The sequence below is a fragment of the Patella vulgata genome, chromosome 1 (genome assembly GCF_932274485.2).
Source record: "Patella vulgata chromosome 1, xgPatVulg1.2, whole genome shotgun sequence".
NCBI lineage: Eukaryota > Metazoa > Mollusca > Gastropoda > Patellidae > Patella > Patella vulgata.
In genome coordinates this window covers 83741966-83804415 of record NC_065879.2, presented here as the reverse complement: position 1 = coordinate 83804415, position 62450 = coordinate 83741966, and the positions used below count along the sequence as shown (strand labels likewise).

Sequence of the window (62450 nt, the reverse complement as noted above, 5' to 3'; positions counted from 1 at the left end):
ACTTATATAATATATTCTATCTCATGCCAGTGTACATTACTTGTATAATATATTCTATCTCATGCCTGTACTGTACTTATATAATATATTTTATCTGAAACCAGTACAGTACTTATATTCTATCTCATGCCAGTGTACATTACTTATATCTCATGCCAGTACAGTACTTATATATTATATCTCATGCTAGTACAGTACTTATATATTTTATCTCATACCAGTATAGTACTAATATATTTTATCTCATGCCAGTACAGTACTTATATATTTTATCTCATACCAGTATAGTACTTGTATTATATCTCATGCCAGTACAGTACTTATATTCTATCTCATACCAGTGTACAATACTTATATATTCTATCTCATGCCAGTACAGTACTTATATTCTATCTCATGCAAGTACAGTACTTATATTTATATAAGTAATTACATTACAGTCCAGTAGAGTATATTTATATAAGTAATTACATTACAGTCCAGTTACAGTACTTATATTGTACCAGTATTTAAGATATTTATAAACTAAAACATGATATTATTGTATGTTCTGGTTTATTATGTAATGATTGTGTTCTGTACCGTAATAAATAGACACACAACTACGCTAATAAAGTTTTATTTTATTATTACCCCGTGGGGTTTACAGCGTTCTCTTATTGTGGACAGTTCACTTGTGATTGCAACTTCCTGAAACAGACTTGCTGGAATTCACAGGGTTGTTCTAGCACATACATACGTAATATTCACCGGTTGTTAAAAATGAAGTGCGGCAGAAAGTTGATAAATATATTCCAGATTTAAACATGTTATCTAAATTATCAATTAGACATTAATTAACTTATCCAGACCATAATAAACTCTCGATGTCAAGGCTAGCCTTCGATGTTGGCTGGATTAGTAGATTCCTTTATGCCACTAACGGCCATTGATAATTAAATAAAAAAAAGTGGATAATCGAGACTATGCTGTTTATATTAAGGATTTTAGTAATGATGACCGAGACTGCAAAAATTTCACCCGCTTCTTTCTCGGCTCATAGTGGATCAATTTGACTGAAATTTTCAGCAAATTACCTTTACACTATCTAGTTTTTAACTATTATAGCGAGAACTGCCATCTCTTTATCTTACCTCCCATATCTCCCATAATGTATCTTTAACTTTAACAAAAATTTGTTGGCCTAAAACATTCGCAGGGTCATGCTGGTTCATTTGATACCTCATGTGTGGGTGTAGAGCACGGAGACAAAGAGTTATTTGCCTGGGGCCCATATTCGATTGCTTAAAACATTCACAGGGTTATTCTGGTTAATTTGATACCACATGTGGGAGTGGATCGCAGCTACAAAGTGTGATGGGCAAACATATACATCTTTCGGGAGTATTTTGCCTGTGTTTCTGTCTACATTCCCTTTAAATCCAATTGCCAAGGGATCTTTTACATGAACGCCAATATATACATGGGGGGGGGGGGGCCTTGTTTATCATTCCATGTCAGCCTCACACAATGGTGCTACCATGTTTGATTTATATAGCGCTTCATTTGATTTATAAGCGCATTCACAACAAAACAGTTCAAAACCATTTATGAGATATTTTTTTTTTTAAGTTATTAGTCTTAAAACTCTGGATGGAAAAAAAGTGCCATCAAAGAGTTTTAGGAAGATCATTTGCACATTTTATCTGTTCTGAGAGAAAGCAGAACGTTCCTGATGGTCACGAAGGTTTTTCTCGGCCAATGTCGGGATTCAAATCCAGACCCCCATGATGTGTATCACGGCAGTGTTATGGAAGTTGTTGTTCAGTAACATAGCCTTGATATTCAGTCACATATAGCATTGATATGTTTTGTCATGTCTATAGAAGAAATAAAACGAGAAAAAATTCACTTAAAAAAAGTTAAAAGAAATCGATGATGATGAATAATTTATTTAATATGTTTCTATATCCTGGTCTCATGTAATTTTATAATATCATACATTTCATTTCTTTATTAATATTATTTATAGATTGTTATTTACAACTTGTAGTACATATACAATGTATAAACATAACATATATATTACTCTGGTAAAACTTAATTAAAATAATCTTTTTGAGAGGCATTTAGAAACTGGACAGAGCAATAAACTATAACACATACTTATGATAAAACAGCTACTTATTTATTTAGACGACGTTATCAAGTTAAATAGAGAGAGAGAGAGAGAAATGGGGTTTAACGTCCACTCGACACAACTAGGTCATTTCGGGACTAACATATGGTTTAATTTTATTTCAATAATTCGCTTGCGCGTAGAGGTCTTTAGCAGTGGGAGGAAACCGGAGCGCCCGGAGGAAACCCACGAGGTTGAGAAGGCGCCCCTATCTCCATGCCACATACGCTCACACCAGGGCTCGAAACCACAGCCGCAAGCCAGAGGTGACCGGCCAGCCAGAGGTCGAAGCGCGGCACTCTAGACCACTAGGCCATCCCAACCCCCCTCAAGTTAAATAAATCAGAGCAGTTTCCCCATAAGTGTGTGTTCTCGTTTATTAATTAAAATACTTCATCTATTGGCATTCTTTTAAACCTGACATTCACAATAAACTATGATAAAACAGCTACTTAATTATTTGGACGACGTTATCAAGTTAAATAAATCAGAGCAGTTTCCCCATAAGTGTGTGTTCTCGTTTATTAATTAAAATACTTCATCTATTGGCATTCTTTTAAACCTGACATTCACAATAAACTATGATAAAACAGCTACTTAATTATTTGGACGACGTTATCAAGTTAAATAAATCAGAGCAGTTTCCCCATAAGCATGTGTTCTTGTTTATGAATTAAAATACTTCATCTATTGGCATTCTTTTAAACCTGACATTCACAATAAACTATGATAAAAACAGCTACTTATTTATTTGGGCGGTGTTATCCAACTAAATAAATCAGTAGCTGTTTTTTCCGTAAGTGTGACCACATGATCATTAGTGCGCTCTCAATGTGCACAAGGATGAAGTGCTTTATATATTTGTTAATAGTTTACTAATAAAAATACTTCATCTATTAGCATTCTCTTAAACCTGGTATTCACAATAAACTATGACATACACTTTTGATCATTAGTGCGCTCTTAATGTGCACAAGGATGAAGTGCTTCATATGTGTAATAGTTTATAAATTAAAATACTTCATCTATTAGCATTCTCTTAAACCTGATAAACACAATCTGAATTAAAAATAAGTTTGAATTATGAATTATATAGTAACTGGATAGAGCAATAAAATATGACACACACTTATGATAAAAGAGAGAGAGAAATGGGGTTTAATGTCCACTTGACACAAACTAGGTCATTTCGGGACTAACACATGGTTCAATTTTATTTCAATAATTCGCTTGCACGTAGGCGCCTATAGCAGTGGGAGGAAACCGGAGGACCTGTAGAAAACCTACGAGGTTAGACAGGTGAACATATGATAAAACTGCTACTTATGTGCACAAGGATGAAGCACTCCATCCATAGGGTTTATTAATTAGCATTCTTTTATACCTGATATTCTCAACCTGAATTGATAAGTTTGATATGAATTATTTTTAATTTAAAAATTTTGCCATTATACAGTAGATTCATGATCTCAATTAATTATAGGCTTGATACACATTGATATGAACATAGCAATCATTTACATCCAAATAATTTACCCAAAATACAGTCAACACCAATCAAAATTCAGAAATAGTTTATTCTTAATAAAAATAAAGTGATGCCAGAGTGGTTGGACGTTAAATATTTATATATGTACTTTTCATTCGAAGCCAGCTATATCAGAGCCCAATATTCCTGCCCTTCCCCCTTTTTGATCAATGCTAAGGTTTAATTTCTGCTCATTAAGTTCCATATCCATGACATACTCTGGCAATTTTACAAAAGTTTCTTGGGAAGTCCTCGCTCCACCCCTCACTTCCTGAAAAATCGTGACAGCCCACCATGAACGCATGAATCAACCCCATTAAAATTCAGAAAAAGTTACTAGTTTTAAAAAAGATGTACATTACATAATGCTGATATCACAGTAATCGTGGGTTTAATTAATATGATTTATATACAATAAATAATAGCAACAAAACAATTTACACACATCTACGAGCTTTCAACAAATCGTCGGAATTCTTCCAAGCCAATATGACCTTCCACATTATTGGTACATTCAGACACCAGCTGAAACAATGAAAAAAATTAATAATAAACTGTGACAGGGGTTGAGACAGGTGTTTGATAGCTGATTAGTCTTATCATTGCCCTTTAGAACATAAGGCCTTTCATTAAGTCTAAAGTTTGTTACAAAATGAAATGAAATGGGGTTTAAAGTTCTACTGTTCTGTTCCGAACTTGGCTTATGAAAACAGTGTGCTATGAGGGAAATTTTGCCTGGATTGCGGCACTACGGCCTACTCTTATATCGAATTCCAACTGCCAAGGGATCTTTTACATGCATTCCTTGGTTTTTCATACCATCCGAATGACTAGACAACTGTCCTTGTCAGGCCGTCAGTCCTGCACCATGGTCTAAAAACTTGACTGAGAAGTATTAGTCTAGTTGAACAGACCTGACTTTTAATCCGTATTCTATCTCAAACCTATGCTAGACTAGCCACTCATTTACAACTGGCTCATCTTGCTCTTTTCCTGGGAAACACTAATTATCATCGATGTTACCCTTGTTGGAAGCCGACGTCAAGCCCCAAAAAACAAACGATCACAAAAATTGATTGCAACTTCGAATGATTAAATTATTGTCTGGATGAAAACTATAAATACTTACAGAAATGATGACGTCATCATCAGTAGGTAGTTGCAGACGACGACATAACTCTCGCATATTATTGGCATCAATATAACCTGTTCTATCGGTATCGTATCGTAAAAACATCTCATCAATCCGTGTTTTGTCTGTTATGGCGATCTTCTTTAACTGAGCTCTTACTTGTCTTACTAAATTCTCTAAATCACCAGGTCTGTCAAAATAAAATACAAAACAATGAAATGAAATGGGGTTTAACGTCCTACCGTTCTGCTCCGAATGAAGATGGACATATGTCATACAGTGTGCTATGAGACAAATTTTGCCCATAGGGTCTACAGCTTACTCTTATATCGAATTCCAACTGCCAAGGGATCATTTACATGCAATGTGTACACGGAACCTTGGTTTTTCATCCCATCTGAATGACTAAACAACTGTCCATGTCAGACCCCCAAGAATCTGTTCGGCATCTGAGGGATTATGAAGTCCTTACATTTTACAGAAAATTGAATCTCTAAAGGGAACATCATTCAAAAAAGGGTTCACTTTGCAACATTCGTCATCCTCTGAAAGTGTTGGGTAAATTTTCAAACTGTTTGAATCCAAACCAAGAGAATATCTATATTTTCTTTCTTAATTAAATGTTAAATAATCAATTTGAATACATTTTAGTGTCGTTTATTCTGTGGGAAAGTAGATACTATCTGTTTTGTAATTATAAAGAGAGAGAAATGGGGTTTAATGTCCACTTGACATAAACTAGATCATTTCGGGACTAATGCATGGTTCAATTTTATTTCAATAATTCAGCAGTGGGAGGAAACAGGAGGACCCGTAAAAAAACCCATGAGGTTGGACATGCGACCCTACTCCTGGTCACGTACAACATGGGATTCAAAACCACGCCAGTTGACTCAATGACAGACCTTATTATGCAGGGCACATGTGCTAACCATTCGGCCATCCAACCCCTCTTGTAATTATACACAAAACATTAATTCATAAGACTCACTTGGTTAATCATTTATCATAGCCCTGGAGAAATAAAATTTAAACATCATTTTCTCAAATTAATTTTAAAAGGCAAGACTACTTACGATCTTTTCACTGTTAATGGACCGCCTTTTGTTGATGTTTTATCAACCGTGATCATGGTTTCACCTAACTTCTGCCTTAATGATTCAATTGTCTGTTCTGGGAACTGTTCTTTATGTTCTTCCATGTATTTAAGAACGTACTGATCAGCAGATGTGATAATGAAGCGATGTTTGAAAACCTCAACAACAGCACCAATATAGAAATCCTGGGGTCCGTAAAAGGACGGTTTATCTGGTTGAGAGCCCGGTTTAGCCACTCGTGTACGTTCAAGGAATTTTCCTCCGATTATTCCTGAGTTTCTGACTGGTGGTTCATATATGGTCATCATGTCGTCTGCTAATCTGTAGGCCAAGATGAACCTTCGACCTCTATCTTCTGGTTTCATAGAATCCTGGAAAAAACATTTGTTTTTGAAATTAAGTAAAATTTGTTTTGGATATTTAGCAAAAATTTATTCTTGATATTTAGTAAAATTTGTTTTGGTTATCATGCTAAAATTTGAGATTTTGAGTAGAAGTTTTGTTTTGTATTTTCAGGAAAATTTGTTTTGGATTTTTAGTAGTTTTTCTTTTAGATTTTTAGTAAAAATTTCGTTTGGATTTTTAGTAAAATTTCTTTTGGATTTTTAGTAAAATTTCGTTTGGATTTTTAGTAAAATTTCTTTTGGATTTTTAGTAAAATTTCTTATGATTTTTAGTAAAAATTTGTTTAATAATTATTTTCTATTTAATTGTTATTTCACATCTTTAAATAATCTTTCCAGCTTCAAAATTGTAAAGGAATAACTCACCATAGCTGCTTCAAATCTAAGAACTTTATGATCGTTTTCCAGCATTTTGATAAAGTCTTTTTTAGGTGGCTGAGGAACCAGAGATAAGCAGGACTGTAGAGAATCTTCCATGGAACCGAAATTATTATAAGGTGGAATTTCCTGGGAAAAAAAAAGAAATAGAATCATTATATCCAGGTTTCATTTGACCAATGTATTTAGACTTTTAAAACAGTGGAATTTTCTTTAAAAAGGTTAACAAAACCAGGTAGGCTACACACAGATTTCACAGGTAAAAACAAAAAATTAGAAAATCTGCAATAAATAATTTTTTTGATAAAAATTATTCAATATTGATTTTATTTAAAATGACATGAATGAATTTTACCAGTCCATGCCTGACTGCTAAATTATCTGCCCCTCAACGTCCATACCCAAAAATATATTAAGATGGATTTTAAAAAGTCTGTACATGCGGCCTTATTTTTTTCATGTATGCTTATTATATTGTTCTAAGAACGATTGGCAGCGCCATAGACTTTTTTTTAAAGAGTAGGTCTACTGCCCCTATACAACAATACACAAGCTGTGAGTTCACAAAGCATTCTCAGGCTTAAGTTAAGAATTTACTCAATATTGTTCACCTTACTTTAATCAAATATAGCCCTTTATAAAACTTTTGTTGTTTAAATGTATCAAATTCATCTACAAGAAACTATATGTTTCTGGATCAAAAATATTTCTCATAAACAGTGATTGAAATTTGAGTACATTCTGATCTAAAGTCTGAAAATGCTTTGCGAACTTGGGCCTAGGTCACAATTCTATGAAATAAATTACTGATTATTACTGAGCAACATTTCAACTAGGCTTCTGTAGTTTTTATCAAGCAGTGGTGAAATCTAAAACACGATGGGAAAATATAGATTTCATCATTGCTTGATAATGACTAGAGAAGCCTAGACGTAACATTGCTCAGTAATAAGCAATAATTGTATTACATAGATTAGAATTGTGTATTCCAGTTCAATTACTAAATGCCATTGAAATGAAATGGAGTTAACGTCCTACCGTTCTGCTCCGAATTGGGCTAATGAAGACGGGCATACCCCAGTGTGCCATACAGTGTGCATCACTGACAAGGGGGAATCACGCCGGAAAATCTGGATGAACTTTCTCGGACAATGCAGGGATCAAACACCCGACCTCCAGGCTAGCGAGCCAGCGTCTAACCCACTTGGCCACAGTGACCCCCAAATGCCATTGAAACAATTTCCTTGAAACAACAAGAGGATGGTTACAAAGCCAATTAAAAAATACTTACCATTTTGGGCAATTCCTTTGCCATACCCTCGACGTCCACAGCAGGGAAATCTGTTATACCGAAATTATGATAATAAAATGACTTGGTGAAGTTATCGCAATCATACACCAAAAATCTTCGACCGTAAATGATGACAGTTTTACCAATCATAAAATCTCGTGGTGTGAAATATTCCTTGATCTCGTGGTCGGTGACTTCCATGGTGATGAGTGGAAAGCTTGGTTTGATATCGGAACGGTTTTTAGGTACCTTGTGTCTACCAATCAAAACAGGGAACGGATCCCGACCATCGTTTGGTTTGTGAACCTCACGGATTTCTAGAGTGTCATCTACTAAATAATACTGAAAAACACGATGAAAAAACAGATTGTAGATTGAATATATGTTTGTTTTTTTAAAATGACACAAAGGCCCAATTTATTTTAATAGAAATATAAAAATGCACAAAATTTGCTGTTTTGGGAGTCTGCTTCTTTTTTTCTTAAAACTAGTATCATGATCTATACAATCTGATTAAAATACAGATCTATATTTCGTTTCGTTTTTTATACTTTCGATGGCCTACACTACATGAAGATCTGACAAGTTATAGCGATAGGTCATGTCAGGGGTTAAAAGACCGACTTATGACCCTATGATGTCAGACATTTGATTAACCAATCAGCATTGATGTTACTAGTGGATTACCCACAGTTCCGTGCAAAACACGGCTAAAGCTTGCCGTAGAATACCGTTTCATTGGCTTATCCCTGACACTATTCAGAACACGAGTTAAATAACAACTCTTCCAGATCCAAGTGTAGTAGAGACAAGTAAAACGAAATTTTGTACTATAAGAAAAACGAAACGAAATAGGATATGTGTTTTAACCAGATCGATGGTCTATACCATCATCAAAGTTAAATATCTCAGACTATCTAAAGGTACTTTGAAATTTAAACTAATGCATAGTTGTGGTTTGATTTATTGACCCATGTATCTCATACAGAATAGCAGGACGTAAAACCCCCATTTTATTCAGCAGGAGCCGTTAACAAATGAAATGAAAAATGGGGTTTAGCGTCCTACTGTTCTGCTCCTACTGGGCTAATGAAGATGGGCATACACCATACAGTATGCTAGGAGCAGAAATTTGCCCGGACAGCGGCACTATGCCCTACTCTTATATTGAATTCCAGCTGCCAAGGGATCTTTTACGTGCACGCCAATGTATACATGGATCCTCGGTTTGACTAGACAGCTGTCCTTGTCAGGCCCTCTGTTCTGCACCACTGACAAGGGGAAACCACGCCCCGGAAAATCCTGATGAACTTTCTCGGTCAATGCAGGGATTGAGCATGCGTCCCCCAGGCTAGCTAGCCAGTGTCTTACCCACTTAGCCGCTTAACCAATAGCAACAAATATAGATAAATACTTACATGTAAAATAAACGGTCTCAGTTCACCAAACATACTATCCTGGTCGTCCCATAAACAAAACAATCTCAATACTTTACGATCTAACTCGAGGAATTGTCGAGTCTTGTCGAAGGAAGATGGTGTGCTGAATGTTTTTAATGCTGAGGCATTTTTTCGCTGTACGATGTAAGGATCGGTTGGAACAGATTCCAAGGGGTTGACAATTATACCTTCACTCTCCAAGAAATTCTACAATAAACAGAAAAATATGTTTAAACCCTTAACCTGTCATTGTCGACTATAATCTACACAACGTTATACAGCTAAGTGGTCACGGTCGACCACAGTAAGAACATTTTTTATAAGCCGCATTTGAGTATTTAGTTTTGTATTTAATTGATATGGCCACACATGCGTGTCAGACAGGAACTTAGTGCATTAAGAAAAACATGTCTTTGTTCAACATTTTTGGACAAAAAACGTAATTTAACGATGTCAGGAAGGTTAAAGACTCTCAAAGTGGTTGAAATGCTTATGAATGATTCCGACTCGGATTATATCGATGACACCGATTCTGAAGACGATATTTCTGATGAAAATGATTCAGAATGATTTGCAAATTATAGATCAACTTATCCCCTTCAATTTTTTTTATTGGTGTCAAGAGTCTATCACTTATAATTATCCAGCAATAGTCTTTTGAAATAGGCATACAAAATATTTCACTTTAATCTTTATTTAGCCTGACCACTTGACATCAAAATGACGTCAACCGGTTAAGCGTTAATTTAGAAATGAAATAGGGTTTAATGTCCTGCTCCGACTGGGATAATGAAGACAGGCATACGCCACACAGTGTTCTATGAGGAAAATTTTGGCCGGGCAGTGACACTATGGCCTACTCTTATATCGAATTCCAACTGCTAAGTTTGAAAAAAAAAATTAATATAAGGAAGGGGCAGTAACTCTGCAAAAAATCAATAGGATTTCTCAGTATAGATATCAGTACTAATCTGTGTGAACTTGCAAAACAATACAATCCCAGCAAGTTTGAAAAAAAAATCCAATAAACTCTTACAGGGGCAGTAACTCTGCTAAAAATCAATAGGATTTATCAGTATTGATGTTTGTACTAACCTGTGTGAACTGATCACAGCTAACAATTTTGAATATTTTCCCGTAGAATGTGAGGTTCATACCGATATTGATGTCTCTCCAATGATATGTACCACCCTCATCGTCTTTAGGCAGCTTCTGACGTTTGATTAGTTTGCCTGAAAATGAAATAAGTTATGATGACTGCAGGGTACTTGAATAATTTCATTATGATATGTTTGGAGAGAGAGAGAGAGGGGGGTGTTAATATGGACTCCACACAAACCAGGTCATTTCGGGTCTACCATATGGTTCAATTTTATTTCAATAATTCGCTTGCGCGTAGGGGTCTTTAGCAGTGAGAGGAAACCGGAGGACCCAGAGAAAACCCAAGAGGTTGGACAAACAATCATTCTACTCCTTGTCATGTACAACCGAGGAATCGAAACCACATCAGTTAACTAAATGACAGACCTTATGATATAGTGTGCACGTGCTAACCATTTGGCATCCAACCCCCCTTATAAGCTTGCAAAACACTGTAAATTTCTAGGTAAAACTTTTCAACTCCTTTTATTTTTTATGTAAATAATATTGTATTTTATTGTTGGAGATATTATATTCTCACAAAAATATTTATAGGGTAGTTATTTCCAATAAAAGCTTGGCAAATTTGGTATAAATGAAAAGTATAGACGCCCAATTTTACTAGAAAATTACCGGATTCCCTGAAAAACACCCATGAGCCAAGCACTGGGCAAAAATGTCAGGGTATCACAAACTGGCAACCTGACTGTTGTCTGCCATCTTGACTTAGGAGTGGTTGATATTTTTTGAGCAAATGGTTAGGTGGTTTTGGGAATATTGAGGGGTTTAAATGTACAACAGACTCTATGCAATTAAATGGCGGAAAAAGGAGTTGACAGAAGATAGTCCAAGAATTTACATCATTTTCAATATGTATGGCAAATGGACAGTAACGACAAATACATTCTGAAAATGGGCCCTCCCTCAATCAAGTTACATGACTTCTAACAATAAGAGTTTTTACATCTTGGGGTATTTCCTCGCAAATACAATGTTTTGAGAAGGATTTGAAGCAAATTTTTGATAGATCAATTAGTTTGAATATGATATTAGTCCAAATATATCATCAAATCACCAAGTTTTTACGTGGGAAGGTATCTTTAAGATTTTGATTTAGATTTCTACCTTGTGGCATTCCACTGTTCTCAACATGAGGTTCGAAGACAGCTATAGTATCATCTTCTAGATAATAATATAATTCAACAGGACGTACACGGTACGTTTCATCCGGTGATTCTATGATGGTCTGAGTAAAATAACCATTAAACCTTAAAACCTGAAAAAAAATTACACAAATAAATAATAACGCTTGATCGTCCTCTTGTAAATCCACTTGAATTTAAGCTTGGGGATTATCTACCATTTTCATCTTATTTTCTTAAAATTAGATTATGTAAGATTTAGATAAAGAGCTGGCCATTCTTGCTATAATAGTTCAAAAATAAATAATGCAAAATGAATATATATTGAAAATTTCACTCAAATTACTTTATCACTGTTTGTAGTTTTGACAAGATGTGTGCATAGATTGATTATTCTCGTAACCATGACCTCGAGGGCCTTGCTTTTCATTTTTTAAATTAAATCATTAAATGTTGGAACCATTCTAATCTACTTAAAATCAGATCAATCTGATGGCATCGGGAGTTGATCTTGTTTTGTTAATAAATGTCTAATAAATTATATAACATTTAAGACCTAAAGAAAGATCTGCAATAGGCAAATTTAGCTCTTACATAATTCCTGTTTAATCAAATGCTTTAAAAGCAATCAATTCTAGTACACTTTGCAATAGACAATAAAATAGCATACATAAAATGTATGTGGATACATAATTTGAAAGAAATTTTACAATGTTCTACAGGAACTAAATATAATTACAATTCTTAGGTGTAAGAGCCATGATTTAAAGTAAAAATCGTGATTTGAAGTAAAAATCGTGATTTGAAATAAAATCGTGATTTGAAATAAAATCATGATTTAAAGTAAAAATCGTGATTTGAAGAAAAAAATCATGATTTAAAGTAAAAATATTGATTTGAAGTAAAAATTGCGATGTGAAGTCTAAAATTACAAACAATACTGCATTTTATAATGTGATGGAGACTGTTTTTGTAGCAGTAGTTTAAGTTTAGTTACCTTTTTGTCTAACTTTACATGAGATGGTATAAAATCAGTAGGCGGTGCTTGTTTTGCTTGTCCGTATGTTAAAGTTGGATGAAAGTTGGCAAGTTCGTCTAATTCGGCTTCATTTAGCTGATTTCTGGTAATAGGTACACCTCCGATACCAACTTCAGGTCTTAATGGTAGGGCATAGCCATTACTATATTTCAAAGATTGACTTCTATGATATCTCATATTCTGTAAAAACAAGACAATTGAATATATTAGAGAGAGAGAAATGAGTTTTAACGTTCACTCAACACAAACTAGGTCATTTCGATTGTGCATAGGGGTCTTTAGCAGTGGGAGGAAACTGGAGGACCCGGAGAAAACCTACGAGGTTGGACAGACATCCCTACTCCTTGTCACGTACAACCGGGGAATCGAAACCATGCCATCTGAATCAATGACAGACCTGATACAGAGCGCATGTGCTAACCATTTGGCCATCCAAACCTCCTTGAATATATTAGTATTCTGAACAAGTTCATGTTGATACTGAACCAGCATTCAAATGTGAATACATAGAAGACTACTGACTGGTGAGGTGACACTTTCTAGTTATGTATATTTATCCACATGATATGCTCAAATACAGTCACATCATTTTATTTTCAGCAGATGTTTACAGACTGTAGAAAGTTTTACACGTCAAAATAATCCTCATAATCCACTTAATCAACTAAACTTATAAAATACCGGATGCTAAACCCCATGTTATTTCAGAATTAACATTGGTACATATTCATTTCAGTAATTGGCTTAAGAAATGAAATGGGGTTTAACGTCCTACTGTTCTGCTCCATCTTGGCTAATGAACATCATGGGCATATGCCATACAGTGTGCTATGCAGGAAATTTTTCCCGAACACTGGTGCTAAGCCCTACATATCGAATTCCAAATGCGTGCACGGGACCTTAATTGTTTTTCATCCCATCCAAATGACTAGACAGCTGTACTTGTCAGACCTTTCATCCTGCACCACTGACAAGTGGAAACCATGTCAGAAAATCCTGATGAACTTTCTCTGCCAACACCGGTAGCGAGCCCGCGACCTCCAGGCTAGCGAGCAAGCATCTTATTCACTTAGCCACTGTGACTTGGGAGAAGGGTTCTTCAACTTGGAGTAAACCCCCTGACTATGACTGAGGTTGGAGTTGATTAACAATCTTTAATAGAAGGCTTGATCTAGCTTTAACTTTACTAAGATTTTAGAGATGAACTAAACTATTGCAAAACTCACAGTCATTGCTTCGGGAACTTATTTTAGGTTTGTTTAAAATGAATAGAGAAATAAAGATATTGTCAACAAAGGGGCTAGTGCCTAGTTCATTGGTCAAAATATCAAAACATGAAAATATTTTCTAGCCATCCACAGTCACATGAGTAGGCTACTACTGTGCAAGGCTGATTTATTTCTTCACCCCTGTCCAGTCCTGTTGCCATTTAATTTAAATCTAGACGAGTTGGCACTAAGCCCTATTGACATTGTAATGAATCTACATATATTTGTTTAGATTTTTAATCATTATCATTATATTATATTATATCAATATGGGACCCAACATTTTGAAGAAAAGAGGCCATTTGTTTCTGTCCCATCCCATGGTACTCATGTGGCTACTAAATTAGTAAAATAGGCCAAATATACTCCGAGTGTCCAGTCTGACTCTGTGGTGAGTAAATAAAATAAGAAATTTTTAGACCACATATTAATACTTACCGTCGGATCTTTGAAGCTGTTTCCTGGTAAAAAAGGTAGACCTTCCATTTTGTGTGTATGAAGTACAAACGATAAAACTGAAACTAAATCATTCACCAAAATTCAGGACAGATGATGTGTTTATGCTGCAAAATGTATCGTTGTTAGCATACGTTGCTATGGAAGCTTAATCTACACTGAAGTCTCGCGCGAGCGCAATGATACCATTATAATTTTCCGGAAATAGAGAGTTCACATTTTGGAAAATGGCGGCGGAAAAATAATTATTTTTAGAAGTTGAAGTGATGACTTGCACCTGTTGAATTCTCGACCTTTCTGAAGAAAACCTAGAAATTATTGAATGTTCTAACACAACTAGATATGTAACAAAACCATGACAGAGGTAAAATAGATAGTTGTGGGGGGTTGAAAAGAATCTATCGAAAAGTAAACAACACCACAACACGGACAAATTAATTTTATTTTTAATCACAGTCAGTGACTGACATTTAACTTTTTAAGACTTGCCTACCTCAACAGCCAACACCCAAACTGTTTCCCAGTTTATTGTTGAACCATTCAACAGCTTGTATACTCCTGTACACGGTTTATCACCAGGTCTGGACATAAGGCACCTGTCACAGACTTTAATATGTAACAGGCATTGCCTGAGTAGAGCGAAGCCGAAGCTGATTATTGTCAAATATAAAACCTTCATAATTAATTTTCTCAAGTGATACAAAAAATGTTAAATAATTTAGTTTTTCCAAATTGATTTTCATTTAGATCTAAATTGTATACATTAATTTTGTTTTTTAAAAAAGAACAAAAAAGTGTGAGAATTATTTTCATTGACGTCAAAAATATGTGACGTCATTGATTAGACGCGTCATAGAAATAGTTCTATGAGGCGCATAATCTCGCTTGGGCGAGATTTGGTAAGTTGACATGCTCATTACCTGTTTTGCCCAGTGTATCCGGTTCCGATCTGAATTTTTTTTTAATCAACAGTCTGTGGGTGACAATTTCAGTTACGCTCCTGTGTTACCGGAAAAGAGCTTTGCTCAAGCACCGCGCTTCGCGCGATGCTGTAGAGCTTCGCTCTATATAAAGTACAAATTATCACACAGGACATTCCTGTAGTAGCCTAAGTAGGGAGGGGGGGGGATGTTGACATGCGCATTACCTGTTTTGCCCAGTGTATCCGGTTCCAGTCTGAATTTTTTTTTAATCAACAGTCTGTGGGTGACAATTTCAGTTACGCTCCTGTGTTACCGGAAAAGAGCTTTGCTCAAGCACCGCGCTTTGCGCGATGCTGTAGAGCTTCGCTCTATATAAAGTACAAATTATCACACAGGACATTCCTGTAGTAGCCTAAGTAGGGAGGGGGGGGGGGATGGCTGAATGGTTAGCGCGTGCACGTTGTATCATAAGGTGTGTCGTTGAGTCAACTGACATGGTTTTGATTCCCTGGTTGTATGTGATAAGGAGTAGGGTCACCTGTCTAACCTTGTGAGTTTTCTCTGGCCGAGTCGGGGTCCTCCAGTTTCCTCCCACTACTAAAGACCCCTACGAGCAAGTGATTTATTGAAATAAAATTGAACCATATGTTAGTTCATAAATGACCTAGTTTGTTTCGAGCGGATGTTAAACCCGATTTTATTCTTTCTGTAGTAGCGTGGATTCAGAATGTAAACACAACGGAAATGTTACTAAACTAAGGAACTTTTCAATGATGAGTGGTAATGTGACAGCTAATGAAAACATATCAAAAAGTGATCAGCTGCCGTAATTTGCACAGCATTCACCATTTCGGCTCAAAATAATCAATTACACACCAGTGTGGTTTGTCTTTCATTGTGGTTTGCGATGCACACACACTGGCTGCTGTAAATCTTCTGTTATTCTTCTTAACATCAATTTTTTTATCAATAAGCTCACTGACCTGGCAAAATTACCCCCTCCCCTCACATTGCACAAGGGGGGTTGGACGGCCGATTGGTTAGCGAGCGCCCAATGCATGATAAGGTCTGTCATTGAGTCAACTGGCATGGTTTTGACTCCCCAGTTGTAGGTGATAAGGAGTAGGGTTGCCTGTCCAACTTTGTGGGTTTTCTCCGGGTCCTCCGGTTTCCTCCCATTGGGTTTGTGTATCGAGTTGACGTTACAAATTTTTCATTGAATTTATTTTTAGGTGAAGACAGGTATTTTATCAGTTCAAAGTATATCTGGTAAACAGAAATCTCGACCAATCAGATTACAGCTTTCATCTGATCATCTAACATTACAGCAAGAGGAATGGGTGACTGCTGCACTACAAGAAGAGGATGAAGCTTTTCTTAACATGGTAAACATAAATACACAATTCAAATCAGGTTTGGGGGTTTGGGTGGCCAATCAGATGGTTTAAATTGTGTGCTTTAGATTATAAGGTCTGTCATCGACTCAAGTGGCGTGGTTTCGATTCCCCGCTTGTACGTAACAAGGTGTAGGGTTGCCTGTCCCACCAGCTGGGTTTTAATGAAATAAAATTGAACCATATGCTAGTCCCGAAATGACATAGTTTGTGTTGAGTGAATGTTAAACCTCATCTCTCTGTCTCTCTCTCTCTTAAGGCCAAGGGGGTCACTGAAATAGTAAGTCTGGCAAAAGAAAGGAAATTATTTCAGCCATCTGGAATATTCAGTAATTACATGTACCAGACACTAAAGTGTTAAACATAATCCAATCTGATTAAACTACAGATCGTCTTTTATACTTTCGATGGCCACCACTACATGAAGATCTGACTGGTTGTAGTGGAAGGTTACGTCGGGGATCATATGAGCGGCTTTTATCCCTATGACAAAAGACATTTGATTAACCAATCAGTGTTGATGTTTCTAATGAGAATCCCACAGTTCCGTGCACTGCCTACCAAGAACTCGCCGTAACAGACAGTTTCATTGGTTAATCCCTTACATCATTCAGAACATGTCAATGATAACAACTCTTCCGGATCCTAGTGTAGTAAAGACAAGTAAAACAAAATTTTGAACTATAAAAACTGAAACGAAATAGGATCTGTGTTTTAATCAGATAGGAAAAAATGTGTGTTGCGAAAACTTACATTGTAGCCATTGTAGCTCCTTGAAAATAAATACTCTTTTTCTCTTTCTCTCATATTATATGTCACAAATTCAAACAGTGTGTATTGTATATCAATAAGTTAGTATTTCCTTAATTGACAATAATAATATATCACAGTCACATCAAGGGGAGGTTAAACTCTCTCTCTCTCTCTCTCTCTCTCTCCTATTTGGAATAATAAAAATAGTGTGTAATGTATATGAATAAGTTAGGATATTCTCAGTTTATATTAACTGACAATTAGGATATATTTATTACAGGTACGAGATGTGACTATACATCGTATAGATGGAGCAGGACTTGGTTTATGTGTTAAAGGTGGATCAGAACATCATCTACCTGTTTTAATATCTCGTATTATAAAAGGACAGGCAGCTGATTTGACGGGTAAATTAGTTGTAGGAGACTCTATCTTGAAAGTAAGTTTATTGTTTCGTTTATCCGTTATTGAAGTCTGGCGCAAACTTTTTATAAAAATGCATTTTACACTTTCTATATACACAAGCAATTAAAGAAACATTATGGAAGATTAGATAAAGAGCTGGCATTTCTCACTATAATAGTTAAAAACTAGATAATGAAAAAGGAATTTGCTGAAAATTTCAGTCAAATTGATCCACTCTGAACCAAGAATTTAGTGATTGAATGTTGGGCCTATCCTCGATCATCATTACTAAAGTCGGTAGGATAAAAAACATAGTCTCAATTATCCATTTATTGATATAACCATGAATGAGCGTAGATTAGCAGATTGGATCCTATTCCAGTAAATATCGCAGGCTAGCGATGACATCGAGAGTTCATTATGGTTTGGATACGTTAATTAATGTCTAATTAATAATTTAGATAACATTTCAGGCCTAAAGAAAGACCGGCAATTGGCAGATTTACCTCTTGCATAATGTATGTTTAAATATGTTTATTACAGGTAAATGATGTTGATGTTGAGACAACTACACATGATAATGTTGTTCAGATGTTAAAAGATGCAGGGGAGACAATTAAACTAACTGTTAAACATTTTAAACCAGCCTCACATTTTCTTAACAAAGGTAACTTTACACTACAACTTGGGTATCATTTAGTTGTGTTGTATTTAATATTAAGTTTCAAACCATTGTTGGAAAACTGTTCAAATCTGTTGAGAATCATAGAAAACCATTTAGTTTCTACTGTTGTGTAGTTTAAAGGGTCTGTTTAGACAAAACAGATTAGTGAAATGAAGAAGCCTATTGAATGTAAGCAATTTCCGTCAATTACTTCTAGAGTTATGGCCCTTGTTTTTACTTTGTTGAACCTTGTGAACATTCGAACGACAAAAGTTATCATCCGATCTGTATGGAATTTATATGCATTATTTGAATTAGTGAAATGAAAAAGCCTGTCAAATTTCATCAATTTCTGTAGATTACTTCCAGTGTTATGGCCCTTATTTTAGTTTTTAGAGCCTTGTGAACCCTCAAACGCCGAAAATTATAATGTCATCTGTATGAAATTGTCTATTAAATGCCCCTAATTACCTACAAAAGAATAAATATGTGACAACCCTTGTCGACCGCTCGGACGATTTAGCTGCTGTGGGCGTATGTTTTGTTGCCTGGCAACCTATCTTACTTGTCTTTACTACACTAGGATCTGGAAAAGTTGTTATATAAGCCGCATTCTGGGTAATGTGAGGGATTAGCCAATGAAGCAGTCTGTTACGGCGAGTTCTTGGCATACTGAGCACAGAACTGTGGGTAAACCACTAGAAACGTCAATGCTGGTTGATTAATCAGTGTCTTGACATCATAGGGTCTAAAGCCGCTCGTATGACCTCTGACGTGACCTCCCATTACAACCGGTCATATCTTTATGTAGTGTTAGACATCGAAAGTATAAAAAAACAAAACGAAATATAGATTGCTAAATCCCCCAAAGGATATTCAGTAGCTTTAAATAGATATAAGCCTATTTCATGGTTAATGTGAAAAATACAAACTAATGTTTAATTGATAGATCTTGATGTGTTAATTTTATTTAGCTTTGTGTGTTAAAATTTGTATTATTTCATACAATTTGCAAGGTTTAAAATATTATGGTATTTATTAAAAGAATAACCTTTTTTGTTTGTTTTTACAGGGAATAATTTAAGAAAAGACTCAACCGAAGAGGTATTTACATATTTAGTCAGTGTTCAGAAATAAACTGAAATACATACCAAATTTACTATTTGCTAAAAATTTGAACTTGCACTTTGCAGTCATTTTAATTCGACCTATACGCTCGTATCATACAACATTTAAGCTAGGTTTTAGCTTTAGTCATGAAATGAAATGAAATGTGGTTTAACGTCCTATTGTTTTGCTCCAATTGAGCTAATGAAGACGGGCATACGCCATACAGTGGTGCTACTGTTCAGCTCCGAATGGGCTAATGAAGACGGTCATATGCCAGCCATACAGAGTGCTATGAGGGAAATCTTGCCTGGACCTACTCTTATATTGAATTCCAACTGTCAAAGGATCTTTTACATGCATGCCAATGTGTATATGGCACATCAGTTTTTTGTACCATCCGAACGACTAGACAGCTGTCGATGTCAGGGCTTTAATTACAGGGCATAATGATTTGTTTAACACTATATTATCTCATGTTTAACAGTGAATTATTTAATATGTTATGTTTTTTTTTTTTAGGAGAGACAGTTGCGTATACCCGGTTTACCTAGAATAGAGAAAACTTGGACTGATGTTGTCTGTGTACCATTATTATATGGTCGAGTTTCAAGATATTTTCCTGGTACAGATAAATTAAGGTAGGGCTATTCACTCTTAAAATACATCAAATAACTGTGAGGAACCATGGTGGCTCGATGAGTAAGGTACTAGCTCACTAATCGGCATACTCCCCGCAGTGTTTCGTTTGATTAGAACTAATTCCACTAACCACTGCTTTAATGGAAGCAAATTTCTGTTCCAAAGCAGACTATTCAATAGTCCGTTTAACAACCAATAGATAACTGCGTAACAATTTGATTACGCTTTAAACAATGCTCCAAATTGGACCAAATATGTTTACATAACGTTACGTCACGACTCACGATTTTGTTTTGCTAAATTAACCAGTGCATAACAGAATATTGCAGAAACAGTAATTGCGTGACAAACGAGGCTATCAACATGGATACAATATAAACAATACTGTATGTATTTTCACCGTTTTTAGTACCTTAAATCACTGTTCAAAGTTTTAGAGAAGACCCCTGATTAAACTAAGGGCTGCCATGTTGCTGTACTTGGGATAGATTTGATTGAATGGGAAGAATAGACACACTCCCTTAAAAGCTCAAGTATCAGAAGCTAATCCAGCAATGGGCGGAGAGGGATATCTCGGGCCATTGCTTCAGGAATATGACTAATCGGGAGATCCAGGGTTAAGTCATGGTGTTTGTAGAAAAAGTTCCATGAGATGCAATCTGACTAAAATTCAAATCTATGTTTCGTTTTGTTTTTTATACTTTCGATGGCCTACACTACATGAAGATCTGACCGGTTGTAGTGGAAGGTTGCATCAGAGGTCATACGAACGACTTTTGACCCTATGATGTCAGACATTTGATTTACCAATCAGCGTTGATGTTTCTAGTGAGAATCCCACAGTTCCGTGCACCGCCCGCCAAGAACTCGCCATAACAGACCGTTTCATTGGCCAATGCATACGCCATACAGTGTGCTATGAGGGAAATTTTCCACGGGCAGTGGCACTGTGACCTAGTCTTATATCAAATTCCAACTGCCAAGGGATCTTATATGTGCAAGCCAATGTATACACAGGACCTCGGTTTTTCGTCCCATTCGAACGATTAGACACCAGAAAATCATAATGAACTTTCTCGGCCAATGCAGGGATCGAACACGTGACCTCGAGACTAGCAAGGCAGCGTCTTATCCACTTAACCACCATGACAGTTGGAAATGCTGCTGTTTGGACAAAATTTCCCTCATAGAAAACTGTATGCCATATGCCCCTCTTCATCAGCCGAATTCGTGCAGAAATAATAGGACATTTTCAACATCAGTTATATCATTGTACTGTGTCCAACCTCATGGGTTTTCTCCGGGTCCTCCCACTGTTAAAGACCCCTACGCGCAAGCGAATTATTGAAATAAAAATTGAATCATGCGTTAGTCCTGAAATGACCTTCTTTGTGTCAAGTGAACAAACCCCATTTCTCTCTCTCTCTCTCTCTCTCTCTCTCTCTCTCTCTCTCATTGTACCTTGTTGTATAATAATGATAATAATCAATTTGTATAGTGCTCAGTGCTCCAGGGCGCCCTTTAGAGTCAAAATATATATAATATGAAACATTTATTCTAAAACATTAAAATGTCAACATGTTCATAGTTTAAAAAGTTCAGTTTTAAGATTCTTTTCTTTGCCTCAGGGGAGCAAGATATTTTATTCATAGAATATGAGAAATGTTAGCGTTATCCCAATTATTTAATTTTTAAGAGTTTTTAAACAGTTTAATTGTTTATTATAATTTAAAATTTTATAGTATGTAAATTGAATGACAGGTACACTGTAATCTTGTGTATTTAGCACTAATTTCTGTCACTTTCGTTTAATTTCAAATCTTTGTTTAAAAATTCGTAAAAATCAATTAAAATCACACAAAATTATCTAATTTGTACTTGTGTCCACTTTAAAATAAAGCTGACTGATTAATTTTGATAATGACTGTCCGATTTTCAAGTATTTAATTTCCACACCAATGTTCAAAAATTAATCATTACACATCAATAATCAATTGAGATACGTTTATTTTTTAACAGTGATTGAGAAATGAAATGCTTTTATATTGAACACTTATTATATTATCAAAATTGAATGGTCAGCTTTGAGCTTGACACAAGTACAAATTAGATGATTTTTGGTGATTTTAAACGGTTTTTATAAGCCCACATTCATTTTTGGTGATTTAAAGCGATTACTTAATGAGTTACTTAATCAGATTTTAGTGTATTATAAATGTTTCATTACTGACAATAGAAAAAATATGTGACAACTCTAGTTGACTGCCAGGACGATTTAGCTGCTGTGGGCATGTTTCGTTGCCTGGCAACCTACATATATCTTTAAAAGGTCCATACTGTATCTTATCTCTGGGATAGTGTATCATTGCAGCCCTACCCAAGTGAATTACTGAAATAAAATTGAACTATATGTTATTGTTAGTCACGATATGACCTAGTTTGTGTAGAGTGGTTGTTAAAACCCCACCTCTGATATTGAGCATAATACACCTGTATTCACCAGTCAATGAACAATGTATAATAGCCTCCAGCTGATGAATTACAACCCATCAATCATTGAGGTGTAACCAGTTTTTATACCAAATTTAGATCGAATGACAAAAAATCAGGCCGAAATAAAGTATATATAAGCAAGTTTCAACTACTTTTTGTATTAAAGGTCAAATGAAATGGGGGTTTAACGTCCTACTGTTCTGCTCTGAACTGGGCTAACGAGGACAGGCATAATGCCATACACAGGGCTGGGGCCATTACATTGCCAATGTAATTAATTACATTACCATTACTTTTTAAATGTAATCATTACAATTACTTTCTCATTTTTAGCTATGTAATTAATTACCATTACCCATTACATTGAAAGTAATTAATTACCATTACCAATTACTTTATGACTATTAAATAAAAAAAACATTTTTCATAGTAATTAAAAAGACAACCTTATTTTTCTGCCATGAAGTACCTACAAAATCAAACTCAAAATAATCCTTGATATTTGTTTATGAATTATTATTTCTAGCAACTATAACATCAAGGCAAATTTTGTAGTGACAGGCAGTGGTGACAAAAACTGACATGTTCACTGTATGACTTGAAAAATGAATCAAAACTATAGTTTTAAATTAACTGTATTTTCTTTTAAGTAATTTTTAAAAAATTTAATCAGTCCAAATAGTTTTTCTATAATATATTGTATAATAACTGGTAAATTATTCAGCATGACTCTAAAACAAAATATATTAGTTTTAAAAAAACATAAAATGATGAGATACTTGAAGGTCATTGTTTGGTTTGTCACTTGTTACCTTGAGATTAAGATTAAAGTGCAGTAAGACTATTTATTGTCTTTTAATCTAACTGACTGATTGATTGATTAATTGACTGAGTGATTGGCTGCAAATTAGTACTAATCTTTGATTATAATATACATCTTATCAGAAATCCACTTCTTAGGTTACATGTCTAAAAAAGGTTCCTACATAAAAAGTAATAAAAGAAAATGTTTAATGCCTTCTTATTTTTCTTATAATTTTTTAAAACTGATTTAAATCTTTTTTTTAGATTTATAATGAATTGGATTTGTGTCAGATACACTTATTTACTTCTTTGGTGCTATAAAATTTGAGGCTTGTCATATTGGAAATATTTATATATGCCATAAAATGTAATTGAAAAGTAATTGAAATGTAATTGACCATTACATGATTTTTGGAATGTAATTAATTACATGTTTTTGGAATGTAAATAATTACATTTCCATTACTTATTACTTTTGAAATCTTCCATTACCCATTACATGACCATTACTTAAAAAATGCAATAATTACATTCCATTACCATTACCCCAGCCCTGGCCATACAGTGTGCTATGAAGGAAATTTAGCCCGGACAGCGGCACTATGGCCTACTCTTATATTGAATTCCAACTGCTAAGGGATCTTTTATGTGCATGCCAATATTTACACAGGACCTCGGTTTTTCGTATCATCCGAAGGATTAGACAGCTGTCCTTGTCAGGCCCTCCGTCCTGCATCACTGACAAGGGGAAACCACGTCGGAAAATCGGGATGAACTTTCTCGGCCAATGCAGGGATCGAACAACCGGCCTCCAGGCTAGTGAGCCAGCGCCTTACCCACCTAGCCACCTCAAACCATCAATTATCATGTCTAGAAACACAGACATAAAATAACAGAAATAACTGATATTGTATTGTTCTACCAAATATAGCCCAAAACTGCAAATTGATATTAATTAATCCTCAAACCATCAATTATCATATGTTTAGAAAAAATAGATATGAAATGACAGAATTAATTGATATTATATTGTTTTTACCGAATTTAGCCCAAAACTGCAAATTGATATTAATTTAGCCTCAAACCATCAATTATCATATGTCTAGAAAAATAGACATGAAATGACAGAATTAATTGATATTATATTGTTTTTACCTAATTTAACCCAAAACCACAAATTGATATTAATTTGATTGATGGTGTGTGATTAAAGGACAATATTGGTGTCAGTCATTATCACATATGAGATAGAACTGGTTAAACACGTTCCAGATATTTTTTTAACACAAAGATCATTACTACGATAGATGTGTTATGAAGCTTTCAAGAAAGGGAAGTGACTAACTCAAAAGGAAAACATGAGTTATCCCTCTATATAACTGACTGAAGTGATGAGTGATAACAGATACATGGGAGAATTTCTGCTCACTAATTATTCCTTCGAAGACCAAAAGTTGTTATGTGAGGCCGTGAGAGGGTATCTGATAGTTTTAACTATTATAGTGAGAATTGCCAGGTCTTTATTTAATCTCCCATAATGTTCAGGGTGGATCAATTTGACTGAAATTTTCAGCCAATTCCCTTTACATTATCTAGTTTTTATACGCCCACATTGAAATGTGGTCGTATATTGTCGTCGCCCCCGTCCGTCCGGCGTCCTCAATTGCTTGTGGACGCTCTAGAGGCTAAAGTTAATATCCCATTGACTTTAAATTTATATACAGTGTTTAAGGCCATGAAACGAAGAATCCTATTGATTTTCAGCGATTTGCGATAATTACTGCCAGAGTTATGGCCCTTGATCACTTCAAAAAATCTTGTGGACGCTCTAGAGGCTAAAGTTAATATCCGATTGACTTTAAATTTATACACAGTGTTTAAGGTCATGAGACGAAGACGCCTATTGATTTTCAGCGATTTCCGATACTTACTGCCAGAGTTATGGCCCTTGATCACTTCAAAAAATCTTGTGGACGCTCTAAAGGCCAAAGTTAATATCCGATTGACTTTAAATTTATACACACTGTTTAAGGTCATGAGACGAAGAATCCTATTGATTTTCAGCAATTTCCGATAATTATTGCCAGAGTTATGGCCCTTGATCACTTCAAAAAATCTTGTGGACTCTCTGCCAGAGTTGACTTCAGATTAAGAGCTTGAGACGAACAAGAATATTGATTTGCAATGAATTTTTATGACTTGAACAGCTAAATCAAAGATATTAAAAGTTTTGTATACTAAACGTTAGCATGGGGCAGAACTTTATAAAAACCAAACAAATTCTAATGATTTTCTGATAATTACTTCATGAGTTGTTACTCTTAATCAGATTTTAGTGTATTATAAATGTTTCATTACTGAAAGAAGTAAAAATATGCGACAACACTTGTTGACTGCCCGGACGATTTAGCTGCTGTGGGCGTATGTTTCGTTGCCTGGCAACCTATCTTTAACTATTATAGTGAGAACTGCCAGCTCTTTATCTAATCTCCCATCATCAAGTTAAAATAATAAGATTGATTAAATTCTTGAATGTATTATATGTTTACCAAATTTAGCCCCAAACCACAAATTGATATTGATTTGAATAATATGATGTGTGAATAAAATATTGCATACCGAGGCCAAAGGCATGTAAATGTATTGTAATAAAATTGAATGTTGGTTTAAAGTCAAACAATGTTATAATAATAAAATTGATTGGGTGTCTTATTTTTTTGTTACAAAATTTGCCCCAAACCACAAATTGATATTTGAAAAATGATCTGTAAAAATAAAAAAAATAAAAAGCAAGGCCAAAGACATTTAAAGTTGCAATTTCATATTTTTACGTTATATTTTTAAAATTTATTAAAATAAAGCCTTAAAATAGATGGTATCTATAAACAGTCCTACCTTGTTAAAGAATAATCCTATTAATCCTATAATTCACTATTGCCAGTTGAGAAATTGGCAAAAATATCATTTTCCTCTTCAAATTCAAACGTTTGAAGATCGTTACTCCATAGTGGAGAATAGAAAACAAGGGAGGTCATTGGGAGGTAATTGTGTTATTATTTCCGGTGTAAATGAGTTTTAAGTGTGAGAATGACACCTATGATCGTATAATAGTGAGTTGACAACCTATTGAGCAAAAGACATAGAAATAATTATGTTTTGACTTTCTTAGAAAATATGAAATTGTAACTTTAATATTATAAAACAAAATTTTGTATGATTTATTTGCAGAAGTAATAGTTTTGAGGTATTTGGCGTTGATGGATCGAGTTCTGGTCCAGTTTATTGTGAAGATAATCGTATGATGGCTGAATGGATTCAATCTGTTACGTCTAACATCAACAGTCTTCTCTCACAGATGGTAAATATATGTGACCCGCTCCCACAAAACCAGGCGCTTGTCGTGCAACTTCATTTTGTACTACGGGCACAAAAGCATAAACTGTACCGGTATACCTTCTTGTTGCTGTGAATGAGCCAAACTCAACTCCAGATGATACTACAAATTTAAAAAGAATTGCATTTTTGGAAAGAGTAGGTTGGGGACTATTCAAATATGCTGCCAGCTCTATTTTTATAAAAATGACCAAGAGCCTGGTTTTGTAGGAGCAACTCACATATTATCTTTACAGAAATTTAAAGTTTACACTCCTCTATTTAGGACGGGGGTTTGGTTTGTTTAATACATTCTCGTTAGATCATAAGCTCTGTCATTGAGGCAACTGGCGTGGTTTCGAATCCACACTTGTACGTGACAAGGAGTAGGGTCGCCTTTCCAACTTCATGGGTTTTCTCTGGGTCCTCCAGTGCCCTCCTACTGCTAAAGACCCCTACGCACAAGTGAATTATTGAAATAAAATTGAACCATATGTTAGTCCTAGTTTGTGTTGAGTGGATGTTAAATCTCTCTCTCTTTCTCTCCCTCTCTCCTTCCCTCCACCCACCTTCCCACACCCCTTTAAGATGTTATTGTGAAAAGTGAATATTTGTAATAAATTAGTAGTAAATTATAATTTTTTTTGGTCTACTTTGGTGTTGATATCAAAAACGTGAGACGTCAGTATCAGTCATGAATTAGATGTTATTATTAGTTATAAATTAAATATTCATTATCCCCGAGACATGGATTTATCATTTTAACGAGAGAATTTATTTATGAACAGCAGTCTACATATATTAACAGTCTGTATTTTTACAACTTTAAACATATATTATACAGGGGGTAAATCTGCCTATTGCAGGTCTTTCTTTAGGCCTGAAATTTTATATAAACTATTAATTAGACATGTATTAACTTGAAAAGACCATAATCAACTCTCGATGCCATCTTATGTGTCTGATTTTCATTGGATTTGAATCTGATCTGTTGTTAACACCCGTTGATGATTAAATGCAAAAATGGATAGTCAGGACTTAGCTAATCCTCGTGACAACACTAACAATGACAATTGAGGCTACAAATATTTTAAAATAAGTAATTTCAGCATATTCCCTTTACATTATCTATTATTTAACTATTATTGCGAGAACTGTCAGCACTTTACCTAATATTTATTATAGATACAGATGACTAACAGATTACTGGTACCTGAAGAACAGGTTAGTTGGGTTTTTGTTTCTTCTCGATTTTTACATCGTTAAAGAAATGAAATGAAATGGAGTTAAACAACCTACTTTTCTGCAACGATTGGGCTAATAAAGACAGATGGATACATCATACAGTCTGCTATGAGGGAAATTGTGCTCCGACAGTGGCGCTACAGCCTACTTTTATTTCAAATTCCAGCTGTCTAGTCTTTCGGATGAGACGAAAAACCAATGTCCCATGTATACATTGGAATGCACGTAAAACATCCCTTGGCAGTTGGAATTCGATATAAGAGTAGGCGATAGTGCCGCTGCCCGGGCAAAATTTCCCTCATCGCACACTGTATGGCGTATGACTGTCTTCATTAGCCCAGTATAGGAGCAGAACAGTAGGACGTTAAACCCCATTTCATTTCCAGCTGTTAAGGGTTCTTTTATGTGGACGCCAATGTGTACACAGGACCTCAGTTTTTCGTACCATCTGAACGACTAGACAGCTGACCTAATCAGGCCCTCTGTCCTGCACCACTGATAAGGGCGAAACCACATTGGAAAATTCCAATGTACACAGGGCCTTGTTTTTTCATCCCATCCGAACTTTCCTCCTTTCCTGCCCCTCCATCCTTCACACACGACAAAGGGAACTTTTTTAACAACACCAGGATGGAACCCCAGACCTTCTGGTTAGTGAGTCAGCGCCTTATTCACTGAGCCACAAAAGAAAATGAACAAAATAAAAGCGTGCTAAAAATAAGTTTAGATTGAATTCAGGCAGCATTCCAATACACCATGTCTGTGGTCATGTAGTTTTGTATATATATCCAGTATGGTCATGTCGGTTTATCATCAAATATTGTCATGTAGTATTGTCATGTAGATCTTTCCCCAGTATTGGCATGTCAGTATTGGCATACTGTTATGACGGTGTCGCCAGTGTTGTTATGTGGTCTGTCACAATTACTGTCATGTTGGTGCATGACCAATATTGTCATGTTGGTCCATGACCAATATTGTCATGTCGGTCCATCACCAATATTGTCATGTTGGTCCATCACCAATATTGACATGTTGGTCCATCACCAATATTGTCATGTCAGTCCATCACCAGTATTCTCTTGTAGGTCCATCACCAGTATTCTCTTGTTGGTCCATCACCAGTATTGCCACGTCAGTCCATCACCAGTACTGTCATTTCGATCTGTCACCATTACTGTCATGTTCGTCTGTCACCATTACATGTACTGTCATCAATATGTCTGTCAATACTGTCATGTCAGTCATTCATGACACTATGATAATGTTGGTGTGTCACTCAGTACTTTAAATACCTTTATATCATTTCTTATTTTTCAGATATTTCTAATGATGTGGGCATCAGAAAAAATGTCAGCTGATCGTCACTGTCAGGCGTGGAAACCCAAATTTCTATCCTTAAAATCTGCTGATGTTTTATTGTTTGATGTACCTCCTGTAAGTATTGAAGTAACAGTATATGATTTTCATTTTTTCGGAGAGGGGGAGGGGAGAGGGAGGGTGAGAGTTGATTATGGCCTGGATCAGTTAATTAACTGGGGAGAGGGGAAGGGAGGGGAGGGGGAGAGTTGATTACGGCCTGGATCAGTTAATTAACTGGGGAGAGGGGAGGGGAGGGGGAAGGGGGAGAGTTGATTATGGCCTGGATCAGTTAATTAATGTCTAATTATTTAGATAACAATTCAGACCTAAAGAAAGACCTGCAATAGGCAGAATTAGCTCTTATGTAATGCATGTTTAATAGTATAATAAAACTATATTAGAAGTCATGGGAGCCACGATGGCTCAGTGAGTGAGACACTGACTGGAGGTTGAGGGTTTGCTCCCGGTGTTGGCCGAGAAAGTTTGTGATTTTCAGGCATGATTCCCCCTTGTCAGTGGTGCAGGATGAAGGGCCTGACAAGGACAGCTGTCTAGTCGTTTGGATGGGATGTAAAACCAAGGTCCCATGTACACATCGATGTGCACGTAAAGATCCCTTGACAGTTGGAATTCGATATAATAGTAGGCCACAGCACTGCTGTCTGGCCACAATTTCCCTCGTACCACACTGTATGGCGTATGCCAGTTTTCATCAGCCAAGTCGGAGCAGAACAGTAGGACGTTAAACCCCATTTCATTTCATTTTCAATTTCCAAAAGCAAAGATATATGAGTTATTTGTGTATATTTTATAGATGCATGCAAGAGATTGGGTTACTTGTGAGATGAAATATAAAGTTTATGAATGTATGTTTAAGTTTTTAGAGGTAAGTTTCAATTCTTCATATATATATAAAAATCAGGCCCTGGTTTCACAAAGCATTCTCAGATTTAAGTTAAGAATTTGCTCAACTTCCAATCACTCTTTGAACATGAAATGCAGAATTTACAGCCAACATTGTAGTGCCAATATTATGAGCGTTTCCGACTGTGAACTTCACTTGTTTTTGGCCAGATGTTGGTATGACTTGTATATGTGGTTTATAGCCTAAATGTAAATGTTGTTTATATTGTATATGTTGTTTATATTGTAAATGTCGTTTATATTGCAAATGCTGTTTATATTGCAAATGCTGTTTATAGTGTAAATGTTGTTTATAAATGTTTAATCTGATTAAAATACAGATCTATATTTCGTTTAGTTTTTATACGCCCACATTGAAATGTGGACGTATATTGCCGTCGCCCCCGTCCGTCCGTTTGTCGGTCAGTCCTTGGGTCCGTCCGTCCGTCCATCGTCCACAATTTCTTGTGAACGCTCTAACGCCAAAAGTTATCATCCAATTGTTTTAAAATTGATGTATGTTGTTTACATTAGTGAAACGAAGAAGCCTATTGAATTTCAATAATTTCTGTTTATTACGTCTAGAGTTATGGCCCTTGTTTCACTTTATTGAACCTAAAGTCAAAAGTTATCATCCGATCTTTCTGATATTTATATGCATTATTTAGATTATAGAAACGAAGAAGCCTATTGAATTTCAGCAATTTCTGTTTATTATGTCTAGAGTTATGGCCCTTGTTTCACTTTATTGGTCCTTGTGATCGCTCTAACGTCAAAAGTTATCATCCAATCTTTCTGATATTTATATGCATTATTAATATTATTGAAACGAAGAAGCCTATTGAATTTCAGCAATTTCCATTTATTATGTCTAGAGTTATGGCCCTTGTTTCACTTTATTGGTCCTTGTGAACGCTCTAACGTCAAAAGTTATCATTCGATCTTTCTGAAAATTATATGCATTATTTAAATTAGTGAGACGAAGAAGCCTATTGAATTTCAGCAATTTCCGTTTATTACGTCTAGAGTTATGGCCCTTGTTTCACTTTATTGATCCTTGTGAATGCTATAACACCAAAAGTTACCACCCGATCTTTGAAATTTATAGGCATGATTTAAATTAGTGAAACGAAAAAGCCTATAGTATTTCAGCAATTTACAATAATTACTTCTTGAGTTATTGCCCTTGTTTCACTTTGTTATATCTTGTGAACACTCTAATGACAACAGTTATCATCCGATATGTATGAAATTTATATGCATCATTTAAATTAGTGAAACAAAAAAGCCTATAGTATTTCAGCAATTTACAATAATTACTTCTAGAGTTATTGCCCTTGTTTCACTTTGTTGAATCTTGTGAACACTCTATTGACAACAGTTATCATCCGATATGTATGAAATTTATATGCATCATTTAAATTTGTGAAACAGGTCTATTGAATTTCAGCAATTTCCGTCAATAATTTCTAGAGTTAGGGCGATTGTGAACGTTGCAATGACAAAAGTGACCTGTATGAAATTTATATGCATTATTTAAATTAGTAAAATGAAAAAGCCTGTCAAATTTCAACAATTTCTGTAGATTACTTCCAGAGTTGAGACCCTTGTTTCAGTTTGTAGAACCTTGTAAACCCTCAAACGACAAAATTTTATAATCTCATCTGTATGAAACTGTCTTGTAAAGGCCCCAAATTACCTACAAAGGAATAAATATGCGACAACCCTTGTCGACCGCTAGGACGATTTAGCTCCTGTGGGCGTATGTTTTGTTGCCTGGCAACCTATCTTTTATACTTTCGATGACCTTCACTACATGAAGATCTGACAAGTTGAGCTCGAAGGTCGTGTCAGGGGTCGTACAAGCGACTTTTGACCCTATGACATCAGACATTGATTAATCAATCAGCGTTGGCATTTCTAGTGGTTTACCCACAATTCCGTGCATGGCACATCAAGAAAATCGCTGTAACAGACCGTTTCATTGGCCAATCCCTCACCTCAACCAAAACGCCAGTAATATAACAACTCTCCCAGATCCTAGTGTAGTAACGGCAAAACGAAATTTTGAACTACTAAAAACAAAACAAAATAGGATCTGTGTTTTAATCAGATTGATAAATGTTTTGTAAATTTTGTTTGTAAATTTTTTATATATTGTAAATGTTGTTTAAAGAGTAAATGGTGTTTATAGCGTAAATGGTGTTTATATTGTAAATGTTGTTTATAGCGTAAAAGTTGTTTATAAATGTTGTTTATATTATAAATGTTGTTAATATTATAAATGTTGTTTATATTATAAATGTTGTTTATATTATAAATGTTGTTTATATTATAGGATAGTGAATTACCTGATGATCGTCAGTATTGTTGTAGAATACAAACAGGTTGTGGTGATGATATTATACTTAGTACAGAATGTAGATCAGAATTATTACAACTAGAAAAAGCCTGGCATAGAACTAATACACTAGCTGTTAAACGTCTTGTTGTAAGTAAATAAGGGGGGGTTGATGGCCAAATGGTTAGCACGTGCACGCGTAACATAAGGTCTGTCATTGAGTAAACTGGTGTTGTTGTACGTGACAAGGAGTAGGGTTGCCTGTCCAACCTCGTGGGTTTTCTCCGGGTCCTCCGGTTTCCTCCCACTTTTAAAGATGTGCAAGCGATTTATTGAAATAAAATTGAACCTTTTCAGTCCCGAAATGACCTTGTTTGTGTCAAGTGGATATTAAGCCCCATTTAGGTAAGGTTAGATAAAGAGCTGACAGTTCTCGTTATAATAGTTAAGAAATAGATAATGAAAAGAGAATATATTCAAAATTTCAGTCAAATTACTTCACTCTGAGCCAAGCTGTCGGCAATACAATTATAGGCTGAAGTCTCAATTATCCATTTTTACGGTAACCGCATCCAATACAAAGCCTATTTAGATGATTTTTGATGATTTTAAATGATTTTCTTTACGAATTTCAAACAAAGTTTTGATATTGAATGAATGTTAAAAGAAATTAATTCTAAATTTACCTGATTAAATGATACCCAGTTTACAGTGTGAGTAGGACAATGTGGGAGGAGTTTCACATATTTGACAAGCCGAACATGTGGAAAAGGTTGTCAATCAGTAATGGAATCCTAAGACAAGGATATGATTTGTTAGAAAATGAAGATGCCGAATGGTTAGCACGTGCGCGCTGTATCATAAGGTCTGTCATTTGGCATGGTTTCAATTCATCAGTTGTACGTGACAAGGAGTAGGGTCACCTGTCCAACCTTATGGGTTTCCTCCCACTGCTAAAGACCCCTAGGCGCAAGTGAAGTATTGAAATAAAATTGAACCATATGTTAGTCCCGAAATGACCTAGTTTGTGTCGATGGATGTTAAACTCTCTCTCTCTCTCTCTCTTAACTTATATATTGCATAGTGTTTGTCTCCTCTCTCTCTCTCTCTCTCTCTCTCTCTCTCTCTCTCTCTCTATTAACTTATATATTGCATAGTGTTTGTCTCCCCTCTCTCTCTCTCTCTCTCTCTCTCTCTCTCTCTTATAAAATGCTTTATATTTACAGAGTAAAACATTTGGTTGTACATGGCGTGGTGCTTTATCTGGTCTCACCATAGATTTAAATTATGGCTTTTCTCTTTATGATCATCAGACAAAGGTAAAATATTGCTGTTAAAATTGGGGTTGGGTGCAGTGATGGGATTTCGTCTGTATATTCCGGACGTGTCCAAAGCTATTTTCCAAACGTCCTAAATTGTCCGACCAGGAATATGCCCAATCGGACATCAAGACATGGTGAATAATATTCAAAATTGTAAAATTAATATAGTGTACTGAGTGTATAACTACCACTCAACCGAATTATCGTTGATAATAGACTGGATTGATTAGGTAATTAAGTGATCAACATATTTACTGTGTTATACCGTCTTAAACACCTACGTTGTTTAACTACTTAATCTGCCTTGAATTATTTACTTAATCCTTTGTCGGACAATTCATCAATCCAAGTCATTGCTTCTCCTTTGTCGAACTATGTATCAATCCAAATTAAGAGTGGTTATAAACTTAATCTACGTGGTTAACTATCTGAGTCCATAATATATGTGTTTATTTTTTTAGAGTTTCATGTGGACGTACAAATTTTCTCAACTAAAATCTTCATCAGATGATGGTAATAAAAAACTGGTTTTAACTTTTAATAGCGAAACCTGTAAAGAAACTGAAACCAGGGTAAGAGTTCATTTTTTATATTTCTACAAGTTGCACTCAGGCCCGAGGTCACAAAGCATTCTCAGACTTTAGTTAGGAATTTACTGAAAATTGTTAGATTTATTTTAACTGAAATATAGCCCTTTATAAAACTTTTGTTGTTTTAATGTATCAAATACATCAATAAGAAACTATGTGAAAAATTTTGTGTTTGTGGATCAAAGATATTTCTCATAAAGAGTGATTGAAAGTTGAGTAAATTCTTTAAAAAATCAGATCGATGTGATTAAGTTGAAAGGACAAGAAATGATAATCATATTCTGTAGATATATAATTGTATGTAGCATGTGCATTATTTAACAGAAATGGTGAAATGGGGTTAAATGTCCTATTTTTTCACACCAACTGGGCTATTGAAGACGGGCATGAACCATGCAGTGTTCCACACAGTATGTTATACCCAATCTGCGGTGCTACAGTCAAGGGTTATTTAAAGTGCATGACATTCGCACTTGGGACCTCGTTTCTTTGTCCCATCTGAACAACTAGACTGGAAAACCCAGAGGAACTTTCTCAGCCAACACTGAAATGGAACCCAAGGATGTTTCCCTGGCAACACTACGATGCAAAATAATAAATGAGCTAGCATCATGCTCCCAAAGCTAAAGTGGCTCCTGAATGAAATGATATGTAACAGGATTATCATAAAATGAATGATTATTTATATTACAGGAAATCGAATGTACAGATCTACGAACCATGATGTATTGTATTCATGCCTTCCTTTCAGCTAAACTAGCTTCCATTGATCCTACTCTCTTAGCTAACTTCTGATTGGATAATATGTTGTGTCAAAGTGAGTCAAATCATCAGTATTACATATAGTCATTGGTTGGTATATGTCCAATCAAAAGTGTACATCTAAGTCTGCGTTTCTCATTTACCCTAAAGCTGCTGATCTTACGAACTACAATATTGCACAAATGGAGTCACTAACATAAATATCGGTCCAAGATGGTTCAATCTGATTAAAATACAGATCTATATTTCGTTTCGTTTTTTTTATACTTTTGATGGCCTACACTACATGAAGATCTGACCAGTTGTACTGGGAGGTCGTGTCAGGGGTCATATGAGCGGTTTTTGACCCTATGATGTCAGACATTGATTAATCAATCAGCGTTAACGTTTCTAGGGGTTTACCCACAGTTCTGTGCAGAACTTGCCGTAACAGACCGTTTCCTTGGCTAATTCCTCACATCAACTAGAGAACACCTGTTATATAACAACTCTTCCAGAAATAGGATCTGTGTTTTAATCAGATTGAAAATGGTTCAGAGGCAGAGAAAATTGTCAAAAAACGCACACAGGTGACAAGGGAAATTTTTATTGAATGTCAGCTTCATCTGGCCTATAATACATTAAAAAGATACGTTTTATAAATCCGAAAAAATGTTAATAGTGTATAAAATATAATTGAATATAAGAATTTCTATTTGTAAAACTTAGTAGAATTAGACCAAAAAATAGTTTGATCCCAGAAAATATTGTCAGCCCTTACAACCTAAATACAAATGGTCATTTAAAGTGTATTTCTGCATGTAAATTATTATAAATGATATGGATTAATATAAACATTAATATAAATATTGATTAATATAAATATTAATTAATATAAATATTGATTAATATAAATAGCGATTAATATAAATATTGATTAACATAAAAATTGATTAACATAAATATTGATTAATATAAATATTAATTAACATAAATATTGATTAATATATAAATATTGATTAATATAAATATTAATTAATATAAATGTTAATTAATATAAACGTTAATTAATATAAATATTGATTGATATAAATATTGATTAATATAAATATTGATTAAAAAAAATATTGATTAATATAACTATTGATTAATATATAAATATTGATTAATATAAATATTGATTAATATAAATATTGATATCATAAATATATTGAGCTTTAATTATTGTGTTGATCTCCATAGAAACAATTATATACATTATAATCTGGTTGTGGTTGGGTGTGACCATCAAATATGCAAATAAACAATAAGAATTTTGAGTACCATATTTTTATCAATTATTTAAGTACGCTTTGTGACTATTTACATATTTATTCAATTTGATTTTTGTATAAAAATTGCTATTTCCTTGTGGATAACTTTGATAAAAAATATGAGACCGAACCATTATTTATATATAGAATCTCACTAGGTCTCAAATCTTGTTTGTAATATATTATATTGTATCTGTGAGATTATCTGTTTGGTTAATGTAATTGTTGATATCAGGGTTCTTAATCCATTTTTAAAGGAACCGGCCAGAATTGGGTCAAAAGAGGTAGCATTAGGAAATAGGGTAACTAAGCTCCCATTCCCTTTAATATAATCAGACTTCAAAAAAGATATTGTAATTTGGTATGTAGAATGAATGAATAGCAAGCTTGTATATTTATGGGATGATCTAAATTACCGTAAAATGTGCTAATTACTCGGATCCTGAACCATGTATCCAATTCTCACAAAAGCCTATCTGTCACAACCCGCCGTTCGTGTTTTGACACGCATTGGGTTGTAGTGTGTGGTAGCTCGCAGACCAGTTGCAAGAAACTGGATGAAAATTTTGTATATCCAGGAGGAGCCACGGTGGCTAGGTGGTTAAGACTCTGGCTCGCTAGCCTGGAGGTCGGGTCGGGTGTTCGATCCCTGCATTGGCCGAGAAAGTTCATCCAGATTTTCCGACGTGGTTTCCCCTTGTCAGTGGTGCAGAACGGAGGGCCTGACAAGGACAGCTGTCTAGTCCTTCGGATGTTGCGAAAAACCGAGGTCCCGTGTATATATTGAAATGCACGTAAAAGATCCCCTGGCAGTTGGAATTCGATATAAGAGTTGGCGATAGTGCCGCTGCCCGGGCAAAATTTCCCTCATAGCACACTGTATGGCGTATGCCCGTCTTCATTAGCCCAGTATAGGAGCAGAACAGTAGGACGTTAAACCCCATTTCATTTCATTTCTATGGCCACACACGGGACACGTAAGTCTCACGCATGGGTTTACTAAAACTTCTCCTACAGTAGCACGTTTGACAGGTTGTGAGGCTAGGCTTTAGATATGACTATTAGCTGACAAGTTGATTGACTTGTAATCAACATGCAATAATAATTAACTGTTTTTAAAATACAGATGTGACGTCACCCTTTGATGTTGGCGTACCATTATTTCAAATAATCGTACGGGCAACTTGCCAATCATACATTATTTATACTAGTGAAATATTGGGTATTTCACTGTAAAAGCATGTGCAGAGTGTCTGTATTTTAAGTTGTTTAATGGTCTCGAGCTTAAGACATTGCGTAATATATTGTAAAAACATTCGGGCCTACAGCCCAATATATTACGTAATGTCTCGCTCTCGACCATTAAACGATACGGCCGGTTCATTGTTTTATCTATCAGCATTTTAAAACATCAAGCGACTATAACCAACTATAATCAGGTGATTAAGATCCCTGATTGATATGTAATTATATGTAAAGATATGTCATGTTATGTTATAATACGATATGTGTATATATTTTAGTGCAATATGATTTATTAATACCAGAACTTGTTTATAAACCAGATATTCTAACCAGATGTTTTTAATTATGCTTGCTTTATATATGGTTACACTTTAACTAAAGAAATTATGATTTCTAATAACTTCTGATAATGCATCCAAGTTTGTGTTGTATTTAAGCTTTTTCCTTATTTAAAGGGATTATCCTTTAGTCATGTATGGTTTGGAGATTCTCCTTTATTCATATATCGTGTGAAGAGATTCTCCTTTAGTCATGTATGGTGTGAAGAAATTATCCTTTAGTCATGAGACCCCTAAACACACATGCCAATTAATGAAATAAAATTGAACTACATGTTAGTCCTGAAATGACCTAGTTTGTGTCGTGTGGACGTTAAAACCCATTTCTTTCCCTCTCTCATGTATACTGTGCACTGCACAGTGTGCCGAGTGCAGACTAGTCCTTTGTGACTGAGCTGAAAGTAGATTGATTTATGATAACATAGCTTTTGAAATGACAGTAACCAGCTGATTAAAATCCCTGCTCTGATGATATTTGATCTAATATTTTTCGATATTTCGTTGGTATGTTGATGTTGAGTTATTTCAGTCTTTCTTTAGGCCACATCAATGTGATTTTCTGTTTTTTGGGAGCACCTGTTAAAATTTTTCTTTTTATTTCTTCAGGAAAAAGACTAATTTAAAAACAAAAAGTGCTTGGTTGCATTGTTGAAAGGTTTTTAATTCCAACTAAACATCTTTCATGTTCTTCAAATGGGCTAAGTGGGTAAGACGCTGGCTCGCTAGCCTGGAGATCGCGAGTTCGATTCCCTGCATTGGCCGAGAAAGTTCAGCAGGATTTTCCAACGTGGTTTCCCTTGTCAGTCTTGCAGGACAGAAGGCCTGACAAGGACAGCTGTCTAGTCATTCGGATGACATAAAAAAAACGAGGTCCTGTGCATACGTTTGCGTGCACGTAAAAGATCCCTTGGCAGTTGGAATTCGATATAAGAGTAGGCCATAGTGCTGCTGCCCAAGAAAAATTTCCCTCATGGCACACTGTATGGCATATGCCCGTCTTCATTAGCCCAGTCGGAGCAGAACAATAGGACGTTAAACTCCATTTCATTTCATTTCATGTTTCTCAAATGGTTATTATTTATCAATAACCCGAAGAACAGAAAATGAAATTGACATGGCCCCTTTACTTTGAAAGCAGCTGTCTTTAATTGATGTGGCCCCTTACTTTGAAAGTAGCTGTCTTTAATTGATGTGGTCCCTTACTTTGAAAGCAGCTGTCTTTAATTGATGTGGTCCCTTACTTTGAAAGCAGCTGTCTTTAATCGAGTACAAAGAAATTTGTAAACTGTCAAAATTTTAACAGAAAACTTTCAAATTATTTTCTCTAAGGGCATCTGTGTTGATATACACATATGAGGAAATAGATCTCCACATAAACTATACAGATATTATATCTATTAGGTAAGGCGTCATAGAAACTAGTGTTATCTTAGTTATGGTGGTTTTTGTCTTCTGAACAGCTTTGTTAACAATAAGTCTGATTGAGGCCATTTTGTCTTATGAAAAGCACAAATGACACCATTTGGTCTTATGAATAGCACGAATGACGCCATTTTGTCTTATGAATAGCATGAATGACAACATTTTGTCTTATTAAAATCCTGATTGGCGCTATTTTGTCTTATGAAAAGCCTGATTGGCGCCATTTTGTCTTATAAAAAGCCTGAACGACACCATTTAATTGTCTTATGAAAAATCTTTCTCTGAATACAATGCTTTAAATACAACACGACAAGGAAAATTTCATGAACCCCATGAAATAAATAGAATTCATTCTGTCCACATAAGCTGTTACGGTCAAGCGAATTAAGTTTTAGTTCTAAAGAAAGACCTGCAATAGACAGATTTAGCTCTTGCCTGTTTATTCTTAGATGCTTCCATTAATTATTAGGGGTGATTAATGCTACTTGTTGTTTGTCTGTGGGTTTTGTGGCCATGGATTTGTTTAATTTCTCCCCTTTATAATACATAATGGCATCTGCTAACCAAATTGCCGCAATTTTATTTAATGTTTGCTTCATCTTAGATGCTTCCATTAATTATTAGGGGTGATTAATGCTACTTGTATGTTTGTCTGTGGGTTTTGTGGCCATGGATTTGTTTAATTTCTCCCCTTTATAATACATAATGGCATCTGCTAATCAAATTGCCGCAATTTTATTTAATGTTTGCTTAATCTTAGATGCTTCCATTATTAGTTATCTATTATTGTTGAATTTGTTAAAATCTTACAATTTATGCATTATTATTATTATTATTATTATTGGGAAGTGGATATTGAACTACATCTGATTCCTGATCCGAACAAACTAAAGAATCGGAAATATGACTTCTGGTTGGTTGTTTTTAGGGTAAGATCTGTTTGATAAGGCCAAGTTTCGTCAAAGGTCAAGAGATGTAAACAGGGCTAGCGCTAATCCCAACCCTAACTCTAACCCTAACCCTGTACCTAGCCCTAATGCTTATTCTAACACTTAACCTACAATCTTGTGCCCTAACCTTATTTATAATCTCGCGACCTTGACGAAAATTGAGCTGGCTTTAACAAATAGATTTAGCTTTGTTTTTAGCATCTTCCCTAATGCTTGTTTGTACCATGGACTGTAGTTCATGCTCCTACGCCAGCGGTGGTTCTGATTTTCCAACATAAAAGTCTGCGAAAATTAAATTAATGTTTCATCAATGTTTGAGCTAAAAACAACAATGGTCTTAAATTTCAGATATTGGGAATCGAACCTCTAAATCACATGATTTAATATCAACCAATCAAAAATCAGAACCGCTCTTTTATTTTGTGGAAGGTTGCGATAGGTTGAATGGTCTAACCTATGTGCTTTAGAACATAAGGCCTGCCATCGAGTCAAGTGACTTAGTTTTCAATCCCAAACTTTCACGTGACAAGTAGGGTGGACATTTCTCTCTCTTTAGTTCGTTCGGTACAAGAGCCTGGTCTGGCTCAATATCCACTACCTTATTATTACATGTCAATTGCTTCCAATGTGAATTGTTGCTTGAGCGTGCCTGTTTGTTATGTATATATATATATTTACTCATATTATCCTTGTTTTTATATTGTTATTTTTATAACCAAAATATATACATAATATTTATATATACTGTGTGTGCTAAACATCAGAGATGGGAACTCGAGTCCGAGTCGACCAGAGTCCAACTTAAGTTGCATGAATGACCCGACTTGCGACTCGACTTGAAATATTTATTTTGACTCAAGACTCGATTCGGACTCAGCCGTCGTGACAGCTCGTGACTTGAAAGACCTTAGGACTCGAGTTACAGTAAGGGGGCATAACTCTAACTTAGCTTATTCGTCAAAGGAATTGCTGACTTGTTTGATGAACTGGCAACTTGAACGAGACTTGAGCTTTGTAAAGACTTGGGACTCGACTCGCACTCGGCTCAGTAATAAAGTCAGCAACTCAACCAGTGGCGACTCGAGGTGAAATGTTCCTACCTCTGCTAAACTATCAATATCAATTATTTGTTTGAATGACATTTAGTAATTGATCTGGAATATACAGATCACAGTTCTATGGAATACAATTACTGCTTATGACTGAGTGATGTATCATTGCCTCATAGCACACTGCATGGCCGTCTTCATTAGCCCAGTCAGAGCAGAACAGTAGGACATTCAACTCCATTTCATTTTATTTCTTTTCGATAATGACTAGAGAGGAGCCTAGTCGAAACGTTACTCAGTATCAAGCCTGGAAATAAGGCACCTGTCACAGACAATGCCATGCACAGATTCAGGCTTTGTCAGGCACAAAACCTCTGGTGCCTGTCATTTTGTCCGGCACTGATTTGTCTTTTTTATTGATATTATAAATACATGTCCGGCATTAAGTTGAAAATGTCAGGTACTATTTCATTAGTGCCTGACATTTTGTCAGGTACATCTGAAACCGTTATTTCCAGGCCTGTAGTAATAAACAGTAATTATAATCCAATCGACTGTGATTTGTATATTATTATTATTATTTTATTTTGTTTTGAATATTATCTTTATTACCTTAGATTGTTGGACAATTTAAGTGAGCGTACAAAGCATATAATGTGCACACAAATTGTTATAGTTACCCCCCCACCCTCCAAAATGTAGTAATTCATTGAAAACAAGATCAAGCCTGTCTAGAATATTTGGTTTCGATTCCCCGGTTGTACGTGACAAGGAATAGAGTCGCCTGGCCAACCTCGTGGAATTTTCCCGGGTTCTCCCACTGCTAAAGACCCCTACATGCAAGCGAATTATTGAAATAAAATTGAACCATGTGTCAGTCCCGAAATGTCCTAGTGGACGTTACACCCCATATCTCTCTCCCTGTCTAGAATAACCCTGTGGTTTCCAGTGAGTATGGTGTAAAACTATTAACAAAAAGACAAGATGAGAACAACTGATGCGTGTCCAGGAATTTGACAAGTACACATAAACTTTTGTTGAATTTATCATCTGTTAGTTTTATTTGATATTTTTACAGTTGACAGGTATCAAATGAAGACAGTGTATTGTTGAGTTATTGTAGAATTTTATATTGAATGAAATTGTTTTAACTTTAGTTCATATTTGTTTGAAAATCGTTTTAATTGATAATAATTATTGTAGATGACCTTTTCTATGTTTTTGTCCTGCACATATGAAATATGAAAGTCAGTTTTATAATAAATATCTTTGGTAATACATTATACACAATTTCATTTTCTTTTCCGCGATCATGTTTGATCCGACTCCCTTTTCTATTTCCATCACTTTTGGGGTGTTGGATGGCTGAATGGTTAGCATGTGCGCGCTGTATCATAACGTCTGTCATTAAGTCAACTGCCGTGGTTTCGAATCCCCAGTTGTACGTGGCAAGGAGTAGGGTCGCCTGTCCAACCTCGTGAGTTTTCTCCGGGTCCTCCGGTTTCCTCTCACTGCTAAAGACCCCTACGCGCAAGTGAATTATTGAAATAAAATTGAACCATGTGTTAGTCCCAAAATGACCTAGTTTGTGTTGAGTGGATTTTAAACCCCATTTCTCTCTGTGTCTCTGCATCACTTTTACATTCTATCACTTTTACATTTTAATGTTAGGGACTTGGGGTTAGGGTCAGGTATTTAAGATTAAAACCTATAAATTCAGGGTTAGGGGTTTAAGATTAAAACCAATGAGTAAGACAAAATCTTCAACAACAATAGAAATCCCCGGTTGTACGTGACAAGGAGTAGGGTTGCCTGTCCAACCTCGTGGGTTTTCTCCGGGTCCTCCAGTTTCCTCCCATTGCTAAAGACCCCTACGCGCAAGCGAATTATTGAAATAAAATTAAACCATATGTTAGTCCCGAAATGACCTAGTTTGTGTCGAGTGGACGTTAAACCCCATTTCTCTCTCTCTCAACAACAATGAAATATTGAGACAGAAGAATGGGAGTCACATCAAACATGAATGCTTTCTTTTCCAAGGAGCATAAATGGTCAGGTCTAAATATTAAGGCCACCTGCACATTTCATTAATGTCACAAGATGTAATGAGGGCTAGGACATGTGAAATTTTAACTAAGATGAAATCCAAATTTAGTAATTTGACTGGATAATATTAGATTGATTTTAGTGCCTAGCCAATCAAAATTGAAGTATCTACTAAAATTTGGATTTTATCTTTAGTGGAGGTTTCGAGAAACAGGGCCCAGCATTGTGCGATAGGGTTAGGGTGTGGACGAAATCTGGAGGTAGCCTTAATATTTAGATCTAACTGAATAAATATGTCTATTGACTAGTACAAAGCGGGGGGGGGGGGGGTCTAGAGTGTCACGCTTCGCCATCTAGCTGGCCGGTCACCTCGGGCTCGCAGCTATGGTTTCAATCCCTGGTGTGAGCGTATGTGGCTTGGAGATAGGGGCGTCTTCTCAACCTCATGGGTTTACTCCAGGTACTCTGGTTTCCTCCCACAGGAAAGACCCCTGCGCGTGGCTAAGATAATGAAAAGACAACTTGTCTGCGATATCACCTTCAGTGGAAGCGGACGTTAAAACACTAAGAACAACAAGTACAGAACTACAAAATATCATACTGTTCGGTAGTGAATATCCCCAGACTTTCTCCTTTCAATGAGATTTACTTTGGACATTCCCCCGCAAAGACACTATGTCTTACCAAAACACTGTATCAAGCCTATCTCCTTTGGCTTTCTCTCACTTAGCCACGGCGGATCCCAAATAGGCCTAATGAAAACAGGCATATGCTATTAACCAGATAGATACGAAACGTGATCTCTCAAACGTCATTTCGAGATAAGAGATAGTACTACATAAATCCAGCTGGTAAATCCCGATGCTAATCAGATCGGGCCGCGAGACTCGTAATTCTCTGTGAAACAGATTGCTGTCTAGGCTGTCTCAATTAGTACAAAAAAAAACCCCATTATTATAACAAAACCGGTAAACAAAATTCCCTACTAGACCTGATTTTTATAAGTTCAACTTTACGCCCGGTTGAATGCGATATGCTAGATAATTTATGCAGTGACCATTGTTCAGTTTTCTGTAAGCTCTCATTTACTGTTTCTAAACCAAAATGCTTCAAACGAATGATATGGAATTACGAAAATACGCACAGAAAAATTAAACAGTAACTGGTACAATCTTTTTGATCGCTGCGATATTGACCATCCTGTGTACAGTTCACTAGCAAACAGATTAATATAGAAAACATAATAGACCAAATAAATTAGTAACAATTAGGCAAAATGATAAACTGTGGATGAACAGCAGCATTAGAAGAATGAACAAGAAAAAAAATAGGATGCATTCACTTTTTTTGAATTTTTTTTTTGAATTTTTTTTGAATTTTTTTAAAATTTTTTTTTAATTTTTTTGAATTGTCTGTATGTTTGTGTTTTCCTGAGTATGATGTCCTGTCCGTGTATTTGTTTTTGTGTAAATTTTGTGTAGTGCAATCCCCCTGCACTTACTATAAGAGAGCAGTAAAACGAAATTTAGAAACGTATTGGCAAAACGTTCGTAAAATATGAAATGATTATATGAATTTGATAAGGAAATGCAAAAACGAATACTTTGAAAAAATTGATGCAAAAATTAAAGATAAAGAAAACTGTGGCACTAAAAAATGGTGGAATCTAATAAACGCGTATGGGTTGCATCTTCAAACGAACCTTCTCCACTAATAGTTGAAATAAAATAAAACCAAGTACGAACAATCCGAACCATAAGACAGAATTCGAAGTCCTAAAAAACGTTATAGGCAAAATAGTGTGTTCAAGCAAATTAGTGTAATCAGCAAATGGACTGCTCCTCGTGTACAAAATACACGACAAACAGTACATTGTTTCCGCCCACCGATAAAGTCAATGTCCCTAACAATTATTTTATATAAAAAACTGAACTGCCAAATACTAACAAATCTCTTCCATTCCTCAAAATGAATACTAATAACATAGACAAAATTGTACCAACCCCTTTATAAGTCAAGGAAATGAAATGGGGTTTAACGTCCTACTGTTTTGCTCCGAATTGGGCTAATGAAGACGGGTATACACCAAACAGTGTGCTATGAGGCAAATTTTGCCCGGACAGCGGCACTACAGCAATAAATCTTATATCGAATTCCAACTGCCAAAGGATCTTTTACGTGCACGATGATGTGTACACGGGGCCTCGGTTTTTCGTACCATCCGAACGAAAAGACAGCTGTCCTTGACAAGGCAAAACCACGCTGGAAAATCTGGATGAACTTTCTCGGCCAATGCGGGATCGAACACGAGACCTCCAGGCTAGCGAGCCAACGTCGTATCCACTTAGCCCCCGTGACCCCAGTATTATCAAAAAAATCGATGTAAAAATGGAAAGAATTTGAATTATGTCTATGTATTAATTTAAAACGTATTAATTATTTACACCCGACCTCCAGGCTAGCATTTATAATTTAAGGACTATCATAAATAACATAGATACATCAAAAGCCTTCGTTCAGATGAAGTAAACTATAAAAAATCTTAAATTATATCGTAAATGAAATTAGTAATTCCCTGTGCCAACTTTTTTCAATTTTCACTAAATATACATACTGTTCCAAACTTGTTTAAATTTGCAAATGTCATGGTTATTTTTTTTTTAAAAAAAAGGCACCCAAATGACTCCAACAATTCTGGACCCACCTCCCTCCTTAGCATTATTATAAAAATATTTAATATATAAACAAATCTTTAACTTCTTCAAGGATAATTCAATACTTACAACACTTCAAAGTGGCTTCCTTCTAGGTGATTCAACTATCTTCTAATTAATAATAGATAACCACTTTTTTTGTCAAGCCATTGATCGTTAAAAAATATACCTGTATCGTCTTTTGTGACATCAGCAAGGCTTTTGACAGCTGGATAGTGCTAGGTTCCGAGGAGGATTATTAGTAGGGGGTGGTGTTAAATATGAATTTTCTCGCCCCCCCCCTCCAAAAGTTGTATTACCCTACCCATTTATGAACATGCTATTTTAATTTTTTTCTGACCCCCCTAGCCCCCCTTTTGACAGAGTCTGGCATACAGACTCTGTTACAAGCTGGATGCTTCTGGGTTCCGAGGAGAATTATTAGTGTGGTTCAAGAACTATCTTGATAATCGACAACTATTTGTTGTGATAAACGGACTCCGGGGGCATTACCGCTGGTGTCACACAGGGCAGTGTATTGGGGCCGTTATTACTTTTATTATAAATCAACGACATTGTGAATAATATAAAATTAAACACCCGACGTTTTGCTGATGATACCCCTCTACCTAAAAATAGATGACCCAGAGGCACGAACAGCTACTCTAAACAAAGATTTCGAAACAATCAATACATGGGCGGAAACATGGCTAGTGACATTTGACAATGTCGTTTAAACAGAAAATCGTTAAATACCTTTTATTCTGCCGCACTTTGATTATGCACTGACTACTTATGTAATAATCTCGAATACCTTCAGCTTGACGCACTACGCACTATTTGTGGGCCAGTTAAGAGTACACTAGCCACGCTTCCCTCTACGTAAAAACTGGGTTTATTCCACTCAAAGAAAGACTAAATCGACATAAATTAAACCTACAATACAAAATTATCAATACCCTCCTTATCTTAAGAATCTCATGAATTTTGAACTAACAACTAAATATTCACTTCGAAACGAAGATAAAGTAAAAGAAATTCGATGTCGTACTGAAATTGTTTTCTGGATCATTTATCCCACCCAGTATAAGAGAGTGGGATGAACTCAGTACCCCTGCAAGAAGAACAAAAACTCTTCACATATTCTCAGACCATCTCTCCAAATCTGATATAAATTTCCTTAGTTTTACTATAACGGTCAGCGGAAGCGCCAAATGGTCCATTGTAAACTGAGACCCCGATGCTTTGACCTGCAGGGTCACAAATTCCATATACATGTTGATGACAGTCCCGCATGCCTCTGCAGTCATATATTTGAAGACCCCGGTCACTACCTCCGGCGATGATCTTTACATTCAAATGCACGAACGGAAACCCTTGACAGACTACAACATGATTTTAAAAACATAAACTGTCTCCTATTCGGCCCCACAACCTACAGTCTAGATGTTAACAATAATATTTTTATCATTCCATAAGTTTATTGATAAATCAAACAGATTTTAATCTCGATAAATAGTATAATTTTATTTCTAATTATATGTATGCCTACAACTTTGACTGGTTTCTCTAACGCTGTTGTTTTTAACAAAATGCGTATGTATGTTTATGTATGTACTAGCAGGATACCCGGCTTCGCTCGGGGGTTATAACTCCGAAACCGGAAGTGGTAGACTAACGCCACCTGGTCTATGTTACTCCCCGGTCCGAGCTACCCCTATACCCCAAATTTCAGACTCGGGGCAGACCTAGTGTAGCCGCCAACCCCGAACAGACCGGCTTCGCTCGGGGGTCATAACTCCGGAACCGGAAGGGGTAGACTAAAGCCTCCTGGCCTATGTTACTCCCCGGTCCGAGCTACCCCTATACCCTAAATTTCAGACTCGGGGCAGACCTAGTGTAGCCGCCAACCCCGAATAGACCGGCTTCGCTCGGGGGTCATAACTCCGGAACCGGAAGTGGTAGACTAACGCCACCTGGTCTATGTTACTCCCCGGTCCGAGCTACCCCTATACCCCAAATTTCAGACTCGGGGCAGACCTAGTGTAGCCGCCAACCCCGAATAGACCGGCTTCGCTCGGGGGTCATAACTCCGGAACCGGAAGGGGTAGACTAACGCCACCTGGCCTATGTTACTCCCCGGTCCGAGCTACCCCTATACCCCAAATTTCAGACTTGGGGCAGACCTAGTGTAGCCGCCAACCCCGAACATACAGACTTCGCTCGGGGGTCATAACTCCGAAACCGGAAGTGGTAGACTAACGCCACCTGGCCTATGTTACTCCCCGGTCCGAGCTACCCCTATACCCCAAATTTCAGACTCGGGCCAGATGTAGCCGCCAACCCCGAACAGACCGGCTTCGCTCGGGGGTCATAACTCCGAAACCGGAAGTGGTAGACTAACGCCACCTGGCCTATGTTACTCCCCGGTCCGAGCTACCCCTATACCCCAAATTTCAGACTCGGGGCAGATGTAGCCGCCAACCCCGAACAGATAGACTTCGCTCGGGGGTCATAACTCCGAAACCGGAAGTGGTAGACTAACGCCACCTGGCCTAAGTTACTCCCCGGTCCGAGCTACCCCTATACCCCAAATTTCAGACTCGAGGCAGACCTAGTGTAGCCGCCAACCCCGAACAGACCGGCTTCGCTCGGGGGTCATAACTCCGAAACCGGAAGTGGTAGACTAACGCCACCTGGCCTATGTTACTCCCCGGTCCGAGTTTACCCTATACCCCAAATTTCAGACTCAGGGCAGACCTAGTGTAGCCGCCAACCCCGAACAGACAGACAGACAGACAGACAAACGACAGTCACAAATATATATATATAAAAGATAACTGTAACCTATCATATATACTGCATATGTTCATCCATTTTATTATATTTATATAATATGCAATTTTAACTATATACACTCATTTGCATTAACATTATATACAATATTTTTACTTGGAAGTAAAATGGAGAATTTTGTACCTGGGCGTATGTTTTAATTATTTATGCATGCATATATATATATATAAAATTATTTAGGGAGAGGGGTTTTACATAGGCTAAGCCTGTTCCACAATACCATTCAGACAGTCTGAATAAAAATATTGTTTTTTAAAAAAAGATTTTAAAATTTACTCGGTGAAACTAAAAGCATCCAATCGTAGCTTTAAAAAAACCAAAAACAAAAAAAAAAACCCAAACACATCAGTATATCTCAACGTTTTTAGCTACGTTCTCGTAGTTATTTCCCGGATAGCGTCACTACGGGATACTGTTATTTAGTTCTTCAATTTTCTTTTACGTGTTGCTAATCTTTATGTTTGCCTCGCCATGTCCCCCGCCTTGCACAGTGACGGGCCAGTGACAAGATAACACCCTAGTGCAGTGCCGGACTGGTGGGCAGAAGGCCCACCTGTCAGGTCATTGACCAAGGCCCACACAAGTACCCACCGAAGGCGCGTCTGAGGGGGGTCTGGGGAAAATTTTGAAAATTGACAACCACAAACCCATTTTCCAAGCATTTCAGACCAAAGCAGAAGGAGGCAAATTTTTGATTTCCTGATACAATTAGATAACAGAATGACCTAAGAGCACTATCATTAGATGAATTTGAGAATCTACACTTCTTTTTTTTTATGTTGTTTGTCAGTCATTTTTGTCCTTTTTGTCATCTTTTCTTTCTCCTGTCCTGTGTCCTGTCCTCTCCTTTCTTCTTTCTTTTCTCCCCCTCCTCTCCTTTCTTTCTCTTTTCTTTTTTCTTTCTCTTTTTTCTTTTTTCTTTTTAGGCTTAGGCCCACTTTTTTTTAATGAGCTTAGGCCCACCTGTCACGGACAGGTGGACAGGTAGGCCCAGTCCGGCACTGCCCTAGTGATTAAGGGGTCAGGAGAACTGTCTTTAAATGGTGGTCAGTGGAATACATCCCGGGCGGGAAGTCATATATTTAGTTCTAAGCCATTGGCACACGAACCAGTCCGGGCCCGATGAGTAGATAGTTAAAATTTCGTGAAACAGGTCCCTGGTTGAGCGAGAAACGGGGACCCAACGGAAATATTTCGGGTTTCAGGTTATGGAAACTTTTTTTTTTTTGACAAGGAAATCCCGATGAACATTCTCGGCCAATACAGGGATCGAACACCCGACCTCCAGGCTAGCGAGCCAGTGTCTTACCCACCGTGACCCCAATTTAAAGGGGGGGGGGGCTGGGGGGGGGGGGCTGAATGGTTAGCACGTGCGCGCTGTATCATAAAGTCTGTCATTGAGTCAACTGGCGTGGTTTCGAATCCCTGGTTGTACGTGGCAAGGAGTAGGATCGCCTGTCCAACCTCGTGGGTTTTCTCCGGGTCCTCCGGTTTCCTCCCACTGCTAAAGACCCCTACGCGCAAGCGAATTATTGAAATAAAATTAAAAAGCAGGTGTTAGTCCCGAAATGACCTAGTTTGTGTCGAGTGGACTTTAAACCCCATCTCTCTCTCTCTCTCTCTCTCTCTCTCTCTCTCCCAATTTAGGGGCAAAAAATACTTGGTTGCACTGTTCAAAAGCTTTCAGTTCCAAATTTTTAAGTTTTTGAAATTTTAAATAAAACATATTTCACATGATTCATGTGGCTCTTTATTATTTTATCACTTAAAAGAGAAATTAAATCGGGTTGAAATGAATGAATATTATTAATTATATAAACTAATTCTAAACATAGCAATAAAACACACGTCTAGAAACCATTAACTTGTGAAAACCTGTGGAATTTGAATTAAATATTTAATTAACAGTCACACATCACAATAAACCGATTTAAGGTTTGACAAAAAGAGAATATTTTTGGGGTAAGAATCACATGTATAGGCTATAAATTAACTTTTCATTGCGTCAATGCATAAATGCGGTTCATTTTAAAGTTAAATTATCGCTTACTTGCCAAAAAATGTTTTTTTTTATCTCTCCCAATGCCCCCAAAATACCCATAGCTGCCTGTCACTGGGACATCTCAGGTTTTAATGTAATGTTTAAAACTGGGTTGGCACCGTGTTATTTAACTGTACTTTTAAAATTTGTACTCCGTCGGTAGAAAGTCACCTTCTACACGTGTATTAAAGCTTATAGCATACGGCAACAGGACTTTAAGTACACAAAGGGCGGTTGGATAGCCGAATGGTTAGCACGTGCTAAGGCCTGTCATTGAGTCAACTGGCGTAGTTTCGAATCACCGGTTATACGTGACAAGGAGTAGGGGTTGGATGGCCGAATGGTTAGCATGTGCGCGCTGTATCATAAGATCTGTCATTGAGTCAACTGGCGTAGTTTCGAATCCCCGGTTAGTCGTGACAAGGAGTAGGATCGTCTGTCCATCTTCGTGGGCTTTCTCCGGGTCCTCCGGTTTCCCCCCACTGCTAAAGACCCCTACGCGCAAGGGGATTATTGAAATAAAAAAATAAATCATATGTTAGTCCCGAAATGACCTAGTTTATGTCTAGTGGACGTTAAACCCCATTTCTGTCTGTCTGTGTTTTAAGTACACAAGCACCAAAAGTATAGATGAATTTTATTTTTGATTTACGCAAAAAACACTCTACTCAAAAAAACGTGTTATTTATCAATCTGGTTAAAATGTATACTTCGTTTCTTTTTTTTATACGCCCACATTTATATTTTCACGTGGACGTATGTTGTCGGCCCCCCTGTCCGTCCGAACTTTGTCTCAATATTTACCCGATTTTGACGAAACTTGAAATATTGGTTTATCCCCCCAAAATCTCGGTTCATTTCGATATTGGCATGTGTTGGACCGTAACTTCATTACGGCCTCGATTGTACGAAAAATCACGTATCACTTAAAATCTATGATTACAGCCCAAGGATTTCGGTTCCTTTCGATATCCGCACATATCAGTCCGTAACCTCCTGGATTATGTAGTTTAATGGTCGAGAGCGAGACATTAAGTAATATATTGTAACAACAAGATGGTCTATTATTACGCTAGGTCTTAAGCTCGAGACCATTAAACGGCTTAAAATACAGACACTCCGCATGTGCTTTTACAGTGAAATACGTCACGCGAGTCCAATATTTCACTAGTATAAATAATGTACGATTGGCAAGTTGCCCGTACGATTATTTGAAATAATGGTACGTCAACCTCAAAAGGTGATGTCACATCTGTATTTTAAGGCACCTGATTGTAGGCTACTCAAGATCATGTTTTTAGCTTGTAGTCCTGCAAGAGGTCACAGTATTTATCCGATCTTGATGAAACTTAATATATATGTTTATATCCCAAATATCTTAGTTCCTTTTGTCGCATTTCCGAGCATAACATACTAGAATCTGACCTCTGATTGTATGAAAAATCGCCTTTTTAGCTTGGTCTTTGTCCATCTCATGGAAAATGTTAGTGTATCTTGCAAAAATGGCAACCGCTTGTTTAACATTTTCTATGGCACCCACTACTATTCGTCAAGTAAAACGAAATTTTGAACTACAAAATACGAAACAAAATAGGATCTGCGTTTTAATCAGATTGGGTATTTACACTCTGAACATCGGTTAAATCTATTTGTTAAGGTCAGCTCAATTTTTGTCAGGGTCGTTGAGATGTAAATAAGGTTAGGGCACGTGATTGACTGACTGTTATCGTTAGGGGCTAGGTCCAGGGTAAGGGTCAGTCTTGGGATTAGCGCTAGCCCTGCTTACATCTCGTGACCTATGACGAAAAATTGAGAGACAGAGAGAGAGAGAAATGGGGTTTAACGTCCACTCGACACAAACTAGGTAATTTCGGGACTAACATATGGTTTAATTTTATTTCAATAATTCGCTTGCGCGTAGGGGTCTTTAGCAGTGGGAGGAAACCGGAGGACCCGGAGAAAACCCACGAGGTTACGAAAAATTGAGCTGGTCTTATCATTTAGCACTTACCCCGAACATCAGATAAAAGCTACCATTTAGTTTACCATTTTAGCCCAGTTTAAACAGAGTGGGGCCCTGATACTCCTTCCTTAGACCTAATACAATGACTTTCATCCAGTATCAACTAAATTTCATTTGGAGTATCTCCTAGTTCACTGCGGTAGCGGCATAGGGGTATGTCGACTGTCAGGCCACTGCAGAAGCTGGCCGTGCCTTTTGAAGCACGTGGCACAAAATGATTCAGATGTTGAGACACAGATGGATACAGTATCGCCTGTTTGACAGATATACAGTGAACCATTTAATGATGAATAACCCATAGTTATTGGTTAATGTTTTAAGGTTAATGAAGTGGAGGAGTCTGTATCAAGGTCTAGAGGGTCCGCGGTGCCAAAATTCATTTTTGCGGACCGTTGTCTTTTACATGGTCTGTAGGAAAGACTAGCAGACGGTCCATTACAACAGCGGTGACCGCTGTTACAATAGTAAACAGTAAAACTCGCAATGCCTATTTATTTGGACAAGCCAAGACAGGACAAATGACAACTAGACATTAATCTAGTTGTATTTAATAAATTAGCATTGAGGCTGGTGTCCCTAAATAGATGACACTTTTTTTGGACAAGCCAAGACAGGACAAATGACAACTAGATATTAATCTAGTTGTATTTAATAAATTAGATGACACTTATTAATTACTTGCACATCTAACTTGTTTATAAAACATCTAGCAGTGAAATTGTTCTTCAATCTGTGTACCTAATAAAAAAATCTAATTGCAGAGGTATGCTGGCAAGGTAGTCAACCGCCTACCCTGCCCTCATAAATGCAAAATCAAAAGAAACTCGAATCCGATGAGATTTCCTATCAAGGTATATGGGAGGGAGTGGGGTGGCTATGTGCCCTCTCTTCCGAAAATGTGCCATCGAATAGTGTGCCCCCTTTTTCTGCTGTCCTTCCCGTGTTCCAACTAACTCCAGAGATACTACAATGTCCGTTTTTGATTGATGATGTAAGGGCCACATACAAGCTCCATCAGACCATGATTTCCACGGATGAAGAATAGATTTCACAGACGGATTAATAGTTCCATAATGTTCAGAATCAACTAATTTGTCTTAGTTTTATTTATTTATTTAAATGAATTTAGGAAAATTGCAACACGGGCGACGGGAACGTTTTGCCGGTTAGCATACTCAGGGCCAATACGCTAACCGTCACAGCGAACTCTAATGACATTTAATCTGTTACTAGTAACTTCCTTGGCCTGGCTTAAAGTGTATTTTGATCGTCGTCTCGTTCTTGGGGTTGTCAGTCTACTTTCAATTCTACCTCCCTACCCCTACCCTCATTAGGGAACAGAATCGAATGAAACTTGTCCCTTTTGATGCTTGTTTTTCTTTACTCACAGGTCGTTTAGTTAGTTCTTGACTGCAGCTAACTATGTTCATGTTCGGATCTTTGTGACTTAATCATAATCCCTTAACCAAGTGTCAATGTATGGTATGTCATGATATATACGTCAAATCGCTTCTACCATGTGCCACAGAACTCAAATTTTCCCGACCCCCCCCCCCCTCCTAAAGTGCCCTTACTTTGGTCTGTCTACCCTCGGGGGCCCTTACACGCCCTTGGCTTATTGTTGAACTAAGTCATGACTTTACACCAAGTTTTATTCTGTCCTAAATTCTCTGCCATTGAAATTGGTATCTCCGCTCGTTATTGGACGTAAGCCAGGTATCTTAATCGGCTCATTATTGTCGGCCTCCAATACCCGTTATCTTTCCGTCATTTTTGGAATGACGATGGGCAGTTCACTGCATATCTGACAAACAGGCGATACTGTATCCATCTGTGTCTCAACATTTGAATCATTTTGTGAAATAAATTCGCCACATGCTTCAATAGGTTTGGCCATCTTGGCTCAATGTTCGAGGTTGGCGATCGAAATCGGACACGCCCACGACACTGCGTTCACAGTGGGCTGAGAGTGACCCCTTTCGTCATGCCTGCTACGCTGCTTCCGTAGTGAGCAGTGATCGACCAGAGCGTCTAAATGAAATTTAGTTGATGCTAAATCTGAGGCGGACTCGACCACTCGTAATCCCCAAATCTCCAATGGGATTTCCACATATTTTGAACCAGGGGAACCAGTTAATTACCAAGATGACAAAGTGTGACGAAAATGAGATCAGCTGCCTCCAAAACATATATTTTGACACCAAATTCGAACTTTCCCGCCAAAACTTACCGCCATCTGGAATTATTTCTCAATATTGACTCCGCGGTATAACTAATCACCAAAATGTTTATGGAAATGGATCCAGCCACCCCTAATGGATATATTTTGATACTAAACTCGATCATATTATGGTAAGTGGATAAAAACTGGCATTTTCCAGTCAAATTGGATTTTTGCCAATTTGACCCATTTGGGCATGGATTTCGTACTGGGACTTTTCTTGGGTGATAATATACGTCTAGACCGACCATAAAACGTGGTCGGCATTTCTATTGCAGCAACTGCCCGGAATGGTGCGAAATTGAGTTAAAATGCCTGGACTAAATGGCATGGTTAGATCACACTCGGCAAACCTCAACAGATTCCAGTACACTACATCTAGATGTAGAATAATGGAATCTGCCGAGGTTTACCGAGTGGGTTAGATCACTTGTAGATTTCATCAAGGTCACGAGATGTAAACAGGACGAATTAAAAACGTGTCTGCACTTCTCTGAATCCCGTTGTTCCACCATCTTAAACAAATAACAAATCGTTAACGGAACTGAATTAGCTAAAGAGGTAATAAATATTCGCACTGATCAGCAGTGAATATTCGCTAGGCCGCGACAATAACTGATAAGGATGATAAGGATGACAACGATGCGACTTAATGAACCACAAATATTAACTTTTTTCCTCCGACAAATCAAATTTTTTTATGTAGTAGAAAAATAAATAAAGACGTTTAAAGTTGCAATTTCATATTTTTAAGTTATATTTTTAAAATTTATTAAAATAAAGCCTTAAAATAGATGGTATCTATAAACAGTCCTACCTTGTTAAAGAATAATCCTATTAATCCTATAATTCACTATTGCCAGTTGAGAAATTGGCAAAAATATCATTTTCATTTTCAAATTCCAACGTTGAAGATAACTACTCCATGGTGGAGAATAGAAAACAAGGGAGGTAATTGTGTTATTATTTCCGGTGTAAATGAGTTTTAAGTGTGAGAATGACACCTATGATCATATAATAGTGAGTTGACAACCTATTGAGCAAAAGACATAGAAATAATTATGTTTTGACTTTCTTAGAAAATATGAAATTGTAACTTTAAAGTATTTGTAGGTAAAAATTATTTCCTATTTAGTGTAAATGGGAATTAACATGAGTAAAAGGCTCAATTCCGCCCGAACCATTAGGCGAAGGTCTTATGTAAAAAATGCACACGCCATTAGCCAATGATTACTTAGAATACTTTCGGTAATCCTCTGTGAAACAGATTAATAAATAATTTGTTTTATCCTAATTCACATTCCCTTGCTGTACCTAATTTATATAAAAAAAAGTTTCATAAATATTTAAAAATAACTGTTTGTGTTCATGTAAGGATCGGTGAAAGGGTGCAGCTATTCACTGATGCTTAATAAAACCGTGTCGTGATTCTATTATACCCATATTCCTCGCAGTGTTTCGTTTGATTAGACCAGGTCCCGAGTTAACAAAGCATTCTCAGACTTAAGTTAAGAATTTACTCAACTTTCAATGACTGTTTATGCGAAATATCTTGGACCCAGAAACACGCAGTTTCGCATTGATGTATTTGATACATTAAAACAACAAAAGTTTTATAAAGGGCTATATTATTATTTTAGATAAAATAAGGCGAACAATTTTGAGTAAATTCTTAACTGAGAATGCTTTGTGAACTCGGTGCCTAATCAAACTCAAACACTGCCATACTCAGCGCAAATTTCTGTCCTAAATGATGACTGGGTTAAAAGTCCGATCAACAACCAGTACATAACGACGTAACAAAATCAATCGGGATTAACCAGCGCTCTAAATACGTTACCGTCAAGTGTCTAATGACAAACGCAGCTACATTACGTCAGAACGCGCGAAATGTATTACGATCAATTAACTAGTACATAACAGAATATTGCAGAGAAACTAATTGTGTGATAAACGAGGCTACCCAAAATAGCTACAATGTAAACATTATTTTGATAATCACCGCGCACGTGGAATCTTTTTATTATCTCTTGGACCACACAGCAGATCAAAGAGAAGGGCTGTCATGTTGTTGTGTTTCAACAAACTGGATAGAAATACGACATGTTTTTTTTGGATTTTCTTCGCAAAAATGGATAATTATTATCGAATATTTAAAGGTAGGCAAGAATAATGGATTTATAGAATTTATATCGGAAATTTGAGTGAACAAATGTTCGTTCCAATAATAGCGAGTTTCAGCCAAATTTACCTATGCGAGTATAGTTGTTTGTTTCCAATGCATACAAGGGTAAATTTTTTCTTGAAATCAGCACTAACAGACACTATATTTTTTTACTCAGGAGAGATTTGATTAGACGGTGAGAATGGTCACGCTCCGCCAAAGACTCAAGATTTGAGTCTCAACACAGCAATGGCTAGAGAGGGATTTCTTGGGACATTGCTTCAGGAATATGTTCCATACCTGGCCGTCGCCTACCTGACATCGTGGGTTTTTCCTACCACCACCTCTCTCTCATTCAAAGAAAATAATACAATCTGGTCGTATGGTTTAACATCTAGTATTTTCATCCACATTCAGGCAAATGAAATGAAATGAAATGGGGTTTAACGTCCTACTGTTCTGCTCCTAACCTGGGCTAATGAAGACGGGCATACGCCATACAGTGTGCTATGAGGGAAATTTTGCCCGGACAGCGGCACTACGGCCTACTCTTATATCGAATTCCAACTGCCAAGGGATCCTTTACGTGCACGCCAATGTGTACACGGGACCTCGGTTTTTCGTCCCATCCGAACGACTAGACAGCTTTCCTTGTCAGCCCCTCCGTCCTGCATCACTGACAAGGGAGAACCACGCCGGAAAATCTGGATGAACTACATTCAGGCAAAGGACTCTCAAAAACCTTTTATTTCTAAAGATTATGGTTTAACCACAGATCCGTGCATTGCACACCAAGACCTCGCCGTAACAGTCCGTTTCATTGGCTAATCCTTCATTTCAACCAGAACGCCAGTAATATAATAACTCAGATCCTAGTGTAGTAAAGTCAAGTAAAACTAAATTTTGAACTATAAAAAACGAAACGAAATTGGATCTGTGTTTTAATACAGTTACAGTATGCAAAAGGCGGGGGTGGGGGGCGTGCGCCAGTGAAACTTTTGCCATGGGGCGCCACATAGGTTTGTCTGGGACCTGCCCCCCCCCCCCCCGTCGTTAATCTTAGATCTTTTGTCAAGCCATTGATCATAACAAATATACCAGGATCGCCTTTTGTTACATCGACAAGTCTTTTGACAGAGTCTGGCATGTCGGACTCTGTTATAAGCTGAAAGCTGCTGGGGTCAGAGGAGGACTGTTGTCGTGGTTCAAGAACTATCGTGATACTCGACTACAATGTGTCGTCATACACAGAATATCATTGGACCCCTGAGGAATTCCCGCTGGTGTCCCACAGGGCAGTGTATTAGGGCCATTATTATTTTTATTATATATAAACAACATTGTGAATAATATAAAATTGAACATCCGACTTTTTGCTGATGATACCTCTCTGTACCTAAAAATAGAGGATCCAGAGGCATGCGCACTTTTAAACAAAGATCTCGACAGCTAAATGAGTCGAAATGCGCACGAATCAATAATGAGATAAAGACAAAATAAGTGAAAATATTGATTTTGATCGAAATTGAGATTTTCACAAGAATGAGTCTATAAATATACTATCTATCGACATAAAATATCAAAATAGCAATAAAACATTTTAAAACACCTGTATTTGAACGTTTTGTAAGAGTACCGTATTCTTAAATCTGTCCTATTTCTTAAAATTCTCGGCGACATTAGTTATTTTTCTTCGCTCGCAGCTGGACGATCGGCATTCCTCTTGCATAATAATTGGCATCGTTGTAAAGCGGAGCATCTCTTGTTTACAAATACAATCAACATATTGTCGATGAATTGATTTTGAACGGATACAGTCGAGTTTTAAAACCCCTAAAAAACGGGAAGTGAAGTCAAACATGACAAACTCGAGTTGTCCTTCTATATAACTGACTGAAGTAACGAGCGATAACAGACAAACGATCGAATTTCATTTCACTGATAATTCAGTTGAAGATGAAAAGTTGTTATATGAGACGGTGAGAGGATATCTGACAATTATAAAAAAGAATTGGCTGTCAGTAGATAAAAGATAACGAACAAATTAGAAAAATCCCGTGCATTACCATGTTTTTTTTTTATTAAGAACAGAATGAATAAAAACGGGGGAATGCACAAGATTTTTCCATTTTTCTCGTGTCCCTTATCTAGTGACAGCCAATTCTATTTTTGAATTGTGAGATACCCTCTCATCGTCCCATATCATAACTTTTCAACTTCAACGAAATTATCAGTGAAATGAAATTCGATCGATTGTCTGTTATCGCTCGTTACTTCAGTCAGTTATATAGAAGGACAACTCGTGTTTGTCATGTTTGGCGTCACTTCCCATTTCTGCACGTGCTTGTTACACGTCTCACGTAGCAATGATCTCTGTTTTAAAATTATATTTGGAATGTATTTAACCAGTTCTATCACATATGTAATAATGGCTGGCACCAATATTGTCCTTTAAATGGAACTAAAGAAAATGGCCAATAATTTTCTTTTCGAAGAGAATTTTATTGATAGCTGAATTCCGTTTACTGTCGCTTCTTCATATGGCATGCAAAGTATGGAATGCATCTTGGATATTATTGTTTAAAATTCTCTTATCACCATGGGTCGAAAAAATGAAAACGCCCAACGAGCCGAAATGCGACAATTCTCGAGTCTGCCATTGAGTATCCTCTGAATCAGGGCCGTATGTAGGATTTTAAAAGTGGGGGTGCAGCAGAGTGGTGGAGCGCCATAGCCTCCACGTACGTATGTGATATAAGACAGTTTCGATCAGGGAAAACGAACCCATTGGCGTGTGGGCGCCCTTAAAACCGATCGACTGATCTGGGCCCTTATTCACGAAAACTTAAACTAAGTTACAACAGAAATTTTAAGAAATACTGCAACTTCATTGGATATATGCAAATTGATTTTACTGGTCAGCCAATCGAATTGCAGTATTTCTTAAAATTTCGATTGTATCTTAGTTTAAGTTTTCGTGAATAAGGGCTCAGAACCTTAAGAGCATCACTGTGTGATTATAATCAAGTGTATTATTTTATAATTGAAAGATTGTCAAATATTTTTTTTTTTTTTTGGATGGGGTGGGGCGCAATTTCTCCGGGCGCCTTATTTTTCTGGGGGTGCAATGTACCCCCTGCACCCCCGCTAAATACGGCCCTGCTCTGAATAATGTTGATATTTACATCAAAGCCAAAATGCACGAAAGTGAACGTAAGCATTTCTTGACTATAAAATTGACATTTCTATAGGGGCTCATATTTTTATAACGTCACGGTACCTGAAAATAATAATAGACCTATCGTCCACGCAAAATCTTATTTTAATTCACGTGTTAAACGAACACGCGTACAGCTGTGTTGGCTTCTTTGGTGATTATCCAATCAACAATCTTAATCTCCTGACCACTAGCTGGCACTAAGTTAATCTCATCAAAGTTATAATATACACAACAGACTACTAATGTATAGATTGCGGAAATAGTCGAATCAAATTTTCATTACGATTTTCGTCTTCAGCACCCCTGAAAACCCATGGAAAGATATATTCAACGACAAAACAGCAAATAAATGGTCTGGTTGCTATGGGATTTTGTTTTTGAAACATACAAAATCTTTGACTTGTTTTTTCTCAAAACTTACTGTTGTGAGTTGGATAGTTTCTAATGGACACAGCTCAGTCAAATTTTGCCCAATTCAAACAAACTATACATCAAATTGAAGGTAATGAGTCGGAGAATGTGAAAATGACAATAACTCAATTTTCAAAATGTCCTCATTGTGACTCAGTATGCTATACATATTATATAAATATAATAAAATGTATGAAAATGTACAGAATACATGATAGGTTATAGTCACTATGGTTGTATATGTATAATTATAAACTACTATATATACTGTACATTTTCACCCATTTTATTATATTTATATAATATGATGTGTTTGCCATTTTAACTATATACACTCATTTGCATTAATATATATACATGTATATATATACCCACACATGCAAATTATTTAGGTTGAGGGATCTTACATAGGCTAAGTCTGTTCCCCAGTCCCATTTAGACAACCTGAATAAAACAATATTATGAGAAAAAAAATTTTAGTTGTAAGTGCAAGTCGTTATTCATTTTTCCAAATAAGAACTTTACATAGGTCGAGGAGAGGAATTTCATTTTAATTAAATGTCCGAATTGATGACACCAGTGCGTACAGAAATATAAAAAATTTTGAAAGCTCATAAATCAAACAATATATACACGAAAAACAGCATAAATACCACAAAAGCCAGAAATTTAAATATTTAACTGATTCGACACGACTTTTCTTATATAAAGCCACATGATCTACCTGTCCAAGTGCACGGTTGCTTAAAGGTACGATGCGCCTTTGGCATTTGTTCAATCTCGTAGGTTAGAATTCGATGTTCAGCAAAATCTCCCTTGTAGGCCTATGTCCATCGTGCTGGGGTGGGGTGGGGGTAGATGGCCGAATGTGCGTTGTATCATTAGGTCTGTCATTGAGTCAACTGACGTGGTTTTGATTCCCCGG

At 36.5% G+C, this 62450-nt stretch overlaps 2 protein-coding genes across 2 annotated transcripts; one reads left to right on the top strand and one right to left on the bottom strand.

Annotated features, from left to right (window-relative positions):
* Positions 1-1911: 1911 nt before the first annotated feature.
* LOC126821836 (EF-hand domain-containing protein 1) lies at positions 1912-14626 on the bottom strand. Its single transcript, XM_050550349.2, has 10 exons — positions 14455-14626; positions 12707-12928; positions 11693-11843; positions 10523-10659; positions 9407-9634; positions 7989-8330; positions 6686-6826; positions 5895-6286; positions 4816-5008; positions 1912-4211 (listed from the first exon to the last, which is right to left on the bottom strand). Exons 1-10 carry the CDS (start codon positions 14500-14502, stop codon positions 4134-4136), a joined length of 1932 nt encoding a protein of 643 aa, XP_050406306.1. The 5' UTR covers positions 14503-14626; the 3' UTR covers positions 1912-4133.
* A 76-nt stretch (positions 14627-14702) lies between these two features.
* Positions 14703-36368, top strand: LOC126809617 (gamma-1-syntrophin). The gene is made up of 14 exons (XM_050534287.1): positions 14703-14836; positions 16628-16780; positions 17823-17981; positions 18491-18614; positions 19684-19715; positions 20241-20359; positions 26886-27015; positions 28215-28253; positions 29595-29711; positions 30451-30522; positions 32878-33030; positions 34107-34199; positions 34664-34774; positions 35486-36368. The coding sequence occupies exons 1-14, from the start codon at positions 14828-14830 to the stop codon at positions 35585-35587; spliced, it is 1413 nt and encodes a 470-aa protein (XP_050390244.1). The 5' UTR covers positions 14703-14827; the 3' UTR covers positions 35588-36368.
* Positions 36369-62450: the final 26082 nt, after the last annotated feature.

Coding starts and splice junctions, on each gene's coding strand:
- LOC126809617 (XM_050534287.1), top strand. Junction 30,523..32,877: donor GTATGTTTAAGTTTTTAGAG/GTAAGTTTCAAT, acceptor TTTATATTATAG/GATAGTGAATTACCTGATGA. Junction 34,775..35,485: donor GTAAAGAAACTGAAACCAGG/GTAAGAGTTCAT, acceptor TTTATATTACAG/GAAATCGAATGTACAGATCT.
- LOC126821836 (XM_050550349.2), bottom strand. CDS start 14,502: ATGGAAGGTCTACCTTTTTTACCAGGAAACAGCTTCAAAGATCCGACG. Junction 12,929..14,454: donor ACAGCTTCAAAGATCCGACG/GTAAGTATTAAT, acceptor TTGTTTTTACAG/AATATGAGATATCATAGAAG. Junction 10,660..11,692: donor GAACAGTGGAATGCCACAAG/GTAGAAATCTAA, acceptor TTTCATTTTCAG/GCAAACTAATCAAACGTCAG.